Source organism: Cyanistes caeruleus, chromosome 15 (genome assembly GCF_971803275.1).
Source record: "Cyanistes caeruleus chromosome 15, bCyaCae1.hap1.1, whole genome shotgun sequence".
Lineage (NCBI taxonomy): Eukaryota > Metazoa > Chordata > Aves > Passeriformes > Paridae > Cyanistes > Cyanistes caeruleus.
The window spans coordinates 12763337-12835425 of record NC_141715.1 but is presented as its reverse complement, the minus strand read 5'-3'; the positions used below and the strand labels follow the sequence as shown (position 1 = coordinate 12835425).

The 72089-nt window shown below is 36.2% G+C and overlaps 2 long non-coding RNA genes across 2 annotated transcripts; both read left to right on the top strand.

Annotated features, from left to right (window-relative positions):
* The first annotated feature begins 18970 nt into the window (after positions 1 to 18970).
* On the top strand, positions 18971 to 26066 carry LOC111935746 (uncharacterized). Its single transcript, XR_002867847.2, has 2 exons — positions 18971 to 19387; positions 21189 to 26066. It is a non-coding gene; the product is annotated as an uncharacterized LOC111935746 (long non-coding RNA).
* Positions 26067 to 27944: 1878 nt separating this feature from the next.
* On the top strand, positions 27945 to 37889 carry LOC147650390 (uncharacterized). The gene is made up of 3 exons (XR_015276696.1): positions 27945 to 28199; positions 33542 to 33652; positions 36715 to 37889. It is a non-coding gene; the product is annotated as an uncharacterized LOC147650390 (long non-coding RNA).
* The last annotated feature ends 34200 nt before the right edge of the window (positions 37890 to 72089 follow it).

Below are 72089 nucleotides of genomic sequence, written 5' to 3'. Positions count from 1 at the left end.
AAACAAGAATTTACACGATTTGGTCTTGAGTATATTAGCTTTGTTCATTCTGAAGCAAATCATACTTCCTCTAGGGATGTACACTGTCACTTTATTTAGTTATTCTACCTATTTTTACTTTAAAATAAAAAAAGCATTTTGACAAAAACCTCTGGCAACAAACTCAAGGCATCTCAGTGTTAGATGTATTCTGATCACAAAACTTTCCTTCTATCTTGGTGGTGAATATAATAAGATATACCCCTTGTTGTGTAAATTACAGCTACTGGAACAAAACCAAAAAACTGATATGACAAAAAAACATGTTGAAAACTGCTGTGTGATGTGTCTGACATAAAATCTTAAACTGAAGAAAGAAATCCCCAAAATCAGTGTAGACACCGTTTGCTGTGTTCTTGTAAAGGTTATTCCTTTTGACTCAGGATGTTGTTCTTATATAGAAAGGTTTTATTTTTGTGGAAAATCAAAATCTTATGAGCAGTGTAATGAAAAAAAAAAAAAAGTCAAAATCCCTTCTCATTAGCTCTTTGATGAGAGTATGTGGTTCTAATTCTGAGAATCCTGAATGAATAATTTAGAATTTCTTCTAATCAGATGTTAGATAATCTTAATTCAGACCAGAATTTGTACTCCATCTGACATTAACCCATGGAAAAAGAAAATCTTCTCTCAGGATCATTTTATGCTCTTTTTTAAGCTATAATTGTCAAAAGGATGGATCACATCAGACTAGTTGATTATCTGGAGGTGTGAGGCCACAATAAAAGAGAACTTTTCCTCCTTGAATCCATGCATCTGCATTTAATACAAAGAAATAGCATAAAATCTAGGGAAGGATTAATATGTAAGTGGTATATATGGTGGCCTACCACAGTTATGATTTAAGCAGATGCCAGAAGAAGGAACTATGGATCAACACAAACCAAAAGAACCCAAAAAGTTTGCAAATCTCAGGCAACTCAGTTGCATGGAAAACTTGACAGCTGGAGATAGTCTTTATTAAAACTGAGGCAAAGAGAGAAACCTGGGAGGAACAAAACCTGAGGGCTGGAGTCTGCTGGAGTGCCTGGGGGTACCCACCCTGGCAGCAATCACTGAATGAGAGGAGCTGTGCACAACAGCTCACAGTTTACCTTTGGCTCCCACAAATGTGTGGCTTAACCAACAGAATAATTTATCTTTCTATTTAGATGGGTGTAACGTATAGTACCGGTTATTTTTGAACATTGAAGATGGACACTCTAAAGAAGCAATGTTTAAAAAAACACAGAATGCTTTGGAGCTTTAGGAAGGTAGATAAATGTTTTTCATAGCCTTTAGAATGGAGCACAGAGGATAATTACTAGAGACACTGAACTTTTCATAGTTAAGAATAGAAAATAGTTCTCCTATAGGACCACATAAGAACTATTACTACTTTCCAACAAAGACAAACTGTTAAAGTACTCTTCGTTGTTTTGGTTTTTTGGGTTTTTTTTGTTTACTCTGTTTCTCAAAACAGCCTCATTTTCAATATTCATTTCTTCAATTGCTTTCAGCATACTCATTTTCTGTACACAGGAAGCAACACCTCTGTCTCTTTTTGCCCTGTGTAATGAATAAAGGATCTTTCTCACCACAGTCCCCTTGGCTCAAGGTGGTTTTGTGCTGTGTAACAGAAAACAGAGAAACTTTGTAAAAGGGTTTGTCCAATAAATGAGGGTCATTTTATTTTGGTTTTCATCCTGTCATATTCTTTTCCCAGCTCTTTACTAATAATGCAGTTGATGTTACATTCATCAATATGCTCTATATTATATAGTACTTATGCTGGCATTAATAATGTACATACTGATAATGCTTTCGATTCCGAAGTCCTAAAGCACTTCACTAAACACAGCCCTAATGTGTAAGTGAATCTAGCTCCCACATACAGCCCTCTGCAAGCAGAGGGTGACAACACCATTTGCAAGGTCAGTTAACATACAGAGGATATAAAAAATGCAAATACAAGGGGGATGCAGCATAGCCTGTAGCAGAGCTGAAGACTGCAAGCTGACAGGAACTGAGTGAGCTGAGGAGAGACAGTTTTGGCCCAGCAGAGAAGGCCAGTGTGCATTCTGCCTCATGGAAACACTGCCTTTAGAGAACAGCTGCAACATGGTTTGGAGAACTGAGCATTTGTAAGGAGATAAAATAAGAAGATACTCACATATAGCACTGAATTGTTAAAATTCCCATTCTCTTGGCTGGTCACTTCCTAACCCTACTGAATTGGTCTGCCTACCCATCATGCTTATCCTGAACAGAAAACCTACCAAGCTGATAAATATTATCCTGGGTTTTTGGGGGGTTTTTTTGTGTCAATACTTTTTTTTTTCATATCCATAAGCTTTTTCTGTTGTGTGTGCTATGAACAGAAATAATACCACCACAAAAAGAGCCAAAGCTTACATCTGAACCAATCTACACCTCATGGATCTCACAAATAATTCACTTTTCTTAGGACATTTTCCTCTTAAAATCCAAAATGTAACTGCACAAAGATTTCACATAAATAAGAACTGTAAGTACATGTAGCATTGTATGGCTGCACTTGTAGGGACGCCCAATAAAATTGATAATTTTGACATTGTAATATGAGTTGTTATTTAATAATTTAATTAAGTGAATGTAAAAGTATGGAGTGATGATTGAGACAAATCTCCACTGTGTGAGTGGGAAAATGAGTCACTGAGAGGCTGCATTCAGAGGTTAATGCCAATGGGGAGGGTTTTGTCACATTCAAATTTGGAACACAAACTTTTCAAAACAGTAAAGAAGGAAACCTGATTCTGATTATCTTTATTCCAAAGCAAGAAGTGCCTTGCAGAAGTAACTTCACATTTCCACAGGTTGGTCATTTAAGTGGACAAAATAGGTACAAATCAATTATTTATGTTAGAAGCTGCATCTTCCAAAGGGAAAATTGTATCACTGTATTTTTGTTTTCTTTAAACAGGAGAATAGAAAAGATTTGGCATATTTTCTGAGAGTTTGTTGGAAGATTGAAAAATGACAAACTGTGAAAAGGGCATATTTTTTCATTAATAATGAAGCTAGACTCCATAATCCAGAGTTTTGAGCCTTTAATTTACAATTTAACTGGCAGCTCAAACATCCGGATAAGACAGCAACTGAAATAACATTTTATCTAAAGGCTTATCTCTTCTATCAGAAAGGGTATGAGGAATTAATTCTAAGTTTATCCTATGAGATCACAGAGGGGAAAGCTAGAGAGATATGCTGGATTAATCCTCCAATATCTTAAAAGAAAAACACACTGGAGAGGCCAATAGACAAGGGGAAAAACCCCCAGCAAATACTAAATTTGACAAAGGTTACTTGCATTTTGAATATGTCTGGAATTGATTTTTATTCTCCCAAATTGTTTTAGTTCTTCACTGTAAATAGATGCATAAAATAATAAATGGCTCAAATAAAATATTTCTTTTTCTGATTTATAGCTAAAAAATTAGCATGAGCTCCTAACATCTCTCAATTTGTGTGTGAGAATAAAAGATGTAAATCAGGCCCCTGCCACAGCAACACACAAACACAGCCTTGTTGATCATGATCTGAGTGGTTTGGGCCTCCTTTGATTAAGGTTGGACAAGATGAGACCACTTCCTACATAAATTATTTTATGATTCTAATTGCTTACTCTATTTCTCAGCTTAAGTAGTAATGTACTTGTTCTTTTATTTCTTATTAAAAGTAAATGAAGTCAATATTTCCCTCAGTGCAAAGCATACTGAATTTCATACAGGAAGGGTAAAGACTCTCTGTTTAGTGCTCTGTCTATACTGTAGTCAACAGAACAAAAGCTGAGCTCTTGTTTTAATCAAAGTTGAGCTGCCATTTAACATTTAATCAGAACAAATTCCAAAATCAAAGATGGATTTTGTTACAGAGTCAAGAATAGTGTAGTTTTTGTGTTTAAACAGCTTTTCACATGTCTCTTGTTGGAAAGAGATTCATGTATCATGGATTGATAATAGTTATTGTGAAATTTTACTCTTCTGTTCCTGCTAGAGAAACAAATATCTAACCTCCTTCAAACTTGATGGTGAAAAAGGTCTAAGAACCACCAAGTCTCTGCTACTGAATCCCAGCAATTCTCACAACTCTTTGTCCAGACCAGTGGACTTTTATTTTCTTTTGACAGACTTTGACAGACTTTATTTAAAAGCTGACAAAAAGAAACATGCCTATTCTGCTAAATGAGAAGCAAATATTTTCTGGGAAAAGAAATATTTTCAAACTCTCACATTTCTGCTTGTGGAAATTCTTTGATCTCCAACCAACATAAAACATCTTCCAATGCATAATTTTAGATTCCAGAAGAAGCTGAAACATATTAACACTGAATGCCTGAAAAATCCAAAAATACTTATTCAGCTTGTTTCTGAGTTGAGCAAATTAGCCCAAACTTAAGTAATTGATAATCCAGTGAAGCAAGTTTTTGCACAGAAGCTGCCTTATTTATTTGGCAGTTAGAAGAGCAGACAGTCCTATAAACAAAACTGTTTAAGAGGCAGCATCTTAAGATTTTTGATAGATCAGGTAAAGATAATCACACACTTTGGAGTCATTTGATTAGATTTCTTGACTCAACACTATCTCTCATAAGTAGGAAAGAAAAGCTGGTGAAAACCTGCTGCTCTTCCTCAAAGAGACAACCCTGCTTTTTGCACAATTAATGTGTTCTACTTTTCAGTATCTGTTGATACTTTGACTATTTGTCAATAGCAAAAATTTAATCAAGACTAGAAATTCAAAAGGTCTAAATGGCTTTTTTTTTTTCTCCCCAAACAGTTTTCTGTATTAATTACATAAAATGAAAAGACTGTGCAGTCCAGCCATTTTCACACTAGATCCATTCATCCCTGATTATTGCAGGTGTTTTGGAAACTGTTACCCTGAGAAGATTCACAACAATCACTGGTTCTCACTCTTCTGCTTTCAGCCTTGGAAGTGTCTGTGAGCACACACCTAGCTTGTGAAACAGAAAACATAAGAAAATTGGCTACTTAAGCTGAAAGGTTAATTCTGACACTTAACTTTATGACACTATTTGTCTAATAGTGAAAAAAAACACTTCACAAGAAATACTTACATACCATAACATAGGGGCAGATTATTCTGGACTGCACACATATAGCACCTCAGAGTTACCCAGACTTAAAATGAGCTTTCAGACAGCCTAGAGAATGTTTATTTTATCTGTAACAGTTTTCCCCAGCCTGTTGTCTGTCCTGTTTTGAGACAAACAGGAATGTCTTGTTTGGTTAGACCAAATATGAGGATTTGGGGTATATCTGGTTCCTGGAATGCAGGTGATTACAAGGATTTATTTTAAAATCATGCAACTTTTTGCTTATTTAATGCCTTGATTTTCCAATAAAGCAGTGTGATGTTTAAGTGCTCGGTGTGTCAGTGACACATGACAAAAGTCCATATCATGCATTTACTTTGTCCACGTTATGTAACAACTTCAAATGTAAAAAGATTATAGGATTATTTCAAAACCACACAACACTGCTCTGTGGCAGAGTTAATGCTTACACACAAATAGCTGGGCTTAAAGGCACCCCACAAGAGAGGCACAATTAAAACCCTGCGAGGGACTGAAAACTCCAGCTAAGCCTGACAACGACACATCCCCACAGCAGACAGCACCAACAGCAGCCCCAGCACGGCACAAAACAGGGAAAAGTTCTGTCATGGCACTGGCCTTGTGTGATTTAGGAAGTCTGGTGACAACATGCACTCCTGAATGTCACCCACTGCAGGCAGGTGACCACAGCCCCTGGAGGGGCAGGTGTTACACAGGCATGTGCACATTGTCACTATAGGGGCTTTACATTAGATCTTCACATCAAGAAACTTCATCTTGACATCATGTATACTTTTCTCCTCACATATCACTTGCAGAAAAAAACAACTTTAATTAATATAAAGGTGTAGTAGATCCAAGTAACTAATGACAATGTCTCATAACAATAAAAAATTACATTTTCCCAGGCTGAAATATTCACACATGACTGGTAACATATTTTCTTGGTCTGCTTAATTTTTTACATGTCCTGACTTATTTTTCCCTAGTGTGTTGGTGCTGGCTTCAGTTTTTTTTCCAATTAAAAACAAGCTACCAAGACTTTTCTTCCTCCAAAAAAACTTGGAGCTCCAGTAAGAGAAAGGCTACTGGCCATGGACACCACACAGTGCTGGCTGGACAGACTGCAAACAGGAAATCTGAACCAGCCACAATCCTTGCCACTTCCTCCCCTCCTGTAGGCCATGGACACAAAAAAGCCATTTTGTGTTTCAAGCAAGGAGCAGATAATGTTGGATGATTAAACTGTTGCAGGAGCTACTTGGCAAATCCACACATCCAAACTGAAATGCAGGTGCAGCAGGCAAGAAATGTGAAAATGTTGATGCTGTGTTATCGTAACACCTCCAGGACCAACCTCATGCCCTGCAATCTTCCTTCCTTGCCCGGTGTTTGCCCTGCTAAGCCCCCAGCTCTGCCCTGGCCCTTCCTGCACACAGCAGAGCTCAGCTGAGCTGTCTGAGCAGCTTCCACTGCAGCAGGAGGAAAAGGAGTGGGATTTGGGCTGCACTCCTCATCTCCTGACCCCAGCTGCTGCTCTCCCCCGTTATCCTCACAGAACAAGGCAGAAGAGCAGCCACTCTAGATGTGCACCGAGTGGAAATCTGTGGTGTCTAGGAAAGGAACATAGGAAAGATGGGTTTTTTTCCAGTAGCAGAAGAGACAGAAAAGTTTTCCACCGTCATTTTGAAGTGCAGCTTCTGTTGTTAAACCCATTAATCTTGATCTACAGCAAGATCAAAGTGAAAGGGCACCTCATAAGTGGACCCTGTACTTGAGACGTACTAAACCCTGGTCCAGGAAATTCCACAATACCACAGCACCTGGTGGCTTTTTTTTATTCCATATCAGACTGTGGAATTAAAGGTGCTGCTCATTACTCAAAATAGAGAAGGGTAAATCCTAAGAGACAAGAGGGTTGAACATGAATACAATCCAAATGCTAATTAAAAAAAACCCAAAAAAATTCTGCTGGCCAAGACACAGATATTTTTCTTCTTCCTTTTAAAAGGAAGTGCTGGAATTTTGGCACAAACTCCAAAGATGCCTGTGCTGAGGTATGACTTCCATCAACAAATGAGTCCAACCTTGCCTCTGGGGAGGTTGACAGCAAAATTCCTGCTTGTCTTCAGTGGAACAAATTCATTACTGATATAAGTTCATTAATATACTGACTAAAGCTGGCTGTGCAAAGAATGGCTATGAGAATTCAAAGGACAAAGTAAGATGGATCAGACAGCTGGATCAAAACAGATGTAAAATACTGTAACTTTAAAGTACCAAATTAGGTGTATACCTGCTCTCCTAGGATTGCACCCTCATTACTGCAAATAATATTTAAATCCATAAGAGAGCAGAAAAGGCAGGATTACTCTGTGTGACATGGAACTAATATTGTCTTTTGAGCTTTTCCCTTTAAAAAAATTAAGTTGACAGCTCCAGTGTCCCTTTTGCCAAAATTTATGATACAATTTGCTGAATTATATAAAGCCCTAGCAAGAAATGACACATGTGGGATGACTTTTTATTTGAAATTGTGTTTCTTATACCAAGGTTCATCAAGCTGTTTCATATTTACTCCTCTGATTAATGATATGTCAGAATTCTAATTCTAGCACCAATTTATTGCTTGTTGGCAATTGGAGAATGAAATAGCTATGTAGGCAACACGCAATATTGATTTTTATCCATCTTCTTTGAGCTCCAGTAAATGATCCCCAAATGTGCTTTGTTGTTGCAACCTAACTAAATATTACAGTCTTTTTCCTATCATCCAGCAGCGCTGTTACTGATGTAGAGTATTCCTTAAAGAGCACTAGTCTGGTATGATTTGATGTCAGGTAGGCTGAATTGTAGGTTTTCTATTTAAAAATTGTTACTATTCAGTTATCTCACTCACAGAGACAGATCACATCTTCCAAAGGTTATTGGATATTTGTGTGTTTTTGTAAGCCGGCTGAATAAAATAATAATAAAGAATAAGTGTGCTTTCAACCATTTTAATATGAAATTGGGTGTATTTAAGGTTACTCTGTGCAGTACAGCAGAGATTGGAGATAATGCAAAATTTGCAAAATCACCTCATGTATTTTGGAGTTGGGTCCATCCTAACACCCATCTGACCAGTGATGGCTAACCAAGGCAGTCCTATAGGAGTAAAACAATCTCTTCAAAGGCAGCCTCAGCACCAGGTCTTGCACTTGTGTTGTCACGTTCCTTTATATAAATTCAGAGTGTGAACTTTTCCATGAGACAAGGAGAAATGACTATTTGCACTTCAGATAAAATACACTGAAACAAAGCTTTCACATCCTTTTTAAAAGGATGAGAACAGGAAGTTGATCATCTTGATGAGGGAAGAGATGAATATTTTAATTGGGAATGATGCAGACATACTCAGAGGAGGAAAAAGCAAGAGCAGCTCTTGGTAAAAGGTGTGGTGCACACATGCTGAGCCATGGAAAGGTGCTGCTGTGACAGGACTTGTTAGACACCGTGCAGGAAAAGAAGAAATTTGACTATTTCTGGCCAGTACTAAAATCCAACAGATAAAGAAGTGTGTTCAGCATTATGACTAAGATTGTAGTAGCCACATACTTTGTGTAATTCTAGATCTTCTAAGATATGGAAAAAGTAATTTGAAAAGAAAAGAGAAAGATTTAGAATGTATCCACAGCCCATATTTTCTAAAGCTTGATTTTCAATGCTCTTTAAGAAGGCAAATAATGCCTAGGGGGATTTTTTTAAAGCCTCTCTTTCTGGATTTATGTGTCTGTAAGATGTTCAAAATCCCAGTGCCTATCTGTCTTTGAAAATATGGTTCTTAGTTTCAAGATAATGTCAGATGTACCAACTTTCAAAATTTTTCTCATCTGGATGCTTATGTGATACAACTTTTTGTATATTTTCTTTCAAAAAACCATTTCAATTTTAGTTAAAAAAACAAATCTGAAACCATAGAGACACATCTCTGACTACAGAAGGCTGGGCACATGTGTGGAATTGTACATACAACCAGGTTCAACTTTTCAGGAAGGTAACCTGGGCTTCTTCCTGGCTGAGGGCATGATAAGCTTGAGCTTCAACATGAAGGAAAATTCAGAAAACTGATAATCAAAAGTGATTATATTTCAAGTCTGTGATGGTCAATGGCAAGAGTGAGAAGCTGGCCCAACCTCCTCAGTTCCTTGTATCAAGGCCATCCTCTTTTCCATCCCACTCTAGGGGTGCAGTTGGTTCCCACAGGCTGCCCTTGTGCTTCCTAGGCAGAACACCTTGCTCCACACCAAGATATCTTCTATTCCAGAGCACCTTTCAACCCAATACTTATTATATTTAGAGGATATGATAATGTCTTTGGTCTTCAGAAACCTCTCAGCCTTATTCCCTGTGAAAATTAAATGTTAGGAAAGAAGATACCAACCACCTACATTATTAAAGTGTGATGTCATAGCTTATTAGTCTTTGAAGAAGGCCTGTTAGTTCAATGTCTCAGGGTTTTATCCAAGGCCCACTGAATTGAATGAAAATCCTCACATGAATGTTCTTACACCTTCCTTAACTGACTCCTTGCAATTGTTTTAAATTCTAAAATTTAAAGCTTAGTTAATAAATTTTAAGAAGCTAAAACTGGAACATTTTCAACAGGTTATTACTTGCTACAAGTAAAATAGCTGCAAGTTGAACATTGAAACAGCTTGCTCCTCTGGGTTTTGCCTAGCATTGTTTTGTTTGCTTTTCTGGTCATATCTGCACATCCTCATCTCTCTTCTCATGTCCTCAAGTTGAGTATATCTTTGGTTCTGTGACTTTTGGAACAAAAAGTAGTGTGCCATGAAAAAAGCAAAATAAAGAAAACCAGCAGATTTCCTTTCTATCTTATTGTTACATTGCACCATGTCATGCAACAAAAGAATGAAAATGAGACAGACAAGAAAACAACGATCCAGGTGGCAGAATTATTTTTTCTCTTTACTTTTGAGAAGAAAACACAGCAGAAAGTCTTATTATTATGGGAAGGTTGAGTGATTTATTAAAAAAGCTTGTTATCAACACAAGACAGCCTGTTACTGGTGAGCTACATATTCCTCACAGTTGAAGTGTGAACAAAATTGGTGAGGCCAATTATAGCAAAAGTCTGATACATACAGACAGCAGAAACATCTCTTGATCAAAGACAAGTTGGCAGAAATATTTTGTGCCTTAGACCTTCTCTCATCAGAAGTGGCATGAAGAGATCACAAATGAAAGGTTGTAACTTGGTAATAGTATTTTTCATGCTGCTAATGCAACATATTGGGCCTGTTCTTCCAGGACAGGCAATGACCCTACCCTCAGCCCAAGGAAATGCCCTTCCTGAGTGTCACAGCAGCAAATCTTGCTTCTTTTGAGCTCCTAGTGATTGTACTTCTTTTGTTGGCTGAGAGGTATGCACTGAGCTAAAACCCAAATCTTACCACTGACATTTCTCTGTGTGTGTGTCATTTCTTTAGTTCCCTGTGCTGTTTATTTCAGGGTTCTTTTTTTCCCTAGCAGAAGAAATCAAATCTCATTTGCCTTATCAGTCTATCAACAAACACAGATGTTCCCTTCAGCTGACTGAAAACAAAAGAGACCTTGAATTTAGCATCCACCCTGCAAGTTTGAGAAGTTGGCCTAGTGCTCTTTCTCAGTTCCTTGCCATCCTCTTCTTCATCCCACTCTATTATTGCAGTTAGTTTTCATAGGCTTCTAAGATTTTATGCTTTCTAGGAAAGAACTCTGTAATTTCTTCATTCTAAGAGGTCTTCTTTTAAATCTTTAAATCTTGTCTGAGCAATGCAATGTCCTGTTCCCATATCTTGGTGTCTGGTTTTGTCTTCAAACACTCTAATCGTGATTTTGCCTCCTGTCCATCAATCCTGACCCAAATGTTTATCCCCTGACTGCAGCCCTCTGGGGTCCATAAAATCAAGTATTCACAGAACCTCAGACTCTGTAGAAACACATTCTCTAAAAATTCACAATCCTTAATACATGCAATCCTACAGATGAATTACAAACAATAGAAAGAGCTGTGGAGATTACCTGGCTCAAAACGAAGTAAATCCAATGAATTAGGCCTTACAGGAGGTTAAAAAAAAAAAGAGAGAAAGAATAGTGTTCCTCAGCATCTAGATCTAGTACCTGAAATTGCCCAAATGACAGGATATATAAAGGTTGGAACAGTGGAATTTCCCAAGAGCAGGGCCTGAATACATTTTCAGGAAGACAAATGTTTTGCTTCTGCTTAAGCCATAAATTCCTGTTATTCTCAGTGAATCCACAATGTGGTCAGCTGGTGGTTGATCTACTCTTTATTTCTTTTATCTCATGATATAGAGAAAGAGGGGAAAGAGAAACCACAACAAAAACTGTATTAAATGAAGTATGTGGAAAAAATACCAAGAGCAGGGGTCTTTTGGGAATAAAAGCAATCCAGTCTTGAATATAGAAAACTGTTTGCAATATTTCCCAAAATGAAGTTGGAACAAGGAATCACAGCCATAACCTCATCTTTATTCATCTCCTACTATGCTATTTCATGGTTCTCCAGAAAAATCACCCAGGAACTACAGCTGTTGTACAGCATAATTCTTCTGATATGTGTGGTACTCTCAGATAATGCATCCAAAGTCATCTTTACAATGCACTCAGAGATAAAACTGGAAATGAAAAACCCAGCTTTTTTTTTAAAAGGTCTTTCAAGACTATAGGTTAATGTCCTTATTTCAACACTAAGGATAAAGAAAATTTACAAAAATGGCACTGAAATCTAGTTTAAAATTAGCTTTGCAAGTCGCTTTTACATATATGACCAAAAATGAGTATATTTGTGAATCTGTAAGAGCTAAGAAACTACAAAACAAAAATTAAAAAAAGGATACCAGAAACCATAAAAAACCCAACCTGTGGCTTTAAAATATTCCCTCTACTTCACTGATGTACTTCAAAAAAAAACCACAACCAAAAGCCACCAGAATGACAGTAGACATAATTTAAAGCAAGAGTAAGGATCTTTAATTAAGCTCTCTTTAGAATCTCTTTAGAGTTGAAGCTTATAGGGTTTAATTCTTTATTGAAAAACAGTAAGAGTGCTTACTCACCATACAGGATTTTTTCAAGTTCTTGAAGCCTTAAAAGAAATCTATTATAGATAAAAAGAAGCTTAAATAGCACATATTACATCTTGCTTTTGTTTATATATGGTGAAGAGTATTCAGAGTGGACCACATCTTAGACTTGCACTAATCCTTAAATAATTACTATTCATCTACTCAATGCTGGAAAAACCTCATGGAATGTGACTTTGTTCTGCTGGCTTGTCTAATCCGATTCAATTACTCCAGCTCCTTCTCCCAGAGGTCTCACATTTAGAAACTGAGCAATGCACGTCTCCTTATCCTCCTACCATCCCCCCAAAAATGGAAAAGGAAAATTGGAAGGTAAAAAGCAAGCAAGCAAGAAAGAAAGAAATCAATTCCAATGGAAATGAACTGTACTTTTTTACTATTATTATTTTGGTCCTTTCCCAAATATCAGTCCATCAATAAACATGAGAAACAGCTTGTAATTCACAAAGCCTTCGGCAACTCTGTTGTGATAAAGGCAAATTGGTCTGGCTCTACAAATGCTGGAGATGGGAATAAGTTCAGTGGTTTGGACCAATTTGAATGGATGGAAATCGCAGAAGCCCCTGAAGCTGCAGCAAGCAGAGCTGTACAGCTGGCAGCAGCTTGTCATCTGCATGCAGAAAGCGACAGGAATATTACAAATTTCCTGCCCAGAGTGAACTATTTCAATCACCTGTAACGACTTCCCTCGTCAAATGGAACAGTTGCAGAAAACCTCTAACTACAAGATTTTTTTCCTGTCCCTTCCCTCCACCTCTTTTCTGGTAACAGCCACCTGCCAAGAATTAAAACTTTGATTTCAAAATATCATAGTGCAGTGATTCTTGAACAGAAATTTCGTCAACGGAAAGGCAATGCAATGGAGCACTAAGAACAATGCCATGTATAATCTAACACCACAGCAGATGAGACTGTGTGATCTTGAGATAAAAATGTATAGTCTTAATCAAGAAAACAGATTTTCCCTGCAACTAAATGCTATTCAAAACATTTTACCCTCTCCTTTTGTAATAATTTCTATTCCTGGCCTTGCATTACTTTGCAAGAAATCAAAAGTTTCATTGAGAGATATATTATTTCTGTAAATGGCATGAATTTTGACCACAAGGAATGAAATTAAAGAGGAAAGCAGTTGTTGCATCTTCCTATTTTACAGGGAAATGTAATTATCATGTACCTTAGAACCTTCTGATTTTAAAATGTTTCCTGTCATTTTTGCACCTATCTTATTTGTATTTACTAAAAAAATTGAGTGTCTTGATTAATTTGCAGTAACAGATCCAATATAGATTTTTCCCTTTCTACCACAGAAGGAACCATTTTATCATTTGTAAATTGCACTTATGCACATGCTTATTAATTCTATAAATTAAACTAATGTTTCCTACCATGCAGCTCCCAATCCCACCAGTGGTATAATCATTTTCAGCTCAGGCTGCTGCTGAATTTGAACCCTTCCAGAGCTACATGCAAAATACATCTCTGCTGTCCTTCCTTAGATCATCCCTGGGGAGCTTTTCTGGTAGCTTGTCTTCCAAAATAAGTAACAGCAAATCAGCAAATCAGTTTGAACCACAAATGCCTGGGCAGGTACCCACAGCTTTATTCCAACTCGGGGAAGATTCTGCAAGGGACAGGGCAGTGGACACACAATTTCACACTGATTTCTTAATTAGATTTTTGAAATCAGATCAAAATCCTCACTATCTGCACAGAAAGCTGATTTTTATTAAAATAGCTTTTTGTTCCCCTCAGGGAATTTTTTTTTTAATCTTCCATTTCAGAAAAAAAGTACCAATATGAAGCAGAAAATATTTTTTTAGCATTTTCTGAAATAATCTTTTTTTTTCCTCCAACAAAATGCTGATATGACCAATGAATCTTTTGTCAGCAATAATTATATAAATATATATTACATATTATTCAGCATGTTCATTCTTATTTTGAGTATCAGTTTGTTCAGTATCTGTTCAAAAAACATTGCACAGTGTCAGGCACAGATGGGAAGCTGTTAAAATACACAGTGGGAATGCCACCCTTTACCTAGTAGGGAGATGGTTGAATTCTGAGTTATTATGAATGAAGAGTATAAAAATACCCAGCATCTCAAAATCTGATTACTGCAGAACATAAAATATGTTTTTTTCAAGGCATAACATCACTCTTTTTGAGAAACTCAGGAAATGTATTTCCCCTACATTTATTTTGGTACATAATAGAAGTATTTCCTTTTTTTTCAGAAACAAGATTTGACCACTCAGGAAGGAAAAAAGATTGACAAGGGAATTTATTACTCATCAAATATAATAATAATAATAGCAGATACTGCAGATATTTTCTGTGAACTCGTACTTGGCCCCTTTGCATACAAGTGTGAGTGCTGAAACGTGGAGTAGAGCGAGATGTTCTTTCAGAAGGTTTTCCCCTGTCCCACTAAACAGTAACGTGGTACCCCAGGATAAATCCCATTTATGTGTGCCCTACCTTGGGAGCTGTTTGCTGTGCTAACACATGCCCTCGGACAATCAATCACTGTCATCCAAACATGACTGTTCTTGCAAGTCCATTTGCTTTTGGTGATCATATTTAGATAGGAGCAACCTCCATCTTTGTCATTCAAGGGTAAGTTTTGTTTTGATTTTTGTTTTGTTTGTGTGTGTCTTGTTTTTGTTTTACTCTTTCTGCCTGACTCTTTAAGCTGTGTCAGATACCTGGTAAAACATCATTCTAACAGATGTTTTACAAAAAAACCGAGTCTTTTGCTTGGAGCACCTAGAAACTTGATGGGGAAGTTCTGGCAAGAGAATCTTCACTTTCTACAAGAATACTTGGGATGGAAAATGACTCTGAGACAAGATGCAATTTTATGCACAGTAGAACTGATTGAAAACCTTTAATTTTTTTACTTCCATGGTAAATATTATTTTCTGTTATTTCTTTTTCAAATGCTTTTGCACTCCTTTGTACCTGTTTTTATCCCATTTTCTCCTTTCCCTCTCTCTTCTATTCCCCTTTCCTTTTCCTTCTTCTGTTTTCCCATATAATTTCGTCCTCCTTATCCTCTTTTTAAATGTTGGCATCGGATTTCCCCAGAGATAAATCAAGACTTTCCACTCATTCCAGGTTCTTTTGACTGCTGAGTGCAATGCTAGGAAAGGGGAGGATTACAGCAAGTGCCAGTTTGGCACTCAGAGGTAGGGAAGTCTGGCACCAGCACTATTATACGTTCAAAGACTGCAGTAGTGTGCTCTCTTGTCTCTGGATTTTCTTTTTATTTTCTTTGTAAAATTCTATACAGCTGAAAGATCTTTTTTTTTTTATATTTTTTTTGGGTCTTTTTTGGCAACCCAACTGAAGATTTTTTCATTGATGAGGTTTTGGAAGCTTTTTCTTCCCAATGAAGTGTTTCTAATTCACAATTAGAAAAGAATGATGGCATAAACACCCTAACATTTCTGCCATACTGTGCTGGTTTTTCTGTTTAGCCTTCTTTAAACTTTTTCAATATATGATGTATGCAAGTACTTGTTTAAGAGAATAAGCTCAGAGATTTTCACTCTTCTGGCAAGTCAGCTGAAGCTGAGAAATGCCTAGATAATATCTAATGGCCTTTTCTTTAATGTATAGGCATTATACAAACATACAGACAGGCAGTTCTGGCACCAAAGTACTTGCAATCTAAATTGATGGTGGGAGGGGAAAAATTATTCAAAGCACTTAGATAAAGACCATTAGGTCAACGAGATATAGCAAAATATATTAACAACACCCTCAAAAGCAGTGTAGTTCACTTGATCAAACCATCTGACAGCTTTTTTGTACTAATGACAGTGAGAAAACATTGCAAGAAAAAGTGTCCCTTGTGTTGGTTCAAAATTGTCTGCAGATAGGAAGAAATGAAATATGAAAAGGAAACTCTTGAGAAGGTCATAGCACCCAAAGTCTCTCAGTTTTTGGTCTTTATGCAAACAAATCTTCTAAACTTTTATAATATTCTGCCATCACTGGTCTTTGTCGGGAGATTTACTACAGCCGTAAATGGAAAGTGAGACAAAACTAAACTGTGTCTGACCAGCTTTAACTGTCCAACACTGTTATCAAGTTCCTGTGCCTCTGCTGACAAATAACATTTATATACTAACACCTGTGACAGACGACTCTGTAAGAAAAGAAATGAAATCATGTTTACCCTTGATCAGGAATTCCAAGCAAGGGGATGCACATGGAGGCTCAGTTGCAAAAATGCACAACCTTGAAATTCTGAAAACATCGAAAAATATTGTCTGAAAATAGCATTTTACAGTGTCCTAATATTTCTTACTCTTGGGGAAAAAAACAAAAACAAAAACAAAAATCCCCAAAAGCAGCAAGCCATTTATGGTGCAGAAGAGCACAAAGCTGCAGCAAACAGGTATGGAAGATAGTCAGGTTCAGAAAACAATGTGCTCTCATATACTCAGATTTATTCACCTGTATCTCAGAAGCTTATGCTTTGTTTTGAATAATAATTTTTACTTGCTACAGTAGGTATATATTATAAAAAAACATTCAATTAATTTTCCTGACTATTTGTACCAAAGCATCAATTTGTAAACCCATTTTTTTCCCTTCATAGGTAAAAGACAAAACCCTGCAATGAAAGCAGGAGAATGAATCATGTCTATTTCTCTAAGTTTTCAGTGTTTGTGAAGGAAAAGAAGAGCCATGTGCCAATGCTGGTGACCTTTCTTTCCACCTTTGAGCTTAGGAAAATTTAGCAGAACTTCATAACCTTCAGAATATACAGTAACACTCAGTCTCCTCCAAATATTGTTGGTCATCTTTAAAACAAACAGCTCATCTTTATCAGAAATTGAACATGTCAACATCTTATTTCCTCCAACGATTTCTGTGCTTTGTGTTTGTTTATTACAAGCATAACATTGAGTTTGGGTGAAAACTTCAGAGTCTGTCTGCCAGGCACAGCTGCTGACAAGTGGTCCTAGTGCTTGTAAGTCTGCAGAAAAAGAAGTGATCTGTGTTCAAAGCATGGGCAGATGGGATAATAAAGGAAAAGGTCATGAATTCCACGTTCTGATGTGCATAAGTAGTGGTTAGTAAAATCCTCAGACTGTAGGAATAATTTGGCACTCCTTTTCAAAGGAGTTTTGCAGAGTCAGAGGTGAGAGTTTGAGAGTAGTGTCAGAGGCAGAGAGTGGTTCAGGGTGTGTTTGGGGTAATGTCCCCTGTGTCCCTCTCCCTGCACTGACACTTTCCATGGGGGCCTTTACAGCAGCAGCTTCATGACATAAAAATGAACAATCAGACCTGGCCTTTTGTAACAAATTCTAGGGTTTGAAGTTGTACTTCTTAGCTTTCTAGAACTGATATAGAAATACAAAAATACAGTGATGTGTGTCCTGGATTTGATCAACAATGTGAGATTCAAGTAACACTGGGAAAAGTGGTCTAGTTTTACCCTCATGTATAAGAAATACCTGTGAAGAAGAAAATATACTTTGCTAAAATAAAGGTTCTTCCCATCTAGCAATTAGCATCTTTAAGTTATCTTTTCCTTCAGGACAATAGCTACTTTTACATAACAGAAGTGGGCTCCTTCCAAAGAAAATTGAGTGAGTTCCACATTCACTGAGAGGATTCTTTGAAAATGAAACAATGAGGGAGAATGCTTCTGACACAGAAAGCAAGCTGTAACAAAGCAGATGAATACTGGCATAACAAGCAAATGAAACCCCACAAACCATCACTGCCAATCTTTATAATTCATTAATTTTCAGGTTGCACCTGCATTTTGCAGCACTCTCATTGTTTTAGAGTGACATGCAAAGAAAACAGCTCAAATGATCACTTGATTAGTTCCCAACACTCAAACTCTTAGAAACAGACTAAAAGAAAAGCAAACCCAGACTCCTGGGGTTTTTTGACCTGGTGTTTGATGCTTCTTGAAGCATAAGTATAATCACTTGTCCAAAAGGGAAAGGTAAAGCAACATTTTTAAAAATGAATCATTAATTTTTATGGGTTTCTTTTCTTTTTACCCCCAATGAGGTGTTATGAAATCAGTCTAATTGCTAAATTAGATCCAGTTCTTTCCTTTAGGCTCTATTACACTTTGCTTATGGACTTATCTTTGATTTCATAAATACTATTACTTTTGAGATAAAATGATGACTTTTACCATTTGAAGTCTTTTATCTCAGGAGAAAGTGAAGAATTTGACCTATTTTTTACCATGTGAAATAATGATACCACTAGTCTAGGTTGCAAATAAAATTATTAGTTCTCAGATCTATACAAACATTATCTAGAAACATAGCATATCAGTCCCTCAAGGAAATAAGCTCTATTTCCTTGCAAGAAATTAATAAGGGGCAGATATTCATGTTCTTGGAATTGAATAAACTTGTTCTATATAGTCCTATTTTGCTAAATGTCTGGGGGGAAAGTGTGGGGGTACTTGTGCTGGTTTTGCATTAATTGATGAGATTTCAAATCTCTGAGAAACTGCTAAGAGCTTCCTCTGTACCTACCAGAAACCAATGGCTGGCTAGCTCTGGGAATTGACAGCCTATGAAACCATTTGGAAGCTGGGCCCGCCTCTGTGAGATTCACATTTTTTGTGATTCACAAAGACAGGCAAGCCCAGGAAAGCTCTTTTGCTTCCAGCTTTGAAGAGGTGACCGGGCGCCGGTGGGGCCGGGCCGCGGCGGAGGCCGGGCAGGGGAAGGGAGGCCGCGGGGCCCCGGCTGAAGCTGGGCCGGTTCATGGTGCTGCCATCCCGCTGCCATCCCGCTGCCATCCCGCTGCCATCCCCCTGCCATCCCCCTGCCATCCCGCTGACAGACACCGAGCCCTGGCCCCGCCATCTGCCCACACCGAGCCGGGTCCGCACGGCTGCCGGGCAGAGCGGGGCCCAGCACGGCCTGAAATCCATCGCCGTGACTGCTGCGGCCACTGCCCGGCTGATACCACCGAGAGCATCCACAGGCCTGGCTGAGATATCAGCTCTCACTGCACAGACCTGCAGAGCTCCATCCTCCCCTCGGGTGAGAGAAAAGGCAGAGTGAGGACATGTAAAGGACAACATGAAGACACCAAGGTCAGTAAAGAAGGAGTCAAGTCCCAGATGGAAGGAGAATGAGGAGATGCTCTAGTGTTGGTGCTGAAAGTTCTTTTGGTAAGGCCATGGAGATGGACTATGATACACTAAAATATCCCCTTTAACTCCTGAGAAAGTGTGGGGGATGGAGTGTGCAAACTGTAGGTGTGAGCAGAGGCATCCATAATGAAGCAAAGCAGATGCTGAAGGAGCTGTGATCCCATGAGAAGCTTGAATAGAGAGACACAAGAGTGAGGAAGAGCCTTTGCCCCCAGGGAGGGGAGAAGGTCTCTGCTCAGAGATGAAGATGAAGGCAGAGATAGATGAAAGCAATACAATCAGCACACCCACACAGGCTGACACAAAGGTTAGGCAAATCTTTTTCCATAGAGCATTGCAGAGCTCTTCCAGCCACACACATGTTCCACTGAACCACCACAGCAATCAGCCTACACACTGTATTGGACATGGCACGAGTGTTTTGTTCACTATTGCTGTGTTTTCCTTGAAAAGCTATAAGTTTGAAAAAAAGTACAACTACTGAGAAAGAGGTTCATATTGGTTACAATTCAGTAGTCAGAATCCTAAAGCATCTTACACTCTTTTTAGAGGAAAGACTGTAAAATAATGCTGCTAAGTGATGACAAATTCTTCCTACTTGTAGATCTATCTGGAAATTTGAAAACACTTTTTGCCTAAATGAATAATCTTATATTTTTGGTGGAAGTACTTGTAAGGAAAGACAGTCATCAATGTGAGAACATCCAAAATGATCTGGCCTGTCATATCACATGAAATCCAGGAAAGCAAATTTAGCAATTTATGAAAATGTTTTATTTTCCCCTCTCCAGGGTTCCAGCAAGAATGGCTGTTCTTTCCTAATCCACTACTGAGAAGATACGCTATTTGCAAGGCTTAGTGTTTCACTCACCTATGAGCAAAAGTTCTAATTCACCCGTGTGTAATTTTGTAACAGGTTGTATTTCTCCGTATAGAATCACTTTTTTCTTTATATCAGAGCACAGGTTTCTATTGAGGCTACTCCACATCCATTACCTTTGTAAATGCTGCTGGCATGATGAGGATGACAAACAGCATCAGGTGTCAGCACTGTATTTTAGCAGATCCAAGATACAGATTCCACAGATGACCTTTGTGAGCCTCTTGTCCCTTAGTACACTAAATACTTTCCAAAGAATAGCCTTGATTCCAAAGGAAGAGAAGACTGACTGATTATAAAGTCCATTATGATCTTCTGAGTAAATTATATTTTAAATGAAGATAACATACAGTCAGTAACACCAGATTTGCTAAGGTCTATGTCTTTCTTTCACACTTCACAGGCAAGTTCAAATGTTGTTACAACCCTATTTTATTAAAAAAAATTGTTTCTATATTTTTGATAAGGCATTATCAGATTTTTTTTTTTAAATTTCAACAATTATAGAGATAATATGATACTTTGCAAAACCAAAATACCCTACAAAAAACTCCATTCCTTAAAGTCATTGTTAATATTGATGCTGACATAATTCAGTGTACAGTAGGAACGTAGTCCAAATTTTTCCAAAATAGCAGGAACCAGTTTGCCAGTGAGTTCTTGTACTGCCTAGCAAATGTTCTTTCTCTATGGAAACAGGTTTTTATCATATATAGTGAGGTGAAAGGGCTTCATCAGTTAATTCTTCTAGGTTATGCACACAGTACCTGAGATGAGAGTAAGAAGAGGTAAGACTTTGGATGTGTTTAGAAAGACAAGAGGAAACCAAGGTTATTCTGACTTCTAATTTTTCTTTTGCAGAATAGCATTCGGCTACATTTTACACTGGACAAGCTCTCCTGCCCCCAGATGTCTGGGTAATTGTTAAAAATAGAAATTTTTAGAAAGACTGCACATATTTTCTTCCTTATGCCTCAAGTAATCAGAAGATCCACTAATGCAAAGCTCTGGTCACCTGATTGACCTAATGGGATACTGAGAACAATTTGGTGCAAGATAACAAAAAATGCATATGTGAATGATGCTTCAAATGAGAAACAGGGCATCTCAGAGACAGCATTTGATTAGGAAAAAGGTTTAAAAGTATACAAAAATTAGTTCTAGCAGTATTTACCTATAACAGAGACTTAGGCAGTCAGCTGATGACTGTAATGAGACTATAAAGTGAAAGCAAAAAGCACAACAAAGAGCAAAAGCTAATCTCAAGGCAAGATGGATACTGTGGACTCAAAAACCAGTGCCAGGATTCCCTATTGCCTTTTAGCTGGAAGTTGCCCAAGGCTGGAAACAAGAAGTTACTCATCCCATGCATAACGTAGATTGCCTTGTTACCTGCTCTATTTAATCAGCAAACAAATCAATGTAATCCATATGACATATGACTGGACTGGTCTGCTTGCTACTATTGCCTGTACCCCTGCAAAATGTGTCACAAGGGGTTTTGATCCAAACCTTTTCTAACACCTTTTTCTAGCCACTATTTCCTAGATGTTTTATTTATTTAGAATACATCGATCTACATGACAAATACATATGAACACACTGCACTGTGAAATATCTGGCTGCAGAGATAAGATGGTAGAAATCTTTTGAAAATGCAACATTTCTAGGGTTTTGCTAATGAACCACCCACCAAAAGGGAGTAGCACGTCTTAAAGGAAGCAATGTCTAGAATGCTGAATAACTCAGCACTCAGGAGAACAGCGTTTTGTTTCTTCTGTGCATCTTAACCTCTGCTCTGCAGGGAATATTCTCTAGGACGGCATCTAAAGAAAGTGTATTAGGCTCTATGCTAATCACTTCTGAGCCTTTCAAGTAACTGCTGCTGATTGTATCAAAAATGTGCCAAGAGAAACAAACTGAGAATGCAAAATCCATTTGAATTTTCTTTTGAAGCTACAAGTTAAAACTCCTGGCAGCACCAGTGCTTTCAGCAGTGTAAGATTTTCATACTTTATGCACTTCAAAGTGCAGATGAGGATTATGACCTTATATATTGTATATGCACCTATATTTTATTTATACTGCATCTGTGCAATCAAGAGAAAAGATATTTCCATGACCTTCTACCAGCAAGAAACCTAACAAGAGTATTCAGACCTATTGAAAATTCACAGTTAATTAAAGGTTAAAAGGAACTTGCCAATTAGTATGAAAGATAATTGTCCTCCTTTGGCTACCTGATTATGTTTTCCTTTGAATACACTGAAGTGTACGTTGTCATGCTGTTGGTAAATGTAATCATAAAGCACTCAAAGTACCTCCTGGCTCTGAAAATACTTAGCCTTAGAAACCAAAATTCTATGTGAAGTTTATAATTATCCTTTCATTATGCATGTGAACATCTTTGGATAGTTGTGGGGGAAAAATATCAGTAACACAGTAAAGGTAAGCAAGGCTTAGAACCCAGAGAAATGGGAGTTGTAGTTAGAATCACTTTTATTCCTAAAACCACAAGAGGAAAAGAGAACACTGATACTACAGCTGTGAAAACCAAATATATCATATCTAGTGATAATTCTTATAATAATTGTGATCTTTTTTTATTTGTTATTCATGTTACCAAGAATGATACATGATGCTTTAGATTCAGGATGCAAGTAAAATCCATTCACCCGGTCACAGACAACAAAGATGTGCTTGATTTCTCTCTGTCTCTCAAAAACAAAATAAACCAGAAAACACCAGAACACCCACTGAAATTTCAAGTAAAAAAAGAATTAATATGTTTTGTTGAAACAAGAGCTCAGCCAACAATCCAGGAAACAGACGTTTTACCTCTGGTTGTGATCATAAGTGATCTATAAAATTCTTTCATTTTTAGGACTGTCTTGCTTCAAAATAAATTGATTTAATACTTAAGAAAATTTTAATTTAATGATAAGAAAAATGTTAATTATTACATGTTGTTGACATACCATAGCTTTTTATTTGTGGTATTAGAGAAAAATACCTATTATTCTTTTCTATCAATAGGTTTATAATTTACAAAACTATGTCTGTAAAAAGAAATTTCTCTGGTCCTGAATGAACTTTCTCTTGCAAAGACTATCTGATTGCTCTTTTTCTTCTCTCTCAGTTGACTATCTTATGGTCATTTTATATATTCTCTTTTCCCCAGCACTGTTCCCTTTATACATTATTTTTCTTCAAAATTTCCTTCCCTGCACTAGAGCAACTCTCATGATTACACCAAAAACCAGACTACACCAAAACAACCTAGAAGATTCCTCTGGGTCTAGAATTCTATTTATCTCTATTTATTTATTCTATTCTACATTAGCCTCCTAATCTTGGCTTCTCTCTTTTCTAACTTTTTGTGACAGACACTTTTTGTTATCACAATACTGGCCATGCACTGTCAAACCAATCAGTCAAACAATCTACTGATATAGTTAAATCCTATTCAACTTCTCTGTAATGACAGTAAAAATTTAAATTCAAGCTTGTAACGTTTCAATATAAAATTTTGGCAAAGTTTCACTCTTTTTATAGAATTATTTTAGAAGTGTGTCAAGATCCTGTGATTAATTCTGAAAAATGACAAGGACACACTTTGATCTTTAGGCATGATGGCAAATTTGCTGTGGATTTTATGAAATCTGAATGCTGGAGACAATTGAATTTTCTTCCTGACATTTATGGGTCTCTTGGTACTTATGACAATTTTTCAATTTCTATAACTACACTTGCTGCTATAATACATATGTATGTATTCCAATAATCTAACAAAGGCATTATGAATTATTTCTCCTCCTATTCAAGAAGAACTGGCACTTACTTTCTGTTATGAAAATTGTGAATACTGGCACAAATAACTTCTCAGTTATGTTCATATGGAGAATTGGCTTGGCATGGAATGAGAATGAAAACAGGACATAAGCTACAGCAAACAACTTTCCCATGCTGTTTTAACCACCACAACATTAACCTTATTTAAATTACACTCAGATTTCATGCTGTTCTGCACAATGGACTTCCAATCACTACACTAGATTTATTATGGTTTTTCTTTTTGTATTTCCAAGACTTTGAAGTTGGCAAGAATTATGAAAAAAAAGATTTGGAGATAGATTTATTTTTCTTCTTTAGTTGCTTTGCTTATTTTCCACAGAGAAATGGACATTTGGCTTCTCAGTCCTTCACATGTTGTGAGGACAAAAAAAGGTATTTGTCTCAAAGCAGGAAAAGCAAATTGCCAGAGCTGTTTTTGAAAGGTATTTATGAAATCCACTGGCTGATGTGTCATTACAAGAAACTATAATTTCTTGTTACTGTATTTGTTGCTGTATTACTGTCTTCTTACTGCATTACTCCCATTTGAAATGTTTTGTGATGCTCAAGCCTTCCTAAAACCAAATGCTGCACTATGGTACATAAATATTACCAATATAACCAGTTGTCATGATAATTTTAAATTGAGCAAGAAATTCTAGTACAGATTATTCTTGTCACTACCGAGTGATTTTTCTAAAAATAATTTTTTGCCTGCTTACTAATAACACAAAACTGAAACAGTAAAGATTCAAGCTAATCACTTACTCTTTTAAACAAAACACATATTGAATCACTGGTCAATGCTGGAGTGGGCTGACATTACCTTTGAAACCTCTATATGAACTGCTTATAAACAGCTTGACAAATATTCAATACTATTGTAATTTCAGACTTTCTGGTTTGTTTTGTGTCTTTTGTTTGCTAAACCTTTTTTTCCCCCTCAAATTATTCCATTTTCTAAAAGGAAAACTTTTCTGTCATTACCCTGCCTGCCAGTTTGTAGCCCTTGCAGAAGGCAGAGTTTCACTGAGTGTCACCTGAGCTGCTCTGTACTAACAACTTGTTTTTTGGTTTTACCAGTGAAGCACTATGGTGAAGGTCAACATTCTGGATGTAATAGAGGCTGGGAAAAATGGAAGAGTTCTCAAATAATTTCATTAATTAACTTCTTTTTCATTATAAATGTAAACTAAAACTTTATAAGTACCAAAGAGGCCTCCAAAATTTTCATAAGAGAGGATGGAAAGAAAATGAAAACCTTATGACAGGAAGATCTCTTGCCTCTTTTTCTTTCCTATGCTGAAATTTTATGCCTTTTCAAATTAAATTCCTGTCCAGAAAAACAGTCCAGGGCAAAGAAATCAACTGTTTTCTTTAAATGGAACACCTTCGTATATATTGCAAATTAAAACCGAACCTGTGCTTCCAATTTACACTTTGATGATGGCTGAGTATTCAGAATACATAGAAAGAAAGTGAAAGAGAGAAATGCAAACTGAATACAATCAAGGAAATGGGTTCTATTTCCAGCTGAGAGAGAGAAAAGAAAGACTCACCTTTATATCATTATCATGTTGAAAAAGACCAAGTGATATTTTGAAATATCAATCAGTTTCTAAGCACTGATTGAAAAATCCTGCAGTGATCTGACCAGCACGGGGCTGCTGAGGCATCTGCACCTGGAGCAAGGTTTGGATACAACAGAGCCCAAACACACAGCCCTGCCTTCTACAACAAATAATAAATATTGTAATAAATCTTCTGCCATCTGCAGATCATGCACAACGTATCTGGAGATGGTTGTATCTAGTTTGTTTAATTCTATACTACATCTGGAGATACTACTGTTTTTCACCTGTAATTTATTAATTAAATAAATTTTTTTAAATGAGAAAAAAAAAAGTCTAATAGCACATGTAAAGTACACATATGCTAAACCTATAAGCATCCAGACAAAACACAGTTATATTTTCTCTAATTATACAAGAAAAAACGTTGAGAATTAGAAAGGAGTTCATAAAGACAAGTTATTGTTTCAGCTGGGCTTATCATTCAGAATTTTAATTCAGAACTGGGGCAGGGTCTGGACATAGTTAAGGCTGCAGCAATTTCCTGTGAGTGATTGCAAGGTCCTGTCTGGATTTTTACACAGTGTGGATTCCTGTGTAGGATTTACTTCATTCTGGTTATTATATCAGGATGCAGATAAGAAGACAGTTGATAGTTTCCTAAATAGACATCAAGAACATATTTATCAGGCGGATAAAAAAAAATTAGAAATAGAAAATGCTTTTATCAGAGCTCAGCTATCATTTTTTTTTGCATTTTGTTCCAAGAAAAAGGCCAAAATTTGGAAGTTCCATATGCAGATTTTCAGAATGGGTTCATATTATTGTCTTGGGTAACTTCTGATGAGCAGCAAGCAGTTATTGTGACCTCAGTAATTTAGCCAATAGTAGACTAAATATAAATTTCATAGTCTAAATTAAGTCTGACATCTGTAAAAAGCTACATAATTTTTTTATAGAATATGGGAATGGAAGAATTAAATCAAACTGGGAAATTTTGTAATTTCTTTTTTTAGAATTTACTTAAGAGAAATAAATCTGAACAGAATTTACAAATCATACCTATTACAACATTTAATGTTAGTTAGAAAAAAAAAAACAAACAAGCCCTAGCTTTATTGTACCTAAATTTATTTTTAGAGGTAAAAGCCATTCCACCACTTTTTGGTTAAAAAGATTTCAAACCACACACTAAATTTTAGTTTAGTGAATCAACTGTCTATAAATACTACTGCGAGTAACTTGGAAACGTGTCCCTAGCAGTTCCTTGTTAGTTCAGTTCTAATGTGTAGACTTTATTAAGTGTCCAGAAAGACAAATGAGTCCCAGGATTGTTTCAATCAGTGTTTTATTTATTGACAGGCTTTACCTATGTCATCCCTTTGGTATATTTTTAAAGGTTTCTAAGTTTATTTTTAAAGGTTTCTGTCATGTTTCTGACCATTGTGTTTTGTAACTTATTAAAACAGCAGTAATATTTAATAATCACACAGGTTTTCAACTAACTATTTATTGAAAAATTATAGCTGAACTTGAAATTCCAAGTTCAAATTGTCAGTAGTGGAAAATACAAACTGGGCATGTTACCACTCCCAATATTTTGATGAAAAAGGATTCCAGCCATATTGCTTATAAATTAATCTGCTCATTCATGAAACAGAAAATTAGTTCATCGCTGTATTAATCCCAAAAGCAAAGAAGTGGGAAATAGATGGCAATTCTGTTAGGAATTCTATAATTAGGGATTATAATTTTTATAATCCCTAGTCTGTGCTGTCTAGGCACAATCCAGCTCCAGTGTAAGGAAGTGTTCTCCTGTCAAACGTGTTTAAGCTTGTGAGACTTGCATCAAAAAATTATAAAAGATGGAAAGGGATGATAAGGCAGAAGACTGGCTTTATATTTTCACTTAAAAAACCCTGATGACAAGTTTACCAGAAAATAAAATAAAATATGGTGTCACTAAATGATACATGGAATAAAAGAGCAAAAGTCCAATATCCAGCTCACATTTCTGCCCTACTCTACACATTTGCCTGGCAGCAGTGGTAGCTCCAATTGTGCTACTAGAAAAGCTGGCAAGGCTTTGAATAGTAACCAGTGGACACTTTAACTCTGTTAAGGTCTGAGAACACCAACCTTCCCTAAATGGAATCACTTCAACATCACAGTCCCTGTACAGCTGCTCTGCGCTCTCTCCCAAGTCTCAGGCAGCTTGGACTCCTTACATGTGACTTACATAGAACATTTTCACAGAGGGTACACAAAGACTTCAATTTTATGTCCCCAGACAGAAGGGATTTTGACTCTTTCTTGCTTCTGTGCCCTTCTACAAGTGCTCACAGGTTTTCCATGGCTGTTTGAATATAAAGAGGGCTGTTAGCTCAGAAACACCACTTGGGAACAAGAAAGTGTAAGTTCAGCAGCAGAGGAGGAAGAATGAACCTGCTTAAGTAAATTCTGAGAGGTAATTTCCTTCTGTGAGAAAACTGTCTGCATAGGAGACACACAGTAAATATCATATATTCTGCTTTATTAAGTCTTGTCACACTATCTCATATGCCAGTAAAGTAAACTGAAGATACAGGAAATTGTGAAAAGTTGAGTGTAGAACTGGTTGAAAAACCATACCTAGAGTTTAGTTTTATAGAGAGATGTGCATGGAGTAGAATTTAGTAGATGAGTGGTAGATGAGATTACCTTTTTCTAGCTGATTGAGAGAACAGAAGGAATGCTTGAAAGCTTTCAGCAAACAGTGAGGAACCACAAACATGTTAAAAAAACAGCTTGTCATACAGAAGACTGACAAATGCATAAATTATATGAAATACAATAGTTAAGGAAGCCTAAGATACTGTTGTTTGGGAGAAGCAAAGAACAAATACACTCTGTAGGTTTTAAAGGCCGAATTAGACAAATTATTTGTCACATAATTATCACAGATTTAGATAATCTTGTTTTATCACAGGGAGATTGAGGAGACAACTATTTGACTTCTTAAACCGTTTGCAGTTCTGTTGTCTACACAGATTCAATTTATGAAATGGGGTTATTGTAATTTCACTAACTGTGAAGATAGTTGTAAGGATAAGTTTATGGAAATGAGGAACTGATAAAAAATTGCCTTTGTGAGGCAGGTGAATAAATGAAAAGTAAAAACCATGGAGAACAATTTTCAATGTTGTGGAAGTTCTTACATGACATGCAATTAAGTGAAAACAGCGGATATGATCCAGAAAGTTGGTGATGTTGTAAAATGCCTATCCTAGAATGCATTATAAGAACATGAATTTCTTGCTAAATTAAACATTTTGCTTTTATCTTAAATAACATCAAATCACATTTGTGCAGAAATTGTATTTGAGTTTTTAAACTGTGAAAAAAAGCCAAAAAGTCAGTGTGAATTACCAGGGGAAAAAAAAAAAAAAAAGGTAAGGTCCATTCCCAACAAAAAAAGAGACACAAAAATTTCTTCAATTCTGTGTTACAGAGGGAAATTAATGAATGTGCTGTGATAGGAATGATTCCATTAGAAAAAAAAAAAAAGTGTTTTGTTGCTCAGCTTGACAAATGAACTGTACATTCACAATCCCTATTGAGAAGATAAGAATAATTTCTTGTGCTGAGAAAAGAACGTAAGTGCTGCCATCTCTGACCACTAATAAAAGCTATTAAGGAAGCAGCAGGGGACAAGGATTTGTTGGCTCCCCCTGAGCAATGGGTTTGTCTGCGTTCACTCTGGATGTGCACAGAGAGTGTGGATATTCCTCGGAGCAGGGGCTTTCCCTCTGCCCTGCTCGCAGGGAAATATTGAAATCTGGATTGCTTTGCTGCTCAAATGTTTTAGAAGTGCTGCTGAGGAAGGGTGGTTTCCAAAATCCCGTGGATTCACTCTGGACAAGCAGCTGCCAGCGTGGTCCTGCAGTGCTCCACCACAGGGGCGTGAACGGAGTGTTCCAAGTGACCAGCTTAATTTGCACAAATCCTGCTTAAACTTGCTGCTTTTATCTTTTCTTTTTTCTTTTTTTCAAATGTGCTAGAATTGTTCAGCAATTTAAAATTTACCAGTGATGCCCAGAATAAGGACTGAACACATGTACAACTTTTTATTTTTTAATTTTTTTTTAAGAAAAAGAGATTCTTCTTGGGCTGAAATTGCAGGTTTTGTATTAAGAGAAAACCAAACCAAAAAACCCAAAAAGCTCTCTTTTATAACTTTGTACACAATAAACACACATTTGAATATCATTGAAATAAATACATATATTTGGACCATATATTTGGAGTTTGAAAATAAAGAAGGGTGTAGAAATAAAACAACAAAGACAAAAAAAGCCAAGAACAAGAAAACAATTTGTGGTATGGAGTATCACTAACAAAAGGGACAAAATTAGGAAAAAAAGAAAACAGCATTAACAGCAAGTACAAAAATTCATCAGCAAAAATTTAAATGGAGAAGAAAGGAAAATAATAAAGAGAGCTCAGAACAGTCCATCATTGAGGACTGTAACAGCAAAAGTGGAAAAGAAGATTGAAGGTTAAAACAGCACTTAATTAAAACTATTAATTGAAATTGTATATGATTGCACAGGGAACTGTTATGTCAAAAGCTAGTGAATATTAGATTAAGTGCACAAATATTGCCCCTTTCATTTTTTATTTTTTAATTTAAATAAGTTCCTAGATATAAAGGAGTCTGGAAAATTCCATTCCTTCTGCCTTCATTACTTGAAGGAAAAAGAAAACAAAACCCACATTCTTCTGATCTTGGAGACAATCTGAAATGTTGTCAATGGGACAATTTTTAACACTTCTACAAATTTAGGGAGACTCATATTGAATTTCTACCATTATAATCAAACTGTTCTGCTACTGTGATGCTATTCAAAAAAACTATTACGTTTTAAGCTTTCATAATGTCTCTGAGAAGTGCTTCTCTCACTGGTCTCAGAGTCAGTATTTGTGTTAGGAAAAATAAACTTTCATTTCAGAAGATAAGGGACTCAATTTGCCAGTATTCATGTGAGCTGCTTCGACTCCCTCAAATTTGAGCTCTGTATATCAAAAAATGGCAACAGAAAGGGTTATCTGCACTCCCACCAGAGCTGTGTGTGATTTAACAGGTGACTGCTGAGAACTGTTTGTCACACAACATTAAATGGAAGGAAGTGAATACAATGGATTAAACAGGAGTGCAAATTGGACCAAATAGTTCAGGGAAAGAGGTTGAAGAGAAGATAAAAATATACAAAAAATATTACAGGATCAAAAGAGAGAAGCAACAGAATGAATTTAAAAGGGGAAGGTGGAAACAGAAGATAGATGAGAAAATTAGGAGAGCAAAAGCTAAAAATCAACTGCTTAACCAAAAGATTGGTAATGTATGAGCTGGCAAGAAAGTTCTAAGGTCAAGGTGATAAGAACATACATAGAGTACTGCAGGAACACAAGGTTAAGAGTCCCACTAACACCATAAGGACCAGGGGACTGAGTGAAGGCTGTAAATGTGTTCCAAAGCACTCTGACTCATTTAAACTGTGCACAGAGCAGCCCCTGAATTCAGCACTTGCCATTTAAGCCAGCAAACCACTGGCAGACTTATGGTGTTCCTGACACTGACAGTGTTCCTGACCAAACCCTGCTTTTCATCTGAATTTCCTCATCTACACAGTGATGCTTATAATTCTTAATTAATTTTTGCAAAACAAAATTTGTTATGGATGGTTTTTCTTTTGTGTAGATTTTCTCTTATCTGTAGATTTAAGCTAGGAAGGACCCCTAAGTTTATGTAGCACTTCTTCATTAAGGAATTATCAAGCTTGTTTCTAAGTTGCAAAATACAAACAGAAGTATTATAAAAGTATGAATATTATTATTTACAGAATCACAAATGGTCACGGTCAGCAGAGGCATCTGGAAATCACCATTTCTCCATGTCTCTACTTAAGGAGGGTCACCTAGATTAGTCTGAGCAGGTTAATGTCCAGATGGCTTTTGAATATCTCCAAAGATAGGGACCTTATAACCTCTCCAGGCAACCTGTGCTCATTCACCCTCAGTTAAAAAGTTTTTCCTTCTGTTCAGAGGGAACCTTTTCTGTTTCAGTTTGTGCCCATTACCTCTTATCTTGTTTAGGGCACCATCAGAAATGTTCAGCTTGGTGAATGGAATAAAAGACAGGCATGGTCAAATGTCCAGAACTCAAATACATTACTTCAAAGAGACAAAGTGTTTTCTGTTCCAGCTATTCCATCACATCGCTGAATTCTCTTGTATTTCACCTATAGGCAAATTCACTGTGCAATGCTGCATTAAAACATCACTTGCTCCTTCAAATGCTGATCAATATCAAGGACAATTGTTGGAATAAATTAAGTAATCCAAGACAGCATAAAGTCCAAATACTGCAGTTTAAGATTTAAGACAGTATAAAAGAATATAAGCCTTTCCTAAACTATGTAATTAAGAACTAATAGCTATAAGCTGAAATTAGGGAGAGAATAGCCAAAAAGGGCTCATGAACTGATGCAGATGGAATCTATAAGGTGAAGATCTTGATAACCTGGTTGAATTGAGCTGCAGCTGTGAAGCACTGCCAGGCTTTAGAAGCCAATGTGTGAAGTAAACAAATCAACATTAGCAAACAGTAGATGAGTGTATGGAGATTATTTGCTCTTCCAGTAAGTGAAGGGAGAAATGTCCGCTCATCATCCCCTCTTTTATCTGAGCCTGAGCTAATGCCTGTGCAGTCAATGGAATTTTTTCATTGACTTCTAAGATGAAATAAAATCTTTTGAAACAAGGGAAAACCTAGTTCCTGGAATTTTCACTATCTGGAATGCTGAAGGAGGATAATATGAAACCAAATAAAACTGATTTGACACTTTTTTCCTGTTGAGAGCAATTTTTGTTCCCCTTAGGACACCCCTATTGTTAGCAAGCTTTTAACTCATTTGGCTAAATTGCTTGAATAGTATAATTTTACTGTAACTCCTTAAAATCACTAGCATTTTGCCAGTTCAGCTTCATGGAAATCAGTTGAACTGGTAAGAAAGCATTTCAACAAGGCAGTGGATCATAATACTCTAAATTTTTTGCATCTTTATTTTTGCTGTTTATATCTTTTGTTTTCTTTGTAGGTTTCCCTTTTTACCTTCTAAACAATTCTGCTCCATTCTCCCACTCTTTATTCTTCCTGATAGCATTTTCTCAAATCTGAGTTCCATTTGGAAATGGAATTTGTTTACTCACTTTCTTGGTTTACAGCCCAGTCGCTCTACATCAGTTCTGTTCCCAGCAAGGAGGCAGGAAGAGGAATCATACGGTATTTTTACAGCCATTTGTTACTGCTTTGATGATTTCACAGCTCTCTGGACAAGCTGTCACCTGATGGATGGTTCTTTCTGGTGGGGTGGGGTTTTTTCATCACTTTTCATCTTTAATAACAAGAGATGTGTATGTTCATATGCACAGGAGAGTGTGTGTTACCTCCACACCAGTGTGCCCAGCAACATTAAACAGAACATTCCAGAACTACTCGATCAGAGACTAAGAGAAAGGTCCCCAGGTCATTTGGTAGGATATAAAATTCAGCAGGACTTTAATTAGATTAAGTTCAACAAAATATTTTCTTTCCAGTGTCCTTCCACACAGCAGAACTTTTCCCCTGGCTCTCTGTAGCTGTGAGAGGATGAGGTATATCAGAGAGATGAAATGATGAAATGGCATGGGGCTGCCTGGGCACAGCTGGTGGTAACTGAGCACCAAGAGTCCATCCACCACTGGCCTGTTCATCTTCTTATTCCACAGCCTCCATGGAAAGCCTGCTCTCATAAACTCCCACAACCATCTATGAGCATGAGAATGATGAGAAACAATCTTCTGAGAAACCAGCTCTGTGTTTACCAGGAGCAAAACCAGGTAACAGTGGGAAAGAACAATACAGGATATTTGACAGTCCCTAAGACTGCTTTCTAACAAATCAACATGCCATAACTATAAATGTATCATTCTCCTGGATAACTAGAATATTTGTCTTCACTTTTAACATGGAAAACAGGAATTCAAAATTAATTAGAAATAGAAAGACAAGTCGGAAATTTAGAGATATTTACCTTTGGTAATAAATATGAACATTTTACTATTTGAAGGTATTGTTACCAGCATTTCTGGAAAGATAATTTTGTTTGGAGAAGAACTAGAATTTTGTACATAAGTCTTTATTTGTATTTCATCAGTTATTGGGGAAAAATAAATAATATTAATAAAATTAATAATAAATAATCATAATAACAAAAATATATAATTAAGTCTATTATATTACAATATATTGCATAATATATAGTGTGTATAATATATACTATATATTATAGTATACATTATAGTATATATAATATTTTAAATAATTACTATAATAATAATAGAAATACATTTTTGAAAAGTTGCTAAGTTTTGCAATGAGATTTCAGTCTGAGATGGAACAGTGTGTTGTATGGGCAGAAAATGTAATTCCTGAATATTACTGATCAAATTATAATATTGTGAAGTGCCCCAAGTTGGTTTTATTTGTTGGTTTGGTTTTTCATCAACATCAACACCCAAACTTTGACAAACAGAGAGAGCCAAGAGTTCAGACAGTGCTCACAGACACAAGGTGTGAGTCTTTTGCTGTTCTGTGCAGGGCCAGAAGTTAGACTGTGGTGATCTTAGTAGGGTCCTTCCAACACAGAATATTCGGAGATTCTGTGAAATATAACTCATTGCAGCTAATGAGGATGTTCATGTGAATGAATTACCCTCCATACTGCGTCTTTCTCCAAGCAAAATGCTTTTATTAAGAAGAGAGGAAGAAGGCTGAATTAGATCAATTTCTTGAGCACTATCTTAATACAGAAAAAAACAATTTTAAAAACCTTATATGCCAAGCTTTGTGGGAATGGTCACTTAAAAAAGAAAATACAGGCTGTGGATTCAAGTGTAAGCAGCAGCTTTACACGGTGTCACTGAGACAACTGATGCCACAAATTGAGGTAAAATGCCAGCTAGGATTATTCCACTGAATAATCAGAGGAAGAGAAAATATCCATCTCGACTGCTATCTGAAAGGATGCCTGGAGAACAGACCTTGCTAGCTGGCCTCTCTTTTAACCACTCCAGAGAGCCCCTCTGCCAGAGCAGGAAGGCAAGAACCGCGTAATGAGCCACTGAAACACCGCGAGAGAGCCACAGACAAGGAGCAAATCTTGGAGCTTATTTCTGAAAGTGGGAGCAAAAAGAGGATTTCACCATTTTGTATTTCAGATTGGAGTGGCCCCGATTGCAAAATGTGTGTGGTTGACCTCAATTTTGTGCAGTGCAGATCTGCAGCTCAGGTTTTCACAAAGCTCTCATGCTGTATCTGCCTCTGAATCAGACTTCATGGCTTGCTAGCTTTTTCACTAACATATCGTAAGCTCCCTCTTGTCATTGTACAAATACATCAATTTATTTAGGGTCTGTCTTTTAACAGATCAGTGTATTTTGATCTCCTCTTTTAGTCCTGGCAAAATAACTTCAGCACAACCACTGGGGCTGAAGATTCCTCTTTTTATACACTGTATATTCCTCTTGTGTTTGAGAGACTGTAGCCTAGCTGAGATTTGAGAAACAGTAACTTTATACAACCTTTTAAAGGATTATGTATAAAAATACTAAAATAATAGACTGCTAGCAGAACATTCAAAAGTAAATGAGCATTGTAATCTATTCAACAAGTTCATAAACTGGGCATCAATGGCCCTGGTAACACTGTGAGGAATATTCAAATTTCATTGTCCAAGTGATCTCTCACTTTTAAACCATAGCCAAAATTGAAGCCAAACTCTGCAAAGAAATGTTCTAATATTGAAACAATTGAAAATGTTGAAATACTGAAATTTGAAAGAAATTACAAGGTCCTCTTCCTTATATAAAATGTCACTGATTTGTCAGAGGCATTGAAACCCATAAAACAACAGACTAATTAAAATATTATTTTTAATATTCTAAATATATTTGATAGCATAAGGTTTATATACTAGCTAACATCTGTGTGGAGATGTTCTGTTTGGAGAATAAAGTTTTAAGTACACTCAGGAAATTAACTGTGCTACTTGTCTTAGTGAATAAGTGATACATTTTGTGATGGTAAGTACTTATTTCAATGTTTTTCTGAAGTCTGAGAGCTTAGAAATTCAGAGGTCTTATAAAGAAGGATAAGTTAAAATAAAATAAAATAGAACAGAGTAGGATTTGTGAAAAGACAAAAAACCCACTCTAAAAATCTCTAAGAAACCTCTTAATAACGGAAGGCTGGTTGGCTCCATCTCAGAAAAGGTATTTATCTTGAATTTTTTTGTTATATCAAAATGTGTCCAGTGAAATCAAGTGAAAGGAGAGAGAATATCAGCCTTGTCAACCATCAATGTAGAATTTAAGCACTGAGCAATTAAAGACCTGCAATACCTTTCATAAAGATCAAGTAGATCATGCTTTTCTTTAAACAGAAATAATTACACTGCTCATTCATTAACATCTTCATAAATCCTATTAATTTTGAACTACTATATATCCTGGAAATGCAGTTGAGGCTAAATGAACCTCATTACACAGTGTCCATGAAAATGATAATAGGGCTAAAGATGGGACGTGCATGCAGATGGTAATAATTAATTGCTCATCTTCCAACTTCACAAACTCTAAATCAGCAGTTCTATTTTTAAAAATTGTTTTTGTTTGCTAGAGGTATTTTACTACAGTCCACTTTCATTGGGGGTAGTTTCTTTTTAATGGAATTTTTTAATGGTGAGGAGATAAACATAGAGTGATTTTTATCTATGTTTTTGATAAATGAATGTCTCAGCAAAATTTTACAGCTAAAAAGGTTATTTACTTAAGAGAGATTTTCTGTATGTTGAAAGGTCAGATTTTTTTTAGATTGCTGTGAAATTGCTTCTGCCTTTTAGGAAATCTTCTAAGACGGCTCCTCTCCTTGTAGTGTTGACAAGGACACAGGAAGGATGTGGCCTGAAGAAATCAAATGAACAGCATAAAATCCTAGCTGCAATCTTCTGTTGCCCAGTTTGTAGGGTTTGAAATTCTGTCAAAATGTTGAACAAAACAAGAAGAGAGAGAGGACTTCTGAGCAAAAATCAATAACCAAGTCTTTTGAACTGTCCATGTACAAAGTTCTAATGAAAATGTCCTTGAGGGAAGTTTTAATAGTGGACTTTGAGATTGGCTCCTCCATTGCCCTGATAGCATTGTAGAGCATTTGAAGTTTTCAAAGGTACCAATGCACAAAAGTTTGGCTCAGACAGCTGAGGCTGGGGATGCCACTGAGGGATCTCAGAAGCAGTGGTTTGCCATTGAAGGCTGTACAGAATTCTGTATGTGTTACTTGCACTGTGTCAGGTTTAGCTGGAGGCTACAATTTACTTCAAGGGAGTTTGTAAGACTTTAAATAGCATCTCTCCATGTACAAACTAATAAGTGATCAGATGCACAGTGCACTACAAAAAGTGCTCTGGTCCAGCTAAAGGGATTTTACTTAATATACTGTAAATACATGGAACTTTTATATAAATACAATTTCTAAAATGTTAAATAAGATTTGGATATAATATCCCATTAAGTGGGATTACATTTCTTTGTATCTGTGTGAGCCTGATAAAAAATGCAAAACATTGAGTACAGCATCAAGGTCATTCTGGGAGAACTTCCACACACATTAAACTGAGGTTAAAATGGTTGGTAAGTGAGGGTTGTACAGTAATTGCACTGCTGTTCCCCTAAAATACAAAATACAGACATTTACTGTCCCTTTGGAGCATTTTTCCCCCCAGCACCATTGAGAATTCGTATGCATTTACACCCAGTTAGTGTTATTAGAAGAAAATCTTTTTGGTATTAACATATAAGATATCTGGCACAAGCACAGGAAATGTTTCAATTATCAGAAGATGTTAATTAAAAATACCCAAAAATTATATTTTTTTTTCATTATATGATGTTTTTATATGTAACTCATGTATCATAATAAAGAGGTATCACAAAGTCAGCATAGGGATTTCCACAGAGACAGAAAAACAGCATTTTGAAATTACTTTTGCTTAATAAAATGGAGCCTTTCTCACTTAAATTTTACAACTGTGTTTTAAAAAACTGGTTCTTACAACTTTTTTTTTTTAAACATTCTAGCATTCTGTTTATTTCAACAGAATTTACCCTGCAGTTCAGTAAACATTCTGCAAACATTCAGCCTGTGCTGCTGCCTGTGAAAGCAGAGCCAAAAAGCCACTGCTGGTCAAGGTGAGTAGCTCATCTCTCCTGCCCTGGTCAGCTGGAAACTCAGAGAAAACAATCGCCCCTGGCTTTAGATCACCTGGGCATCCTCAGCAGACACAACACAGCCATGAACTACCCACACTTCCCTCAAGTCTGTTTACAGTAATGCACCTCACCCCTTAAACCCACCAAAATTCAGCTATTTAGGCTAAAGTACTTTACTTTCCCTTCTGATGTGCAGCCACTGATCTGATATTTACCAGGCAACTGTGATTTTGCAGCCATTGCTGCACAAAGACTTTTCCACCCACAGATCCTTCCATATATATTCAGGTATTAATTATGGCAATACAAAGACTGATAAAGATACCATACACATTCTCAACATTCAAAATACACAGAGAACTGTGATAGTAAGTTATTTTCCCACTACATTTATATGCAGCCTCAACATGATGGCATTAATGCAAAACAGGAGCTGTTAAAGTAAATCCCATAGTTAGAATCAGGACCAAGGAAGTATATTAATAACTACAAAGAAGCACATGAAGAGTTAGTGAAATAAATTGTTGTCTGTAATTGTGAATGGTTTAATTTATGGGAAGCATATCTATAAATACTAAAAGGTGAAGAGACGAGAGTTCACATCTATCCTATTATGTGCAATTGAAAAATATCATCATGAAATCACACACTGCTTTAAAGTTTCAAGACCACAATTTAATGTTCATCCCTAGTGTGTGAATAATTCCTGAATGAACATGAACTGAGTGCTTAGAGAATTCTCAAATACAGTGACTTTCACTCTAGAGTTCTGTTAATGACATTTTTTTCACTCCATAATGGAGAGGAAGCATAATTCACTGAGCTATTTCGTCTTCTATAAAGCACTTGAGTCAATTCTATATCTGACTGAACAGAAAGATGCCAAAGAATTAATCATTACCTGCCTCCCAGTTAAAACTGCAAAGGCCAGTTTCCCTTGCTGTGAGGATTCACTTAGCCCTAATTGAAGCAGCACTTAAATATCACAATAGAACCATTCAATCTACAAATTCTCAGCCATTTCCATCCTCCTCCTGCCATCCTTCCTCCCCATTAAACTGTTTCCTACTTCCAATCCAAATAACTCCGTAAAGCTTGTCATGGATTTTTATTGTTGTAGGAATATATATGGGTGGAATGCAACTGGTGGAGGAGATTTAGATGTAAAATGAGATTTTTGTCATTCACTCTGTAAATCTGCTTTTGAAACAAGATGCATGAGCATTAATTATTAACATAAAAAAGAAAAGAACAAAGTAGCTCTTTTTGTATAATATTTGTGAAATTAAAATAGTATATGGAACAACTGAATTTTTGAAAATACAGCTTAGGGCCACAAAAAATTAGATTATCACATAGAACTAATAGAAATAGAAATAGAAATAGAAATAGAAATAGAAATAGAAATAGAAATAGAAATAGAATAGAATAGAACAGAACAGAATAGAATAGAATAGAATAGAATAGAATAGAATAGAATAGAATAGAATAGAATAGAATAGAATAGAATAGAATAGAATAGAATAGAATAGAATAGAATAGAATAAGGCTTAGAAAATCAGAAAGTTTATGGAAGCCCAGTGAGATTTCATCTGACATGGATTCCACTCATGTACAACAAAATTACGGCAATTTGAGCAGACTCATCTCTGCAGGAGGTTTTCATGTAAGCAGGATCTGGCTTTGGGAAGTGACAAACACAAGGATTTCCCTGGACAGGAGAACTCTGGTTGTCAATGATCATGTACCCATGTACAGCAGAGAGAACTGATTCATGTCTGTGGTGGACTATTTCCTATTAAAAAATCAATTAATTGGCACAGATTAAGAGGTGACAAAGTGTCCAAATCAGAGACAACTGTTCATATTGATGGCACTTTTCAACTGAGGGGCTTTGGAGCATTAAAAAGGGAAGTCTAAACAAGAAGAAAACATCCTGATTTCCTTTCCATTTGCCTAGATTTTTAGTTTCTCCCTAAACTAGACAGATACCTAGAAGCACAAACAAAAAATAATAGACATTAGTGAAATCTGTTCTTAATGACATGCTGGATTACATGATTCCTGTTTTAAATAAATTTTAAAATTTGGACTGATCTCATATTTAATTTTCACTGCACTTAAAAGATTGTTTCAACATCCAGGTGAGGCAAAATGATTCTTTTTCAGTGCATACTTGAGTGACTTCCCCGATCACAGCAGACAGAATTGTATTTTTGTGAGGCTCTTCAACAGGCAGCCAAATAAATAGCTTTTTCCCTGCTGCATGGTTTGCTGTTTGCTTAAGCAAAAATCCAATTTCTGGAGAAGACTCCACAAGGGCTAAATTCCCTGCCATTTACAAGTGTCCCATTAGAGTAGCTTTCTATATGGAAATAACAGTCCAAGAGAAGGAGAGAAGGAGTAGGTCTGAGGTCTACTTTTTCTGATGTGTTTTATTATTTCTTTTTCATTTGAAGAGTAGAGCTGTGCTCCCATGAGAAAGAGAGAGTAATATTGGAATACAAATGTCTCAAGAAAATGGAGCTTCTTTAAAAGTAAAATCTTCTCTCTTGCTTTTTTATTGTTCCCCCCCACCCCATATGTATCAAGGACAAGGGGAGACCTGACAGCTTCAGATTCAAACTGTCTTTTGTTGAAAGGTTTTTAATTAGAAGCTTGAAAAAACACTCCTACTGGGGCAGCATATATATGGGAAATGTTGGGATTTGGGCTTGATTACTATTTTCTTATGTAGAAGTTCTCGTTTTAAAACAACTGCAATTAGAAGGATGGGGTGAACAAGACCCCGTGCATCCAGTGGCAGTGAAAAAATTATCAGTTGCTGTTACTGCTACTGTTACCACATCTCAAAGGGAGGAAAGGTAAAACAAAAGCTCTAAATGAAAGTTCACAGAGGTGCATTTAATTTAGATCTAATAGGACAGACATTCCAAATCTGAATGATTAGAATTGATTATTGAAAGAAAGTTCACTGAAATTTAACAGCCATGTAATGAACTCTGACATTCATCTACTTAACAAGTGATAGTCACGAAATATCCTGTACCAGGTGGCACCTCTGTATTTCACAGCAGTTCAACTATGAAATCTGCTTTTAAATGACTTTTCTTTACTTCAGGGTTGTAATTATAATAATAATAAAAGTCTGGAGTTCGCAGGGGTTTCTTCTGTACTGACAGGACATTGCTGGGTCACTGGATTGTTCCTGGTATTGTCAAGCAGTGTTTTAGAGAGATGCCAGGCAGGGAAATGGGAACGTCCCAGCCTGTGCTGGTGACTCTGAGATCTCAGGGGTCAGGACTCACACACTCCCTGCTGGATTCCACAGCACTGACACTGCCCTGTCTCAGGGCACCATCATGACACTTTGTTTGCACCCAGAATTTTGATACACACGAGAGCATTTATATTCTGCAGCAGGCAAAGGGCACTTAGGAACCTGGCAGGTTCCTAATAACTCATTTCCTGAGCACTGCTTTTGTCTGGGGATATTTTGCAATGGAATACTGACCATAAACTCACTGAACTCACAGATTCAAACTCTTAGCTGTAGTGGCTGAAGTTGTTTTGTTTTGGCCTCTGGATTACTAATAGTATTTATAAAAAAGTTGTTTGAATTTGAGAATTCATCACCTTACCTGTCTCCTGAAAAGGAGTTACGTGCATATACTCTACACATATTTGAATTACAGAGCTTAAATATGTACTAGAAGTGTATTCAGAACTGTCTCCTTGAACAAAGAGGGAATGAGACCTTTGACTAAAAGTAGGAAAGTGGCATACACAACACCCAAGTCAGAAAGTAATTCAAATCACTAAAGAGTTAAACTTACGTAAGACATTGGATCACATAAGATGACCATATTTGAGACAAAAATAAAACCTGGTTATTTTTTCTTTTTACACATCATCAAAATAGAAATATGACATGAGAAGTTACTGGGGAAATTATTTTGTGCAAGACAAAGCTCATAGAAACACATAGACTTGCTTAGAACAAGTGCCCTAACAAATACTTCTTGATGAGAATTTACTTTTTATCCAAAATCCACTTCAGAACAGGCCCTGTGCGGAGCACTGCTTCTGTTCTGACCAAGGCCAGAATGTGTGGAGCTCTGTCTCTTTTTCCACTAACCTGTGCACATTTTTAGTGTGTTTTATTGTTTTATTATTATTTATTTATTGTCACTGTCAGACACAAAATGATTCACAGGGACACAACTTGAAGTGTGGTGAAAAAAGAAGAGAAGTTTATTTGTTCTTTCAGTATTTATAGGTTTTTGACAATAACCAAGGAATGGATAGTCAGGTCATCACCTTCCCAACCACACTGGTCATGAGAGACATCCATCAAAAGGCATTTCTTTAATGGAATGTATAAACATCTATGTTTATAGTTACTTTCTTGGGAAAGTGTCTAGAAATGATGAAAACAAGATCAAAAGGTCTGATTCTCAGAGTGACAATTTCTAATATAATAAAATAATAAAAAATAATATATTTATATTAAAAATTATATATTTATATTATGTATCATTATATATATAATATACATAACATAATATTATGCATTATATATATATATATATATTTAAATTTTGAGTCTGTTTTGCCCTTCTCCTAATCCATATCTCAGAGCAAGAAATGAGTAAGTGCACTAGTGATTTTAGCCAGCATTAAACCCACCACCATGACCTGTAAAGGAAAAATTCTAACTATGATGTACTCAGTGCTAAATTGTTTTTACATACCTAATGAACTGATGTGAAGTTGCATCATATTTTACACAACTCAGAGGTGCCACTGTTCAGTTTAAGTTTAAATGCCTTTGGATGTCACTAAGTGTTGTATCAGATTATTGTAGTTTAAAAAGCAAGTGAGTTCATTTTGGAGAAATACCAACTCCTGGCAACTTGCTGAGATTGGATATGTGCTGCATTGCCTTCATTCTTAGCTACATTAATTCCCAGTACCTGAAAAATTACATTTCAAAGTTTCTTAGGGTATGAGGAGGGAATTCTGTCTTTAAAAATTAGTCTTGTGTTGAATTGTTAAAAAGACAGTTGAGTCCAATATGTGTTGCTTGTTCAATATGTGTATCTGACTTCAGGTAAACTCTAAATATCAGCATGATCAATGCCTAGAGTAAGTTCAAAACACTTTGGCCCTAAACAATCATGATTGACAAAATTGCCCATGTTTGTGAATATTTTATTTCTGCCTATAGGTTATTTTTTTAAATGCATGAATCAAAATAGCTGTACTGAAATGGGAATAGCATATTGCATGAATATAATTGTGTCCAGGGGTAATTCCTACTATCGTTCCTGAAGAATTCTTGGTGTCAAATACATGTTAGACAGATTAAGAAAACAAAAATAAATAAAAAAACAAACACAACACAACAAACAACCCAACAAACAGAGCCACAAACAAACAAAACCCCCTGCAAACAAACAAACAAACAAGCCCCCTCCCCCTCACACCAAATCAGAGATATTAGCTATTTCTGAATTGATTCATTCAGAGCATCTTGGTTGAATTATCAAGAATTAAGACCTTTTAGATAATAACATTTTAAAACAGTGTCCTAACTACAAATGTTTATGTCTAAAGATACCCCATGGTGAAATTTAATATTATCAGAATGTGAATCCAGCATATCTGACAAAGGATGCTGGTTTGGCGTATTTTTTTATTTAACTTTTCTTGGCTGATTAATGAAGAACTTTTGAAACAATTTAATCTATCCAGGGATGTGACTGTTAGTTCATATTGTTCAAGGCTGATTACAGAAGAAGTTCTAAAGCAGTTTAATCTGTTCAGGGGTGTTAAACAAACATGTCAACACTCATTTTACATTTGTGTCTACCACAGCCAAACAAGAAGAATGCTGGAAATAGATTGCAGTGCTCTGTTTGCTCAAGGAAAAAAAAAGTCAATATGCTTCATATTTTATAGAAGAGACAAACTCCTTTGTAAGATGAATGCTTTTCAGATTGAGCTTTTCAGTAGCTTTACTGTGCAGATTATGGTCTGGCATTCTGCCATATAATGATATATAACCTTATAGCTCACTATTATGCAAATAACAATTTGGCTGGGAGGACTGAGTGCTTAGATTTTCTCTAAGGACTATCATATATTTCAAACTTCTAACACCAAATTATATTTGACATTTAATTTAAACTCAATTTATGTAGAAAAATAATTTTAGAAACCCTCTTGTGTAAATTTCTAATAAGCGTTACATTTTAATTTTTCCTTTTTTTCATATGTAGATATATATATATGTGCAGGGGAGGTTTAATTTGGATTGACAGGGAATACATGATTATATAGTACACCATATATGGAAGGGTATTCTAAGCCAGGAACTCCCAGTACAAAGTAAAAGATATATGGAAAACAATAGCAAAAATGTTAAAATTCATACCTGCATCTGCTATTAATTAATTCTTACAAAATAAGACTGACAGGTACATATGCATTAAACTGTGTTGTACAGGGAATTAATAATGGAGAATGGTGGATGAAACATAATGAAGTTTAGGAGCTGGTAATTAATCTGGGAAAGGTCAATTTTAACCTGCACTCCTCCTTCCACCTCTCAGATTTACCTGGTGGGGCCAGCGAAACCCTCATGGGAGGGATCATTTCTCCCCCACCCCAGCCCCACCAAGGACACCAGGACTGAATCTGGCAGGGTTTTTTCCCTACCAGGGCTCAGGCTCTTGGTCCAGAAGCTGGTCTGACAGCACCTGTGATTATCTGCAAATTCACAAGCACTAAATCTGTCCTCACTCTATACATGTCCATAAGAGGTGAAGATTACTTACTCAGAAGTATTTATTTCTACTCTTCTGTTCCTTTGCCTCATCTTTATTGTACTATCTTAAACTTCCATATTTATTAAGAGTTTTTACCACCTTGAATGAGCACAGTCAAAGGTCTATCATATCATGTCACAATCTGAGGTTCTAGGTTGTTTGAGACTGCTCTTTAAGTTTATGTTAAAAATATAAAAAGAAACAATATAGGGAGCAGATTTCCAGTGCTACTTAAAAAGTGCATGGTTTCTCAAATGGAAGTGAAATATTTTTAAAGTCTTGTGAATTTCACAGCAGAGCCTACTTCTAGAAAACTGTAAAAAAAAAAAGCAGCTAACAAAAGAAAAGAAAAGAAAAGAAAAGAAAAGAAAAGAAAAGAAAAGAAAAGAAAAGAAAAGAAAAGAAAAGAAAAGAAAAGAAAAGAAAAGAAAAGAAAAGAAAAGAAAAGAAAAGAAAAGAAAAGAAAAGAAAAGAAAAGAAAAGAAAAGAAAAGAAAAGAAAAGAAAAGAAAAGAAGGAAAAAAAGGAGCCCCCAAAACAAAAAGAAACCCCCGAAAAACCCCCTAAAAGAACCAAAACAAAAACAAAAAATAAACAAACAAAAAACTCTCAAAAAACCAAATTTAAAAATCCCCACAAAAACAATTGTGCAATTGAGAAGTTTTCTGTAGCTCCATACTTCTGACAGGTCAAAATTTGTTCCTTTCTGGTAATTTTCATCCCTTTGGGAATGCTGGGTGTCTCTTTAACAAGTATTAGCAGAGTTGGAACATGGGGCAGATACTGTGGTTGAGTGGCTGCTAACACTTTACTGGATGGTGATTTGGGGATGGGTTTTTCAGAAGTTTTATTTCTGGACACATCCCTGAACACAGGGGTTCAATCAACACAGCGTGGACAATCCTTGAAAATGTCCTGTGCTTAAAGTCAGGGCTCTGTTGGTCCAATACCACATCAACAAATGACTGCTTGAAATGGAGAATAATGTAACAATCAGAACAAGGTGGGAGAAGAGAACAAAAGTTGAGGAAGAGGATTTGAATGGTTCTAAGTACTAGAGGATAAATGTTACATTCATAACACCATGAGCAGTAATCTTTACTGTTTACTGTACAATGAAATCAGGTACCCAAGGGCCTTGAAATATATGACATGACATAAAATCTCAAATAGTTTGTTTGTTCAAAAGTCTTAAATACCTTACTCTGCACAGAAAACAACAAAAATCCAACTTGTCTCCTAAATAATTTCCCCCTCACTCTTTTATGTCAATTTCTATGCAGTAATGATCCTCAAACATCAGCAGCAGTGAAAACTGTGGTAAGGGGGAAAACGCTATCTCCAACTTCAGCAATATTGAACAGGAATTGATTCTGCTTGGTCATGATAGTCTTTTCAGTCCTTCACAGTCACTTCCCTCAGGCATGTCAGTGACAGTGTTTCTCTTCCACACGTGTCTCAAGTCCCCCTGCAATGCATTCTTTCACCTGCTCCCCCTGCAGTGGCCTTTTTCTGCCAGGCTGTGCAAAGGGGTCAGTACATTTTCAAAAGGACCCCCAGATTTGATGCACACCAGCAAAGTCTTGGAAAGAATAACAGGGAAAGGTTTCAACACTTCCCAATGGATGGTTTATGTATCGGGAAATGGTTGATGGAAACTGATTTGAAAAGAACTGATTTAAACAGCAAACACCCAAACAAACAATCAAATAAGCAAACAAAAGAATTGCAATTGGCTTGAATTGTGGGAAGACTTCCATTAAGTAAGCACTGAATTTGAAATAAAGTGAAGGTATAAAAAAACCCCAAGACAAGAATTCTCTCGTAGTCTGCGGCTGTTTGGGGTAATTGTGGTCTTGGACTGTTATGAGAATCTCTGTGATAATGAAAGACTTTAAACACAGTGAATGCTTATTTGACAATGGCAGCCTTACCAATGCAAATGTAGCTAAGAATTTATCATGGACTGTGCTATTAAATAAATTTTTCAGAATTTTGTCCTGTGGCTAAAATTTCACTCCTAAGAGAATCCTTCACCTAAAAGAAAACTTTATCTTGGGAGCTTGCTCTAGGATAATTGGGATCATACTTAGATTGGGATGGTGCAAGAAGCACAAATCCAGTGTCCACCTTTATTTTTTTTTCTTTTTTTTCTTTATTATTAGGTTCCATAATACAACCTTGATCAAAATTATTAGCTTAATCTTGCGAACCAAAATTAACCTCCCATAAATTTTGACCTCATGACATGCTGGGCAGGTAGAACTGAAAATGGCTCAAAGACTTTTTAATTCATCTACACTGATATTCACTGTTCCAATATAAACAGAAGTATCCAAATAATTCACATTGAAGCTATAGAAAAATCATACTTTTGGAAGTTTGAATCAAAGAAGGAAAATGAAACTGAAGCTATATTTTCAGAGCAAAAAGAATTTGTTTTCTCTGTTTTGAAAATCCTTATATAAAAATTGTTTCAAGCAACTTCAGTTTTAAGTAATTTAAAACTGACTTGTGCCTACAGTTAAAGATAAAGAAAACTCCCTATCAAAAAGTTCAGCATTATGCCATGAGTTTAGGAGAAATTATTGTAATCACAGTCCATAAAATAGACCAGGAGACCTTGTCTAGCTTTAAAAAGTGATCCTGAAAGTGATCTAGCCATGGCAACACACAGCTCAGATCAAATAAAATGCAGTATTTTATTTAGTGAGGTTTCTTGTCTTGCCCAAGCCAGATAATTAAAGATAGCTAAATATACATTAATTATAGTCATGTCTGCTGTGTGCACACACTCAGACTCAGTTTAAGGAAGGGTAGAAAAATCTACAGCACAGGTTTGTGAGTGTATTTGTTGTACTATTGTACAATATCATAAAATACATGGTGCAGATGGCTTGATGTTTTAATTTTTTTTTTAATTAAAAACCCTTACATAATTATCACACCTAGAATATAAAACTTAATTTCCTTAATCTAGGGCAAATGACAGTGTGCAGTGATTGACCCACCACATTCTTTATATAAATGAAAAGCATTTTCTCCTCTAGGAAATACAGAAAAAATAAAGTGTAGATTTATCAAATGATGCTGTTCCAACATGAACTCAAAATACTGCACTGGATGATTATCCCATCATTAGAACTACAAAAATAATTTACAGGGAATAATTTCCTCAATAATTTTTTCTTATTCTACTCACACAGTGTCTGTGAGAAGAATGCAGCTTGCCTGGGTTGAATGCTCTTTCACTTTTCTTCAGTTCTTTAGGGAAAGATTTTGGAATAATTCAATTACTGTTATTTTATATAGCTATCTAAGCTTTGATTTGTGACAATATTCAACTGGATGCATTCAGGTACTGGATGAGCATAAGCCAAACAGAAAACAATGTGAATATAGTTATTTTAAAAGTTCCTACTCTGCATAAGAACCCTTCTTTTTCCTGTCCAGAGCATCCCCTCTAGCAGGGAAAGCCATCAAAACTAGGTAGAGTAAGGTATGGAAATATCAAATATATTCCTTATTGTCTCTTTGCCTACAAATCCTACTTATTTTCTCCTGAATATCTGAAAAAAAGCACAATATTATGTGAGATTTCTGCTATGGAAACAGACCTATGTAGACAGAAATAACATTACATCAGAAACAACTGCTAAACAAGGGGTAGTGATGACAGTATTGTGGTCTGAGAAAGAATGATAAGAAAATTAGTTATATAAGAAGGGAAACAATTCCAAACCAATTTTTTTTTCAAATGCTTTGAAGTCAGTTCATAAAAAGTGCTGCCATTGCTGTAACCTATGGGGTGGCTGGATGCAGGGACCAGATAGTGCTTTAATTTTCATTTTAATTACTCAGTATTAACTATAAACTCAGATTCAAGCTATGGTTATGTTTAGCATGAAGTCAGCAGAAATACTGCTAAGAAATATTTTTTAAGCAATTCATAATATTAGTTTAAAAATCTGCAATGTTATACACAATGTAACAATGTAATCTCAAGTTTTCATGCAAGAATCCATTCTAGGGAAATTTTTTTGATGTGTATATCTGTTTGTTGACAGAAAAAAAGCACACACAAAAAAAATCCTGCAATGTTGCAAATCCAATTGAACATATACAAACTCAGAATCAAAATTCCAGTTAAAATAAACCACAGATCCTTAGTATTTCTACTTGTGTTATTTTCTATATTGAAAACTTACCAAAACAGCCAGAAATTTTGACAGATCACTAATTCATAATAACACACCTTGTTTTATAAAATATGTGACACTGTTGGGAATATATTATGAAAGTGATCTTGAAGGAACAAGATGCTCTGACTTAATTATACAAATCATAAATTACAGACCTTGCTGATACCTAAAGAGAGAATCAGGATAGAACTGTACACCTCATATTCAGGACTCAACTTTAGGACATACAGAACTAAAAGGATTATGTTCTAGCCTAAAAATTTGCAATATTTATGGAAGCAATCATAGTTTTATAATTTAGTAGTCATATGCTTTTTGATATGTAAATACTTCGAAAGAATATTAGCAAAATGGGGCAGCTGCCAGCCTTGTCCAATGCTTTGCAGTGACTTCAGTGTTTGTGTTAAGCACAGTCTGTAGATCAAAAATGTACAAATATTCAATCTAGCCCAGTGACTCTCTTGGTATAATGAGATAATGATGTTTTAATGTGATTACATCAGGACTAGTGCTAAGCCTATCTACAGCATATTTTCTAATCCTAGAACCACAACAGGACTTGACAAATTTAATTTTCACTACAAATGATCTAAAACTATCCATTACAATTCAAAATCCTGAGACCATGGTGTGCCATGTAATCTTTGTTTTTAACACAGCAAACCACAAAGACTGCAAGTGGAATGACACTGAACTGAACATAAAATATTTATCAGAAAGGTAGCCAAAGGATGGAGAAAAGTTACTTTTACTTTGTAAAGGATTTGCTGCTTTTCAGGCAAGGGGTTTTAAAAATCAGAAATGTTGACCAGTTCTGTAAATGTGCAGAACAGGTGATTATGGTTCCATGGAATCACACACCCGTTCTTATACCAGTTCTCATCATGGAGATGATGAAGAAATATTTCTATATTGAGATAAAAATGTCAAGGGAGTTGATCACTACGTAGGGCAACATTGTAAGGCAAATTTTTCTGCTAAAAACCTTTATTTATTCACTCTGAAACAGTGAAAGCCATAAGTTATGCTGCTCTGTGGATCTCACAAGAGTGCTTCCCAGAAGCATGTTATGCAAATTTTTACCTCTACATAAATAACACAGCAAGTCTTAGATATTCTCCTTTCTGAGACACATTCACACAGCTGTGATTGCTCTGTTCATGGTGTATGGGATGAATCTCAAAAAGGCAAGTGACTCACCTTCCAATTAGGTTACATGGCCCAACAACTGGTGCTACTACAGCAAACTAAAAAGCAAGTGTTCCTCTCCAAGAGTTGCTAATACAATATATCTAACTGGTTTTATGGTCAAGCACTAAATAAAAACAAACACATTTCTTCACAATCAACAGAGAGACATGTCGTATATAGAGAGGAAAGAAGAAAAGAGGGGGAATGAGCTGTTTGCCTTCTGGGCATGAGGTTTATTCTAAGACACTTAAAGGAATCCATTAAATCAAATCCATTTAGCAATCCTTCAGTACAACCAGAATGTGAATTTCTCTGGTAGAAAGTGAGAGAACTCTTATAGCAGAGTGCCTAGAAGAGTATTTCCTGTGCTTTGTCAGACTGAGCTTCAGCATAAAGAGTTAAATTTCTTATTGCCACGTCTTTTTCAGAAGTCTCTAACAAGGAATTACTATTTTCCTCCAAAATTTTCTTCTTCTCCACCACTGTTCAAACCAAGTCTACATTAAATCATAGAATGACAAATGGCTTTGGTTACTCAGTTACTTATAATGTTGCAATATGCTCAACTAAGATTTTCTTCTTTGGGTTTAACTCCCACAGAAAGACCCCTCATTCCTGCTTCATAAATGCTTTTATGAAACATACCAAGACAATAATAACATCCCTCTTTTGCTAAATCAATTTTTACTAATCTCTACATGATCTCAGAGTCCAAGAATACTGATCACGAGACAGAGACCCACCTCTTTCACTGCAGGCAACAGTGTCACAGACTGGGAAAGACAGCTGGAAGAACAACCTCAGAAAAAAGCTCACAACCCCCTACAATAAAAATAAATAAGAAAATAAATAAATGAGAAAAAAACCCCAACCTCCAAAAAAACAGACAAAAAAACCTCAACCCAAAACCCAAAGCCCAAAACCACCTAACAATGCAGCACCACTGATGTTTTCATGGAACCATAAAATGGGAGGCAACTTACAAGGGGTCAATAACTCCCCAAGGATTTCTGAAATTTAAATGGACTTCAGTGCTCAGCTGACAGGTTTCAGACAGACTGAGGAGCTCTGAAACTATTTTACAAGGCATTTCTGTGCAAGAATGAACCCTGTGGAAATATCCATCGTCTGTGATCGTGGAAAGATTTCTCCAGTCTGATGGTGCTCTTTGTGATGAGAACAGACATTTTGGAAGCAGAGAAGTCACACAAAGTTGCAGAGCTCAGAAGGAGAGAGGAACAGATGGTTTCACTAATGAGTTTTCTGAAACACACCCTCTGTCCTTGGTGGACGCAGTGCAGTAGCTAAAATGTTCCAGTGATTATTTTCTTAAATAACTAGACCTTTTCTAAACAGATATTCCTATCAAAGTTGTATTAAATTTTAGATGTCGATAAGCAAAAGTTCTGTTTTGTTTTGTGGTTTTATTTTTTTTTTCTTTTTCTTCATGCCATAGCAGTCTCAAGAAAATCATGAGGCTGTATTTTCACACTGCTAACAGTTATAATTTATGAAGGCTGAGCTCACTGATGTTAGGCATAAACAAGTAGGTATTTTCATTGTCAATAAAGGCAACTTCAATTTTTGGGGGTTGTATTTTTTTTTATTTATTAATTTTATTTAAAGCATACTGAACAGAGGGTAATTTATTCTTGCAAGAAATGGAACCAGCTGCTGTGGTAAATAAGTATCATGATACGCTTCTTGGTGGATTCTAGAAAATAATTAATTCTATAGGATTTAACTTCCTAACAACAAATTAATACCGATTTATGCTTACCTTGGATTATTAAATGGTATTTTAATTTGAATTATGGACAAATAAAACATTTAAAAGTAATGGAAAACTTTGGAACTAATTCTCTGATTTGTAAGAGAATTCCTGAAATTTTCTTTCTTCATTTGTGAGCATTTGTGCATTTACTAGTCACTTTTTTCATGGTATAATATCAATATGAGCATTTTTAGGAGAAAAAGAAAAAAACCTCACCAGAAGAATTAAACCATGATTCAGTATGCAGTCATTATATTTTTCAGCAAATACAACTGCTTGGAGACCGAGCAGTTTTAGCCTTTTGCTGTAAACTCTTACTAGCATATTCTTGCTCAAAGTATGATACTGATTCCTATTCTTTGCTTTCTCACTAAAAAAAATATAAATTATAAAAACAAAGGCAAGAAGACATTGCTGTTATTTGTTATTTGGTGGCCCCTCCTTGCATTGCTTTGGAGATTACCCCAGTGCCTCTAAGGTGGAGTGATGATATTGACAGCACTACAAATGGCTAATTACCATCACAGGAGGGAGCTGTAATTCAGTTCTAATCCAGGGCTGCTCTAATTCCTGTCTGGGCGAAGCCAAGGGCTGCTGCCAAGCACAGACCCTCCCAGGGTGGAAATACTTGGCCCACTGAGAGGCCATTCAGCAACTCCACTGCTCTGAATTCTCTGGGACAAATCTCTACCAGCAGAATGTTTTGTATTGCCACACAAAAAAAAACCCCTTTTAATTGATATTATTTTCTATCTATTTTGAAAGAAGCTCTGCCATAACATGTTAAATAGCAGCCAAAAGGCAAACCAGTAAAAGCCACTTTCCACAGTGGATAGACAGCTGGGTTACCTTGCCTCACCTCCAAGTGAAAGGATGATATAAAAAGAAAAAAAACACCCACCAATGGAAGCTGGACATGTGTCCAAACGTTCCACTTCTAGATACTGGCTATTAAATAAATAGCACAGCCATTTGGCCAAAGACACCTCAGCTGTTTGGGAATTTAAAGATGTCCATACTTTATTCCAAAATCATGAGAAATAATTAAGGTGATATTTTAACTCTTTTTTTTTAAGATAATAATAATAATTAAGTGTAATAATAATTTTGGAGGGGAGAATCTGTCATTTCAAAGTATAAAACTTTTATAAGTCCTTAAAAGGATAAAAGCAATGAACACTGATGAAACCTCTACACAACTTTAAAAGCCCCAACCTCTTCTGCAACATTAGACTGTTTTTTGAGTAATTTGCTCTGTCACCATAATTCTGGTAGGAAATATTCCAGAATTTTCTCAGGAAACTGGTGTTCTGTATGATCCATACCCATGATTAAAATTTCTAGTAGAAAGAAGTTTATTTTGAAGACATAGATTGATCAATTTTTGTGAATTAATTTATTATCAGAAGTGAATACAGCTCTTGAAGTTAAGAGTACCAAAACTTTCACAATTACTTAAAAATCTAAGTGGGAGATAGTACATCTCTGAAAGAAAGATTAGTTTGACAGCATTAATCATGCATCAGTGCATCATTCCTGTTTTTGCAGCTACAAATGCGTTGTAAGAACATAGTGATTATTTGGGATGAATGCACTTATTCCTAAAGGGAAAAAAAATTCTGAATGTTGAAGTTATTATTTTCTCTCTTCTTTGATAATTGATTCATTTTACTTGGTAGAATTAATTAGTTTTAATTGATCCATTTCTGCTAGTTATTAGCTTAAAGAAGATAAAGGTTCTGATGTTATCCCATTCTTCTCTAGGAATTTAATTTTCATTTTTTCCATTAGTCTTAGCTATGGTGAGCAGCTGACACTCATTCTCAGTTCTCAGAGATCTTTTTTGAAAACAAATACAATCCAATTATGAGGTTAACAGAAAACCTCCACGAATGCAAGACAAGAACACACAAGAATATTTCACCTCTAGTTAGAATATGCTTGTCAAAAGAATTTGTGCACTGAAATGACACCTCCTCTTTCCTTACAGTACCTTTTAGATGTGCCATTTAGGAATGTCTCAATGTCTTAATACCAAATATAGGTTATGTTTAATACTTCATAATTCACTATGGTTTTTTGCAAGTCTTGGAAAGCAAGCATTCCTCACTGCTCTCGAAGAACCTGTCTTAGTTAAAGTACAAACTCTTAAATTCATAACATTTTTCTACATTAATTATCGTTTTATCATCCATTCTCTTCTGTTAGACTGCCCTTATTTTGCATAACAGATAAAACAAAATGGGGAAAAAATATTTAGAACTTGAATCTCTGAAACTCTCAAGCTACAACTTCGAAGTACTGACCTGAGATACAAGTTTTTAAAAGTCACAGCTGTGTGTAATTTATCTGTGTAAATTATGTGCAATCTATCACTTGGATGTTATGGAAACTGCATGAATAAGTAAAATTGCATGAGTAGAATGAATGAATGAATGAATACTAAGTGATAGACACTCCATTCCTGAGCAAGTCTTTATTTCATGCGTCAAGTATGGTGAGGAAGAAGCTGCCAAATTTTGTGTGAGTTGAACCACTGAAGAAGTAAAACAATCCTCTGAAATGTACTGCACAGTGTCATATCATTATTATAAAATGGAAATTACTTTTTTGGAGGAAACTCTCATATCTATGTATTCAATAGAGTCACTACATCAGGGGTGACATCTTTGGCAGATGATCTGGCAACACCCTTTGTGTTAAAAGTTCAAAAGCTATTTCAGAAACTTCCCTGAATCCAGTGCCAGCTCCTTTTGCAAACCAACAACTCCTAGAACAGAAACTAAAACAAAGGCTGCTATTGCACTGAGGCTTGAACTGAAATAAACTGAAATAATCTGAAATAAACTGAAATAAACTGCTGTATTGATGGTGTTTAGCTGGAATTAGGACAAAATAAGAACTTGCCACTGGGTAGCTGAAACAGGTATAGGAAATGTTTAATAGTATGCAAAGGGGTTCAAACTCAGATTTAACTTAACACTCACCAAAAACAGAGCATGCAGATATCATAAAAATATAGTTACTGGGAAAAATATGGCACTGGATTGCAGCTGGATTAGAATCTAATGACTCTTGTAAAGGTCTTCACTCTCTGCAGTGAGAGCAAATCTGGAGGGTATTGTATATGGATTTTTCTGCTTGCTCAGAGCACTAGGCTTTGCCAGATAAATGGGTGCAGCAGAAACTTAAGTTAAAACCAGTTCTGATGGCAGCTGGTTACTCACAAACTTCTGTGGTGTATCTATATCCTATGGAAACTTTAAAAAAGCACATGCAATAACCTGGTTTCAGTTGTTTAGAAAAGCTGTCTTGCCCAATGTACAGCCAGACCTAGGTCAGGTATGAACAGCAGAATTGTACTTATTCTCACATAGGGTCATGAAATCTAAAAGTATGACCAATGAATTTTTTAAAATAACTTTTTATTCATACTTTAGAACAGTTTTATTTTAACAGCACTGTTGTTGGTTTAAGGTTCCATGTGTGAAAATACCACACAGGAATTTCAGAAAAGGCTTCCAATGGATAAATAATAAATGAATTGGACTTAAGGATGAATGTGAGAAGGTTTATAAATTGCTAAATCCATTGCCCTGGGTGAGGCATATGGATGTCCTTGTATGTATTTGTTATTGATCTGGAGAATTGCCTGAAACGAGTGAGGGAAAAAACAATGTTATGTGATTTATGTTTTTCTTAACAACACAGTAAAGTAAGTTAAGCTGCTTATGTCAGCTATTAAACAAATGTCTTCATAGGGAGCCCATTGGAGCATCTGATTGCTTTATGAAGTAGCTTTTGATAATATTGTAATGGAAAATGAAATTTCTTACATTTTTGTTTTAGATCAAACAACTTGATTGATTAGAGTGACAAGTCCAGTCAGACCAAGATAAAATAAACTACAGCTCGTGTTAATGATACTCTGGACAAGAATAGGAAGTTACTTTGCTGGTTTTGGCTGGGGTAGAGTTAGTTCTCTCCATGGGAGCTGCTCTGGGCTGTGTTTTGGGTTGTGCTGGAAATGGTTTGCTGACACAGGGATGTTTTCCTTACTGCTGAGCAGGGCTCACACAGAGTCAAGGCCCTTCCTGCTCCTCACCCACCCCAGCAATGAGGAGCCTGGGGGTGCCCATGGAGCTGGGAGGGGACACAGCTGGGACAGCTGACCCTGAGTGAGCACAGGGATAGCCCAGAGTGGAGGGAATCGTGCTCAGTGCATAAACCTTTCCCAAAGAAGGAAGCAGGGACATGGGAGGGACTCTTCTCAGTTACGGTGTTTGTCCTCCCAAGTGACTGATGCATGGGATGGAGCTGTGCTTTCCTGAGAATGGCTGAACACCTGCCTGCCCATGGCAAGTGGGGAATTAATTCCTTATTTTGCTTTGCTTGCATGTGGCTTTTGCCTTACCTGTTAAATTCCCTTTATCTCAAGCCATGAGTTTGTACACTTTTATCCTTCTGATTCTCTCTCCCATCCCACTGAGGGGACAGCTCTGTGTGGCTGATTTGCTGGCTGAGCTTAAACTATAATTTTTTATACTCTTTATTAGTGATACCCCAAAAAATTTAAATTAGCAAAAGTCCTAGTGACTTTTGTTTCTTAATTTGAAAAAAAAAAAAAAAAAATTAGGACAGGCTAAGTTATGAAGATCAAATGCCATATTGCACTAACCAAGGAAGTGATGAATGTAATCTCAGTGGATATTGCAGTTGGATCAAGAAAGAGAGATGTATTTGGGGAAAGACTCAGAAATAAATGTATAGAAAAGGGAAACTTTGAACAAGCATAATCTGTCCAAACTATGACAAAAAAGTCATTTGGTTTAACAGCTCATCCACTGTAATATCACTATTTCAATATCCCCATGGAAAAAAAAAAAAAAAAAAAAAAAAAAAAGAGAGAGAGAATCACCATTATTTGCTCTCTAAAAATAAAGTGATGAAAATTTAAATAGTTAAATAATACCTGCTCTGGTCATAGCCCTTCCAGTTCACAGCCATTCCTAATAAAACTTAGTATCTCCTCTAGCATATTAATATTTATAGCTTAGCAGGTGGCATAAACCTAACAATTGCTTATGGTGCAAGAGACACAGAAAGTGCAGTGAAATAAATCTAGTTTTCCTGAACAATAGTTCATATATAAAAACACATTTTAAAGTTAGACTGTTCAAGCAGGATGGAAACAGATTCATTATGAAAGTCTGCATAACATTTGGGAGGATTCATTAATTTCCTTTCAGCTTTGAAGGCAGTACATCCTTCCACTTTTTCCTGTGGGAGTGAAGCATTACCCACAGCAGAGGAACAGAAATATATAGATTTCTCAGCCTACTTGGACATGCAGAGATCATGGGATCGTGTGAGATGTGTCTGAGGGTGCTGAGGGTACCCTAGGAAATTTGGCCCGGTCTCCCAGAGCTGTCTTGTCACCCAGCTGGTGAGTGACAGCAGGAGATGTGGACAAAAGGCAGGTAGAGAATTGACTGCACTGCCAGGATCTGCAGTGCCTGGGAGCCCAGCTGCCAATCCATACCCAGTGGAGCCTCTCAGGGATCACACTGGGCACTCACACTGGGAATTGCCTCCACCAGTGCAGGACACGAGAGACAAAGAGACTCCCAGCAGAACCGTGCATGGCAAAGGATCGAGGGGCATCAGTCCATGTGTGGGGCCAGGGCTGCTGTCCTGAAGGGCTGGGACAGACTGCAGACATGGCTTGATAGGAAACCACTGAAGCTTTGCAGAGGCCTCACTAATAACACACACAACACACTGGAATGAGTCCAGTGGAGACCACCACGAGGGGAGGGGATAACGAATATGGAATACATGAAAGGCATCAAGAGGCAGGTTTGTTCAGCATTAAGAGGAAAATAAGGAGATGCATTGCTGCTCTCTGCCACTTCCTGCACTCTGAGGGATGCAGACTGGCAGGTGAAGGAAATATGCTGGAACATGAAAATTCTGATTAAATATTAGGAGCAAATTATTTGGTTCTACCATGAGAGTGGTCAAATATGCCCAAAGAGAACACAGAATCTCCATCACTGAAGGTGTTCAAGACTGTGATTCTGTGTGACCCAAGTGTACAAACCCTCCTGGTCTGAAGAGAAGGGGTTAGACCACTTAACCTCCAGAGGTCATTCTCAAACTAAATTGTTATATGATTCTGCAAAAGCAAATCTTAACAAAAAGAGAAAAAACCCCAGTGATACTGATCTATCATTTGGTTTATTTTTTTTATTTTTCTTTTTCTCCAAGTCAGTATTGTTATACTAAACATTAGTCTGAGCCTTTATTATTAAATAAAACATTCCTTTATTCAAATGTAATGAAAAGCTCATTATGACTTCCCAGCTACCAGTGCAAACAGTGTACTTAGCCAAATGGTAATTGTATCGGTCTTCCTTCTATTCCAATACTGCTCTGAAAGTTGTGTCCCTCAAATGAATAATTACCTACAGAATAATTAAATGTTGCTGATATGGTCTACTCATCCCACTTGTACACAGAAACAGCAAAGTCTGTCTTCCCTGAAATCTATCTCCGTCATGTTGGATAAGCTTACTGCCCATCACACGGCTGGCATCGATCCCCACTCAATTACAGATGAACATAGCACCATATTAAAAGACAAATAAGGTTTAATTTTAATCACAGACAGCCTGTAAGTCCATGTTCCATTATAGATTAAAAGAACCAATTATTTTTAAAAGTAAAGATTTAATGAAAGGCCTTACTAATATATAGACACATTGCTCCCTCTGCATTCTAAGTCAGACTCTGCAGTAATGTTTGAAATTGCTGCAAGCAATCCAAGCAAGGCATGGGGATGCAACTTGGAGAAGAATGTTTTTCCTTCAGATAAAAATACACTTTCTCAACAGGGTTTCTTTTGCAAGATTTCTCTTTCAAAAGAGTAAAATCACAGACCATTTATAGTCAACAAATTAACTCTGTGGACAGAGTTTTATTGTTACTAAGACAGAGTAAATGCAAAATAATTGCATTGAAGCAGGCAGAAATTCCACACTAATGACACCGAATGCTGCTGAAATCACTTTATCCCAGACTCAGAAAGGTAGTTAGGAACCTAATTCTCATCTGAATTCAATGGGAGTTAGGCACCTACACATCTCTGAATCTAGACATTATAGCCTTCCATCTGTAACAACAGGAGTTGCCTTGCATAATTAACTCCAGAAGCTAGGGCATCAAAATCCTTATTTTTTTACAATTCATTCTTTAGTACTAGTTTCCAATCTTCCTTGCTTATTGAGGTAGTATAATGTTTGTGAGACTGTGAACTAATAAAATTTTAGCTCTGTAATGTTGTTGATATTAGCACTGAGAATGCAAAGATAAAAACAGGTATATTTTAGAGAGACATCTATAATCCAACAATGCTGTTAATAGTGCTATTAATGCAATTCCACTTGTACAGAGAAAACACAATAGGATATATATATATATATATATATATATAGACACAAAGTTAACATCCCAGTTTTTAAAGCTGTTTTTTATATAATGCCATGCTTTTTTTAAGGAATTTTACATATACTGTTCAACCAGAAATGCTTAAATAAATGCACAGTAAAGTCTCTTCGTTCTTCTAAATTTGGATATACCTTCTTTAGAAAGTAAAAGAATTTAAAACACTGCCAACAGACAGTCATATTAATCTTACAATTACCATTCACAGTTAAAAACAAAAACCCCAAAACAAAACAGGACTCTCTTGACTAGAAAGAACCTGTATTTTATCTGCACCTCTAACCTTTGAGGAAAAGTGTACAAAATAAAACACTAGTTAGGTCTGTAGAATAAGGGTTCAGAAAAGAAATGCAGGCATTTCTGATATATTTTAAGGATCTCATATCAAAAGATTACTTAGAATACTTCTGATGATGAACAAAGGAGTTGGGAAACCTTCTCATCTATTATACTCAGCCCTTGCTGTTTTCATCCTGCTAAATTCTTTTTGGTTTTGTCCTCACTGATCCCTGAAGGAAAAAAAAAAAATCTCCAGCTTCTCTCCACTTGTTAGATATTCACAAAGAGAATACAGGAGAACAGCAAGCAGGTGTTCCAAGGAAAACAGCTCCTCACAGCGCAGGTGCATCGCAAAGATTCGGCTTCAGAAAGCAGCAGCTGTGTTCTGGGAGTGTTCCCACCTTCCTTGCACACTCACACACACAAAATTAACAGAAATGAGAATCTGAATTTACCAGGCCTCGGGATAACCAGGATTGTGCAGAACTGAATCCTGTTCTTTTTCATTTTTAATGTTCTTTTAAGTACAACAAATTCCAAATTTTAGGTATACCACCAAATTCTTCCAACATGTTCTGTAAAATATCTTAAAAGACACATGAAATCAAGACTTTGTTTGGTCCCTGCACAGAAAACCTATGAAAACAAGATAAAACAAGATGCACACTAAAACTTCTGTCTCAGCATATCTTTCATTAGCAGTACAAGGATATAAAAGTTCTTCAACAGAAATAACAGGTTTCAAAAAATATTTAGAATATGCAACAGTACAGATCATTGAAGTCAAGACATGGATTACTGGTCCAGTTATGATTTTAAATCAGCACAATTATTCCCCTATAGTGACACCAAATATATTGTATATTAAATATGCTATCAATTTATTCTGTAAACTTTCTAATTCATTGCTATCTATTCTAAATTCTGTCAGAGACTCCTGTAAAGAAGGAATACATTTTATACACAAGAAAATTTAGAGAATATTTCCAGGATTTTCAAAACCCACTTATCTGTTTGCTATACATTCAGAGCTAGAGCCTTGTGTGTTGGAAATGTAAGCTGATGGCTCACACTGAAAAAGTCACCTGCTATTTATTTTCATGTTTTCTTTTTCAGGTTCAAAGGTCTCACCAATATGTTGTAGCAGAAAACTATCTGGCCATATTTTCTGCTAAATCCTCATATGTTACTCTTCTGCAAGCAAAACACTCCAAAATCTGCACACTGGGTTCTCAATTAAAATATTATAAAATGTACCTTTATAGAAACTACTGAGTGACTTTTGCATTCTTTGCTGGCCTTAGCTAGAGATGATCTGAATTAAGGTATATTGTAAAAGCATTAGTCCTCTCCCAGAGTATTTGCAGCAGTGCAAAATAAGATTTTCTGTTATTAGCTTTCACAAAATCTGACACAGCATTATGTGCAGAGTAATAAATGTCTTCATTCTTGCTGTGACACACAGCACTGAGACATTTACATGAGATTGCTGTTGTCATAGGCAGTAATTAAGTGCTTGATTCTGCCATGGCCTTTCAAAAGGTCTTAGGTACCTCAAATTCATGCTAGGGTAAATCATATCTATTACTCTGAGAAAATTTTACAAGCATGGTACTGTAATATGCAGAGATATGCATACATGAATTTTCCTTTGAACAATACCTCACCATAAAAAACAGTGCACTGAAAGTCTGAAATACTTAATAAAAATAGCCAGTTTTTATAAGCATAATTTTAAAATTAACTGAGTAATTTTGGCTGCATAATCATACCCCTGAAGGGATGCAATAAAATATAAATTCAATCAAATACATTTTTAGAACACGCTTCAAGCTAGCGCATGTACAATTTTGATCCAAATATCTAGTCATGAGTATAATATCAGACCTTTAATTACAATTCCTATTATAATTGTTCTATTGAAGAAAATGTAGCCAGTGCCCTTACCTGCAATTATGCACACACAGTCTGTGGAAAGAGTAGATAAAGACTCTCCTGTGAACCGTCCCTTGCTGAGCTAATTCACCCAACTGTTTTAATTTCATTTGCCCTCAGTCTGCCATTGCAGTGATTACATCAAAATGAAAATGCAAGGAAACACCAGAATTTAAAAAAAATAAGTCATTAGGTTTATTTCCTAAATTTTCAAATTGACTTTTGTTTTTGAACAGTCAGAAAGTCAGGGTCACAGAAAGCATGTTGCAAGAAAAAGTGTTTGGTACTTTCTGATGGTAGTGTGTGTGAATATCTCATGTAGTGGCTAAAATGTGTGGCCTCCCTGAGTCTTGTTACAGTGCACACCTGGTGTTCTGTGATAGGTGCCCTGAATTTTACTCCTAGTCTATTGGGATTTATAAACCCATAAAGAAATGTCTTTTTGGGAATATCTAGTGTTAACACTGCAGGCTGCTCTTCAAAGTTAAATATTCCTTTTAGGCTACAGTTTTAAAAGGTTTTCTGTGGCACAATGATCTGAGGAAATACCCAAAAGTTTATTTTAAATATCTAAATTTATTTTAATTATCTAAATGCTAATACATAAGTTCCGATATTATAATATACATCATCTTCTAGTATTTATTTCAATTTAACTTCTGCACATGAAGCTTTGGAAACTGCACTGCTGGCTCTGTTAGCAATTTCCAAAGGATGGCAAAGCTTTGCACAGGAGGGATGTGTGGATTCAATAACCCCACGTGTCCATCCATGAAACCCTAATCACAGGAAGGAACTAACCCTGGAGATAACTCAGCCTCTTATATTGGATGCATTATGGAATAGCAGGATTACATTTCCACACAGTGCACCATTTATCAAAAACAGATGTTGGAAACATACTGAAGCTATTCCAGAGAGAAAGTAGGGATAAGGCTTCTATCAAATGGCCCAGGACTCCCCTCTGCCCATCTAATCCACAATAAAGGAACTTCTTTGGAAAATATCAACTCCCTGTCACATTTTATAATTGCTTCATATTGCCCAAATCATGGTTTACAATATTGTTTTTATTGTACAATAAAATTCAACCCAGTGAATGGTCAAAAATCTTCCAGTGAATTCCAAGCTACACAGTGTAATGTGTGAGTATAATGCTAATTCTTTTGAACATGAGCAATACATGGAATTTTACATGGAGTTTGCTCCTCACCCAAAATCTACCTTGACTTTGCAAACTCTGGAGTTGTTAGCTTAGTCTCCTGGGGAAATCAAAGTGATAAATGCTAAGCTATTAGAAAGTACCATACAATAAATTTCTACCCAGAGACCACAAACAAACAAACAAAACCCAATATGACTTTCCAGTAAATCCCAAACAAACTAGTCTATCAATTAGCCCAAAAAGCCCACTCCAAGAGGGCCTGGGGTGGTGATTACACCATGTATCAATAATTAGATTAATTCATTCAACTGATCAGATACATAAGCATGAAATAAAGAAAAAATGGAAAAATTCAATAAGCATACACAACCACATTGGCCTCTCAGGCAAAACAGTGTCATGTAAGGATTTTTTTTTCCATCATGTGACTCATTATGCAGTACTAATTACATCATCTCCCCATCTTGCTGCCTCTAGACACTCAATTGCTATGGATTTCCCTGAGGCCACAGATACAGTTATAATAAGCATGGACTAACCTCAAAGTAATGAATCCCACCCCCTTGATGAATTTATATTAAACAGAAAATGGTGGAGAAAACCCCAAATATCTTATTTAAAATAAATATCAAAGATGTTTGGCTCAGCTTCTGAAAAAGTTTTTTTGAAATTGGATACCAGCTTGATCATGCAGATGTCTGTCTTACACTCCTTTATATTGTTTATTCAGGGATTTAAGTAGTACAGCACCTTCTACACAAGTCCATTTAAATTATCTGGACACCAAGCTTTTTGCTTTCTGAATTAATTCAAACTTTAATATGTGATTACTTCTGATAATGCCATGAATTATATGTCAGCTTTGATCTTACATATTTGAGTAGACAATGCCAGAATTTAGTCTTGTTCTGTCATTGTTCGTGTAATTTCAGATTTGGAGAGATTAAAATATTTGCTCTTTTCTTCTGAATGTTTTCTAAAGACAAGGCATCCCATTGGAAAATTATAGATCGAAAATTACAGAAAATGGAAAATTTCCAGACCTTCTACAAACACATGCAGCATAGTGAATTTAATGAAGATGTGCTAATTGTCATAGGGGTATTCAAAAGGTTTATCTCTTTATTAAAATAACAAGCAGTTTGTACCAGAGCAACCAGATGCTGAGGCAGATTCCTATCAAACATTTTATCTTCAACAGTTCTAACATGCTCAGCACATCAGGGGTGCAAAACATGATGTTAACTCCAACAGTACTGATATCTATTTCCAAAGTGTTTAATGACTTCAGTTGAAATCTAGTCCTCTGAATTATGAGGAGGCTAAATTCCTTGCATCACAATTTTTCAAGACATACATGAGGAACATCCACCCTCACATTTGCACGTTACTTCACACGTCTCAAAATGAAGAGCACCAACTCCTTGGATCATCAGAACTCATGGAGTAAAAATAGCTTTATGGAGCTAGATCACTCCCTTAGCATGAATGTTACGTTAATGTTCCCTGGCTGATTTGGGGTTTTTTTAAAATTATTATTTTATTTTCATTCCACAGCCATTACACCGACAAGTTGCATAAAATAAACTGTAATTGTGATTACAGTATATTTAAATTACAGTGTATTTTTTTTTTTTTCTGCCATAGGTCAAAGTAGCAGCACATCTGACTTCTTACCTCTTCTAAGAGTGACCAAGAAATGTGATCACAAAATTTTCTAAACTGTTAATATTGGGGAAAGGCCTTGTTGTAATGCTGAGCAGGCATATTTACTGTGCAAATCAGAGTGCTCAAACTGCTCACTGGTCCCACATCCACATGAACAATGCATTATAGGCTTTTAAACACTTTTTCTGCATGTGCAGAAAAGGCAAGTTTTGTCTAATACCTCCCTGGATGTTTTCTTGCATTGGTGCTTCACACAGCCTTAAGTACCAAATATCCTGGATCTTTCCTCTCCCCACATCAAGAGACGGGAATGAATCCTCAAGGAATGGATGTCACAAAAAGATTCTGTGCCTTAAAAATGGTCTCCATTTTATAGAAACATGAGCCAAACCCACAGTCAATTATGGGCACAAAATACAGCACCATATTCATGATTACCACAAAGAAAACTCAGACAAATGTGATCCTCAGAGTCTGAGTAGAAAAATACAACCCAACAGCCTCCTCAGAAATGATAAGGCTCCTTTCCATGAATGCAATAGTTTCATTTAAATAAAAACAGTATAAGCAGTAGCTGCAGAGGTGGAGAAAGCTCAATATTATTAGCATTTCAGAATGTTTTCAGTGTTAACAAATTCAAGTATTTATGAGGAAGAACATAGGGGGAAATGTCAGCTTGAGTGCATTTTGTGACACGTAGAGAATAGATCCATAGCATACAAGAGAATAGTAGAAATTCAAGGATAACATAAACAAGGATGTACAAAAAAGTAGTCAAATCAGAACTACATGATAAACATATTCACCTCTCTTGGGCTTAGAGTTATTTTCCTATTAAAAGAGTAGAAAATAACTGAACTCCTGAGATAAGCTGGAGGTTTGGTCATTTCCTCTGTAAAATTTGTATACACTGAAAGTATTTCACACACACTCTTACCTTTTCTGATTTTTTTAATTTTTTTTTGGCTGTTCCTGATTTTGTTCATTGTTGATAAAAGAAAAGGCTAGCAGTTTATCTGCAGCAAGAATTTACAGCTGTAGCAACACTTCTAGGTCACCAGCTTGCCAGCCCAACACAGTAAACTTATGAGTGCCAAAGGCATGGAATCCAGAAATTCCCACATTTAAAATTAAAAGATAAAAAAAAAAGAAAGTAAAAGGCAAAAAAGGGAAACAGAAGCAGAAAAAATAAAGGAGCGGAGCATAATTATCATGCCAATTCCTTTAGTTACCAGACAATAAATTTTGCAGGAGTAGGAGCTCCACCCTCTTTTGAAACTTTCACAATGCACTGAAAATTTATGAAGATTTAATGGGAGAGAAAGAGGGAAGCTGACAGAGTGAAAAAATATCTTTTCAATATTCACTTCACTTGGAAAGCCTAACAGTCTGTGGTCCATATTCAACATTACATAGTCATTATGGATTTTGAAAAGGGAGAGAAATCCCTTAACTTTTAATTAAAATTCAGATCCCTGGGACCCAAAATTTCAATGATTTCAAGTCATTGCAATCTGAAAGAAGGCCACTGTGCTTCACCAAGGGACAGAGTAGAAAAGGAACTCCAGATCTACTGAAAGATAAGAGCTGCTACCAACAGCACTGAAGATATTCTGGGTCCAGATATTAAATACATCAATGACAGATATCCCCTGGGTGAGTTTTGCAGTATCACAGCCCTTTATTTAGGCAGTTTAGTTTTAACCATTTGTGGAAAACAGAAATTTAATAATGGAGACTTCTTGGTCTAGCCATCAAAGATTAAATGATTTTTACAAGCCTAAGTATCACAAATTCCATCTAAAAATGTATACTTTTAATACTGCAAGTGTTTAACCTCTCCAGACATTTAAGAAGTGGCACTGTGTACTCATAAACTCCAGATATTTTAAAATCCAGAAATGAGTTTTGACCAAAGCAAACCTCTAGATCAAAAAAGAAGTTGTATGCCTGTGGTTTTCAGTGTGAGAAATGTTGAAGGATAAACGTGGCCATTCAGAAATTTTTATGGTATAAATTCAAAATTGATCTACATAGAAGACCATTTAGAACACAACAATGCTAATAATGCAAAGAACTGAATAAAAATCCATAGGCACTGTAAAAATTCAGTTTAAGCTGACTTGACCTGTGAGCTTCAGTGGTATTCTGAAAGGATAAGTTGCAAATGAGGCAAACCAATAAGCATGAAAATTCCTAAGAAATGTGATTTTTTTTCTCTCAACTCTGTCCAGTAACAAGGAGGTGATTCAAATTATTCAGCAGATGGCTCAGATGTAAGAACAGCTTGGTAGAAGCAGGACAAGGCTAATTAGGGTATTATGCCTATGCCTCTTCTTTATTTTCTACCTCAATCCTTCTTCCCTCCCAGAGAGTGTATCCAGCCTCTCCATTTCTCATTCAAATATCACCTTAAATCTCAGCAATGCTCTTCTGCAGGAGCACACCAGAGAAGAGCAGAATAAGCAGGAGATTTGTGCTAAGCAGGGAGCCAGGAGGCTGCTGCTCTTTTCTCTGGCTCTCAGGGAAGCTGCTGCCTTGCTGCATTCACAGCAGGTTAAAACACCTGTCACTGCTCATGCAGATTGGTGACCACGTTCCTGTGCACTGCCACCTAAATCAGAATCGAGTGAACACGTGGGATTGAAGGCCATAGATTTCACATGCTCAATAAGATGAGACTATAAAAGGATATTTGCATTGGAATGCATAAGGTTATTGACATTTACAATGTTCCACATATGTACCAGAGAACAGGAAAACCATTTTGTCTTGTGGTCTAAGTCAAACTCATACAAGCAATAAATACTATCCTGCTTTAGGCTTTTTTTTCTTTTTAAGTTATCAGGGAAAAAAAAACCAATGTATCTGTCTATGTGAATGAATAACTACATCTCTATTTTAAAAATACATCATGTTGCTACATGTGTAAGGAATTATTGTCCATCTAATGCAGAAATATAAATACTATGAACCCTGAGACCATATAGTAATTTCTTTCTTTGCTCCTACAATTTCAAGTGTGATTGTTAATTTTATTTCTTGTCTAAACTGTATCAAGGAAAGGGATGGGGATTCTTTGTACAAATCCTTTATGTTTTAAATAATCTAAATATGTATTGGTTGAAGACTGCCACTAATGCTATTTTGGCACAATGTAAATTGGTACAGGGATACACCAGGGCCATTGGCCATTGTCTTTTTCCTGTTAGCAGAATATACTACAATCATATCTGTGCCTTTGTGAGATAAGCAGTGCTACAGGACTTCTTGACTATACATCAAGAGAGCATGAGTAGAGCTGAAGAAAACAACTGTGAACAAGGATAGCTGGATGACAAAGAGCATTTATATATGAGACATGATTTTAATGTGGCATACATAAGTGAATTAGTAAATCACACTCCGTGAATTTTTAGAAAGCAGGGTTAAAACAAGATTTATTACTGATTACAAGCTTGAACTCCAAGTAGACCTGTACTAATAAATTTTCTAAAGCCTCCTAAACTAAATGCAGCTAGAACTTAAAATGTCCCCAGCATCATGGAACAGTAACCTGGGGGTACAGAAGCCAGCCATGTATCACCTATACAGACAATTCTTTTTGTAGGAGAAATTGCTAAGATAGAGAAGTCAGCAGAGTAGTGACAAGACTTTCAGATTTCTCTTTGCTGCACTCCACCACAGTCATGCATGAAACAGGGACTGGATGCAACCATCATAATAAAGATCAATACATGAGTAGTTCTAAACTGTTCTTTGGACTCTATGGATCTCAAAGGAAAACAAACATCTTCCCTTTTCTTAATGAAGCTTTTTCTGATTTAATAAGATCAAACTCTGAGGAATATTTTTCTTTTTGTTTATTAAAATGTATGCAAGTGTTTGAAATTACCTCAACTGGCTTCAACATAACCAAGCCCCTGCAGAACTTTAACACAAACAAAAGTAGTTGTAACAGGCCCAATGAAATAACCATCCTTTCAGCTCAGACAATGTACACACTAATATGAAACAGTGATATTGTAAATGTGTTCCAACATATTTTTTTGCAAAACTTCAACCATCATATTCAGCAAATGTATTATTAATTACACTCACTGTTTAAGCTGCAGCCATGCTCAGCTGGTTCAACATATTTTGTACATAATCTGAAAATTTGTATAAAAATCTCTGCATAACATATATAAAATAATGCAAAGAGTCCAGCTGACTTTATCTTATTTTACATCAGATAATATAACTTCCAGCAGTAGTTGTATTAACATACTGCTTTTAGGCAAAGAAACTCTGAAAACCACCATGTAAATGGAAAGTTTTGTACCATATTTTTAGTAAAAAATCTACTAGAGAGCAGGCAATCAGTACAATGCAATAATTTGAAGATGTTTTAATCATACCATCTGGGTTGCAGAACTAATGAGCAAAAGGGTGTTCCTATTAGTGTCTCTAACAGTAATTGTTATTTTAATTGGCTGAAATAAACTCTTCTGCCCCCAGGCCAGTCATAACTCTATGATGGTGTAGACCTGCTTTCCCTTCAGAAGGTAGAAGTGCAATGGAAAACTGCCCTATGAATAAGTAGAGAGCTAAAATAGAGCAGTTAATAATTTTCATAGAGATTGTTTGGGGGGTAAAGACAAAACAAAAAAAACCTCACACCCAAAAAAATAAAATGGAATACAATATCATACATTTTCCTGGGCATTAAAGATTTTTGGCATTCCACAACATTTTAATCATGCATCTGGCATGAAAATTAATGGAGAAAGGATGGTCCTGTAACTATTTCATCTTCTGACTCTTCTGACAAGAATCCCATGTAGGTGATAATTATAATGTATGATTTGGGTGGATTAAAGTTTTTTTGGAAAGAGAGGACATTAAAATAATTTTAGAAACTGGTATTTTACAAAACATCCTTAACCATCTTATTCAAGGTAGAATCAAGGTCCCTAACTAGTTAATCACAGAAATATTGACTTAAGTGAATATTTGCATCTAAATCAAGCAGAATCAAAGCTACTGTTAAAAAATCTGTCAATAAAGGAACCATATCTGGTGTTTCTCTGACTTTGCTCTGTGGAACACAGCCACAAAACAGCTGTGCTGAAAGGACTCAGGCCCCATCTCTCACCTCCCCAAGAACATCCTAATCCCAGCTTTTGTGAGGGCATGTTCTACCAACCCCTTGAAACTGGAGCACCAGTCAAATTAAAGATTCCCACCGACCAGAAGAACATGAACCTAACAAAAAGAGTGAATTCAGACCTTGTAACAACTGATGCCCTTCCTCTACAAAGTCAGGTTTTTTGACAGCTGGACTGGAATGGGCAATGTCCAAACAAAGGAAATCTTTAAGACAATATTCAGCATTTACAAATAGATATTCCACCAGGCTCCCCACCCAGCAGGGCTGCTGCTGTGTTTTCTATCCAGTGATGATTAACTGACCCTAGAGAGACCCACAGTGCCTCATTTTGCTACAGGCACAGACTCCTTTCACATGCAGCCCTGAAGTGGCCTGCCCATCCAAAGCCCAGGTAGCTGGGCCTTCGTAGGCAGCAGTGTCTTGTCATGTTCCAATTGCATCAAACTTGAGAAGAGTTGGGATGGGTTAATTCTGGTTATGAGAAAATACACCAAAAAGGAAAAGTATACAAAGTATTTTTGCATCAAAGGCAAGGCTGAACTTAGGTGTCCTTCCTGCCCCTGTGTCTAAAAACAATTGTTTACACTAACTTCACTAACTTCTGTATTTAACTGTGTCCTGGTCTCTTTGTTGGGGATGATACTGAAACACTTGCAGGATTTTGGCTCACATTGAATCAAAGTGACTGATTTACCTGTTGAGAGAAAAAGCTTTTTCTGCAGGAGACTGTAGCTGTATGAGGCCTCCTACAGACTGTACCCTCCTGAAGGACTTCAGGACTTCCTGCTATTTCATTTGATATCCTCACCTCCCAATGCTTAACAACTGTATTTTAAGGGATCAGTAAAGAAACAAAAGTGGTTTTTTTTTTTAAATGAAAGAGCTTTAGTAATGTCACCTTGCTGCTCATTGCCTTTGCCATATTTTAAGGTATAGAATAGACAAACTGTGCTTAGGCAATTGAAAAATGGGGAGCCAAGATTAAATCCTTATAATTATATATATATTATATCCTTATAAATATATATTTTATATTTTGATGTTCTCGTTTTCAAGGAAATAAAAATAGAATTTACATTGTAGGGGATTGAGCTATGAGATAACTATGGTTGAATGTCTTGTATGTTATAAAAGGTTTTTACTGTAGTTATGTTCTGCCTTTATAAAAAATAAGCAGCAACTATTTACAAGTTCAAGATTTACCAGATTTTAGCAACAGTAGTGACTCTACCTTATATCTTTTGTTTAATGGGCTTACACATATATTTTGGCTCCATGATTCCATGATAAAAAAACCCCAATAACTCCAAGAACAAATGTGGCTCTTGGATAGACAAGACATAGTTTTTCTCTGATCACAAGCTTTGTATCATCCAGACAGTCCTGGGTCTCACCTGGCCTTGTTTAGCTCTGGCAGCAATTGTCTGGCAATTAGGTAATTGTTCATTGAATTAGTTTTAGTTAGGTTTAATTTATAGTGATGACAGGTACTTATTCAGCATGGAGTGAATGAACCACCATTCCAGCAAAAGTGTGCTCTGCCCAGGCAGCACCAACAGAGGCCCCAGGACACAAGCACAAATCATAAGGATCCATCTAGAAGGACATCATTCTTCCATTCCCATGAAATCAGTTTCAAAGGAAACAAAGTAAACAAAAAGACCTGAACAATGAAACCTATGGAAAGTAAAAAAATACATAAGCAGAATAAATTTTATAAAAACAAACCAAATTCACCCTAAAGCTGGGAAGGAAGAAACTGCCAGTATCAAAGTGTTCCCAAAAGAAAGAAGGAAACCTTCCTCAGTAACTTTCTCACAGCCCTCCCAAGGCTCAGGATGCTGACAGCTTTTTGTATCCCCTCTCCTCCTAAAGGGGATCACCCCAGGACCTGGGGGACAGCCCTGGTAAAGTTTATTCTGATTTACCATTCTGAACAGCAAATTTCCACAGAATAGTTCTCAAAACAGGAAAAAAAGCTGAATTTAAGTTATCCTGGCTCTTATGGATGTTCCTTTTTTAACCAGTACTAACTTAACCTTTTTCATCCGGAGCAGCTTCTTTACTACAGTCAATGGTGTCATGTGGAAACATTAGGAACAGATGTGGGTGATTAATAACTGTAGAAAATTAAATTTTTTATGATAGACTACATAAATCTCTCCACTATGAGGTATCAGCTTTTCAGTCTGTAGCCTTTGTATAGTTTTTCTGAGGTGTTTCTTGTTCCTTTTTTTCCTTTGAAGTACTCAAATGATAAGATACTAATTATGATGGTGTACTAATTATCAGAGAACTGCAGCAT